The 72,089-nt window shown below is 47.0% G+C and overlaps 1 protein-coding gene across 1 annotated transcript; it reads left to right on the top strand.

Moving 5' to 3' along the window:
* The first annotated feature begins 14,169 nt into the window (after positions 1-14,169).
* Positions 14,170-52,665, top strand: LOC142290185 (gap junction beta-5 protein-like). Its single transcript, XM_075334125.1, has 2 exons — positions 14,170-14,259; positions 51,436-52,665. The coding sequence occupies exon 2, from the start codon at positions 51,455-51,457 to the stop codon at positions 52,277-52,279; it is 825 nt and encodes a 274-aa protein (XP_075190240.1). The 5' UTR covers positions 14,170-14,259; positions 51,436-51,454; the 3' UTR covers positions 52,280-52,665.
* The last annotated feature ends 19,424 nt before the right edge of the window (positions 52,666-72,089 follow it).

Here is a 72,089-nt window from a genome sequence, read left to right as displayed (position 1 = left end):
AGAATTTGATGAATATTTTACTGCAGTATCTGTTAAACTATGTTCAAACAGGGAGTTTTTGCTTAGTTTTTTCCATTATTATTTTTGGCAATAGTCTTGTTTACAGATTAAAGTTGGACTGTTCAATACTATGCCTTAAGGCCGCTTTACACACTGCGATATCGGTACCGATATCGCCAGCATGCGTACCCGCCCCCATCGGTTGTGCGACACTGGCAAATCTCTGCCCGTGTCACACAACATCGCCCGGACCCGTCACACGGAGTTACCTTCCCTGCAACGTCGCTGCGACCGGCGAACCGCCTCCTTTCTAAGGGGGCAGTTTGTTCAGCGTCACAACGACGTCACAGCAGCGTCACTGAACCACCGCCCAATAGAAGCGGAGGGGCGGAGATGAGTGGGGTGTAACATCCCACCCACCTCCTTCCGCATTGTGGCCGGGATGCAGGTAAGGTTCCTGCGGTGTCACACGGAGCGATGTGTGCTGCCGCAAGAACGAGGAATAACTTCGTTACTGCTGCAGTAACGATATTTGAGAATGAATCCCCATGTCACCAATGAGCGATTTTGCACGTTTTTGAGATGATGCAAAATCACTCATAGGTGTCACACGCAACGGCATCGCTAAAGCAACCGGATGTGCGTCACAAATTCCGTGACCCCAACGAGATCACTTGAGCGATGTCGTAGCGTGTAAAGCCCGCTTTAGTGTTTTTGTTTTTTTAAACTGAAGGGTATATTTATTAGATTAGTGGATGTTTTTTAGGTTATAGTTTCAGCAACTATTTTTCAGAAATTATCTGTTTCAGGTGTAGGATGTTGGACCCGTCACTGGACCCATCACATGACCTGTGTGTAGGGATGGGGGGAGCCCACAGATTCTGAACAGCCCGGGGACCTGGTTACTAGAGATGAGCGAACCGGTCCCGGTTCGGCTCGAGGTCGGTTCGCCGAACGGAGGTCCTGTTCGAGTTCGGTTCGTCGAACGTTCGACGAACCGAACTCGAGCCAATAGGAAACAATGGCAGGCAATCACAAACACAGAAAAACACCTAGAAAACACCCTCAAAGGTGTCCAAAAGGTGACAAACAACTCACAACACAACACATACACATGGGAAAGTGACAAGGACATATACTCATGCGAAAACAAAACAGCTGGACAAGGAAAAAGAGGAGGACACACAGATATAGGCATGGCACGCCCTTCTAAAGTCATGTAAAACACCGCAAGGTGACTCCAAGCGGAGTCTCCCTTTTTTCCAAAAATTGGGCCCCACACACACCCACCCCTTCAGTGGCAGCAGTTGTGCCCCAGTTGTACACTTCACAGCTAGATTTGCATCAAGCACATTCAAAAATACGCCATAATTAACCGTCCCCAGGATGACACCGGGGTAGGTAGATAAAGTCTTTGCTGACCCATGACTTGTTCATCTTGGCTTCTTTTAAAAACAATGTAAGCAAGGGTTACTCCAAGCGGAGTCTCCCTTTTTTCCAAAAATTGGGCCCCACACACACCCACCCCTTCAGTGGCAGCAGTTGTGCCCCAGTTGTACACTTCACAGCTAGATTTGCATCAAGCACATTCAAAAATACGCCATAATTAACCGTCCCCAGGATGACACCGGGGTAGGTAGATAAAGTCTTTGCTGACCCATGACTTGTTCATCTTGACTTCTTTTAAAAACAATGTAAGCAAGGGTTACTCCAAGCGGAGTCTCCCTTTTTTCCAAAAATTGGGCCCCACACACACCCACCCCTTCAGTGGCAGCAGTTGTGCCCCAGTTGTACACTTCACAGCTAGATTTGCATCAAGCACATTCAAAAATACGCCATAATTAACCGTCCCCAGGATGACACCGGAGTAGGTAGCAAAGTCTTTCCTGATCCCAGCTCTGTTCATCTTGGCTTCTTTTAAAAACAATGTAAGCAAGGGTTACTCCAAGCGGAGTCTCCCTTTTTTCCAAAAATTGGGCCCCACACACACCCACCCCTTCAGTGGCAGCAGTTGTGCCCCAGTTGTACACTTCACAGCTAGATTTGCATCAAGCACATTCAAAAATACGCCATAATTAACCGTCCCCAGGATGACACCGGGGTAGGTAGATAAAGTCTTTGCTGACCCATGACTTGTTCATCTTGGCTTCTTTTAAAAACAATGTAAGCAAGGGTTACTCCAAGCGGAGTCTCCCTTTTTTCCAAAAATTGGGCCCTACACACACCCACCCATTCAGTGGCAGCACTTGTGCCCTAGTTGTACACTTCACAGCTAGATTTGCATCAAGCACATTCCAAATCTATAAGCATTTACTCTCCCCAGGATGACACAGGGGTTGTAAATTCCTTCTGGATCCATGACTTGTTCATTTTGATGAACGTCAGTCTGTCCACATTGTCACTGGACAGACGCGTGCGCTTATCTGTCAGCACACACCCAGCAGCACTGAAGACACGTTCAGAGACAACGCTGGCAGCTGGACACGACAAAATCTCCAAGGCGTAAGTTGATAGCTCTGGCCATTTTTCTAGGTTTGAAGCCCAAAAGGAGCAAGGCTCCAGTTGCACAGTCATGGCATCGATGTTCATTTGGAGATACTCCTGTATCATCCTCTCCAGCCGTTGACTATGTGTCAGACTTGTTGTCTCTGGTGGCCTTGCAAAGGAGGGTCTAAAAAAATTATGAAAAGATTCCATAAAATTGCTGTTACCAGCACCAGATACGGTCCTACTGGTACGTGTAGACTGTTGAAGATGACGAGACCGTCCCATGTTTGTCAAGTTACAACTGGGAGATTCACTCCCTGCACCTGCACGGTTGTTTGGTGGAAAAGCGGATCTAAGATCGAGTAACAGCTTCTGCTGATACTCCTGCATACGTGCGTCCCTTTCTATGGCTGGAGTTATGTCACAAAATTTGGACTTGTACCGGGGATCTAATAGTGTGGCAAGCCAGTAGTCATCATCACTTCTAATTTTGACAATACGAGGGTCATGTTGGAGGTAGTGCAACAAGAAGGCACTCATGTGTCTTGCGCAGCCATGCGGACCAAGTCCACGCTGTGTTTGTGGCATAGAGGTGCTAACCGTTCTTTGTTCCTCTGACATCTCCCCCCAACCTCTTTCAACTGAAATTTGACCAAGGTCTCCCTCATCTGCTGAGTCTTCCATGTCCATGGACAGTTCGTCCTCCATTTCTTCATGTCCTCCTGCACCTTCCTCAACATCTCGCCTGCTACCATGCGCCCTTGTTGATCCCTGTCCCCCATGCTCCCATGCCTGGCGCCTTGGTGATGATGAACGTCTGGACCTTGGTGATGTTGTTGTCCCTTGCGCATATGAATCCTCCTGTAGTTCATCCCCTTCCTGTTGTCCCACCCCCTGACTCCGAATAGTGTTTAGCGTGTGTTCCAGCATGTAAATGACTGGAAACGTCATGCTGATAATGGCATTGTCAGCGCTAAACATATTCGTCGCCATGTCGAAACTGTGCAGAAGGGTGCATAGGTCCTTGATCTGAGACCACTCCATCAGGGTGATCTGCCCCACCTCTGCATCTCGTTGGCCCAGTCTATACGTCATGACGTATTGCACCAGGGCTCGGCGGTGCTGCCACAGTCGCTGTAACATGTGGAGAGTTGAATTCCAGCGTGTCGGCACATCGCATTTCAGGCGATGAACCGGCAGGCCGAAAGACTTCTGGAGCGATGCAAGTCGCTCAGCTGCGGCGCTTGAACGGCGGAAGTGAGCAGACAGTTTTCGTGCCCTGTTCAGAAGGCCATCTAGCCCGGGATACTGTGTTAAAAATTGCTGCACGACAAGGTTCAACACGTGAGCCATACAAGGTACGTGTGTCACCTTGCCCAGGCGAAGGGCCGCACCCAGGTTTGCAGCATTGTCGCACACGGCCTTACCAGGCTGCAGGTTGAGTGGAGACAACCATTTATTAAACTCGGACCGCAGAGCTGACCACAACTCCTCAGCTGTGTGACTCCTATTCCCAAGACATGTCAAGCTGAAGACCGCCTGATGCCGTTGCGCTCTGCTGCCAGCATAGTAATGAGGGGTGCGTGATTCCTTCTGCGCAGTGAGAACGCTGGTGGCCTGACCAGGCAGGCTTGGGGCGGAGGTGGAGGACCCAGATGAGGTGGAGGATGCAGAAGCAGTGGCGGAACTTGGACAGACAGAGGATTGACACACAAGTCGTGGGGACGGCAAAACTTGTGCAGCAGACCCTTCACCATCTATCACCATAGTTACCCAGTGCCCAGTCAGCGACATGTAACGTCCCTGTCCATGCTTACTGGTCCAAGTATCGGTGGTGAAATGCACCCGTTCACACACAGAGTTTCTCAATGAAGCGGTGATGTTGTGTGCGACATGCTGGTGTAGCGCGGGCACACCTTTCTTAGAGAAGTAGTGGCGACTAGGCATCTGGTACTGGGGCACAGCGACAGACATAAGGTCTCTAAAATCCTGTGTGTCCACTAGGCGGAAAGGCAGCATTTCGGTAGCCAACAGCTTACAGAGGGATAGAGTCAACCTCTTCGCTTTGTCATGGGTCGCAGGAAGTGGCCTTTTATTTGACCACATCTGAGGGACAGAGATCTGGCTGCTGTGTGTAGACGGTGTTGAGTAGGGTGTCCCTGGAAAAATGCAGCTTTGTGAGGAAAGTGCAGGCGGAGACATGATGTTGCCTTCATCCAAAGTTGGTGCTATCGATGTCTGAGAGAGCTGTACACACTCACTTGTTTCCCCTTCCAAAACAACTGACGACCTACCAAGCAAACTGCCTGTTGCGGTTACAGTGGTGGAAGTTGTGGGTGGAAAAACAGGTGTGACAGCTGTCCCCACAGTCCTAGAAGATGACGAGCGCGCGGATGCACTGGAAGGGGCAGGCGGTGGATGGTTCGCTCCGCTAGGCCGCATTGCAGCACGGTGAGCTTCCCACCGGGCCATATGATATTTATTCATGTGACGATTCATGGAAGAAGTTGTCAAACTGCTGAGGTTTTGACCTCTACTAAGAGAACCATGACAAATTTTACATATCACATAATTTGGGCGATCTTTTTCTATGTCAAAAAAGGACCAGGCTAGGCAAGGCTTAGAGGCCATGCGACCTGTTGATCCACCCCGAATAATGCTCAGAGGCAGAGTGGTGGCTGAGGATGCAGTTGTAGACGTGCTACCAGTACTCCGACTGTGTCCAGGAAAGCGCAAGGTAACTTCGTCGTCGGTTGCATCCTCCTCCACCGCCTCTGTTGACCTCCTCGAGTGCCTGACTGGGGGTTGACAGTAGGTGGGATCTAGAACTTCATCATCAATTGTTGTGTTTGCCCTCCCCTCCGCCTCAGACCGAGCCTCTTCTTGCCCTGACCGAATATTTAAGTTGTCATCTCAATCGGGTATCTGCGTCTCATCTTCATCAGAATGTTCCTCATTGTCTATAACCACAGGTGTTACAGTTTGTGACAAAGGGTCAACATTATGCTCAGAAACCTGTTCCTCACGGCCTGAATCCGAGTCACAAAGGTTCTGGGCATCACTGCAGACCATTTCCTGTTCTGTACTCACTGTAGCTTGGGAGCAGACCTCTGATTCCCAGGCTATAGTGTGACTGAACAGCTCTGCAGACTCAGCCATCTCAGTTCCACCATACTGTGCAGGGCTGATGGAGACTTCAGAGCTGGGAGAAATCAAGTGTGATTGGGATGACAACTCAGAGGAATGGTGTTTTTTGGATGCGGTACTTGAAGTGGCTGAGAGGGCACTTGTTGGACCACTTGAGATCCATTCAAGCATTTTCCTTTTTTGCCCATCATCTACCTTTCTTCCTGTTGTTCGTGTCCGTAAAAAAGGGAGCACATCGGATTGTCCATGGTAAGTAGTAGACATCTTACTTTTGCTGGTAGAGGGTCTATCTTCAGCAGATGATAATGGAGCTTTGCCACCTTCCCCACGGACAAAACCTTTTTTGCCTTTTCCACCACGCCTCTTCCCCTTTCCACCAGCATCTGTCATTTTGCCACTCATGTTGATTGCGACAAGATTGTGGACTGAAAATGTGGTAGTAAAAATTGAGAGGTGGTGTAGATTGCAGTGGTGGTCTAGCTTTATTAACAGCAGAATAATAAAGAATAAATATCCCTGACAATGCAACTACAGGCCTTAAACTGTCAGCAAAAATTGCTAGTCTAATGGCTTAGTTATAATGAGTTGGAGTGTGCAATGCAGGCAGACGCGCTCTGCAAATGTCTTTGCACTAGTGGGACTATAGCAAAGTCCAATAGCCACGTATAGGATGCCACTAGGTACACTGAGTGTTTGCTAGTATAATGGCTTAGTTATAATGAGTTGGAGTGTGCAATGCAGGCAGACGCGCTCTGCAAATGTCTTTGCACTAGTGGGACTATAGCAAAGTCCAATAGCCACAGATAGGATGCCACTAGGTACACTGAGTGTTTGCTAGTATAATGGCTTAGTTATAATGAGTTGGAGTGTGCAATGCAGGCAGACGCGCTCTGCAAATTTCTTTGCACTAGTGGGACTATAGCAAAGTCCAATAGCCACGTATAGGATGCCACTAGGTACACTGAGTGTTTGCTAGTATAATGGCTTAGTTATAATGAGTTGGAGTGTGCAATGCAGGCAGACGCGCTCTGCAAATGTCTTTGCACTAGTGGGACTATAGCAAAGTCCAATAGCCACAGATAGGATGCCACTAGGTACACTGAGTGTTTGCTAGTATAATGGCTTAGTTATAATGAGTTGGAGTGTGCAATGCAGGCAGACGCGCTCTGCAAATGTCTTTGCACTAGTGGGACTATAGCAAAGTCCAATAGCCACAGATAGGATGCCACTAGGTACACTGAGTGTTTGCTAGTATAATGGCTTAGTTATAATGAGTTGGAGTGTGCAATGCAGGCAGACGCGCTCTGCAAATTTCTTTGCACTAGTGGGACTATAGCAAAGTCCAATAGCCACGTATAGGATGCCACTAGGTACACTGAGTGTTTGCTAGTATAATGGCTTAGTTATAATGAGTTGGAGTGTGCAATACAGGCAGACGCGCTCTGCAAATGTCTTTGCACTAGTGGGACTATAGCAAAGTCCAATAGCCACAGATAGGATGCCACTAGGTACACTGAGTGTTTGCTAGTATAATGGCTTAGTTATAATGAGTTGGAGTGTGCAATGCAGGCAGACGCGCTCTGCAAATTTCTTTGCACTAGTGGGACTAAAGCAAAGTCCAATAGCCACGTATAGGATGCCACTAGGTACACTGAGTGTTTGCTAGTATAATGGCTTAGTTATAATGAGTTGGAGTGTGCAATGCAGGCAGACGCGCTCTGCAAATGTCTTTGCACTAGTGGGACTATAGCAAAGTCCAATAGCCACAGATAGGATGCCACTAGGTACACTGAGTGTTTGCTAGTATAATGGCTTAGTTATAATGAGTTGGAGTGTGCAGAGGACAGGAGGGTACAGTGGCAGGATTGTGGGGCTCTGGGTAGAGGAATGGAAGCCTGCCTTTCTATTCCCTCCTAATGGTGAAATGCAGGGAGGAAATCCCTGACCTTGGCTACACAGACGCTGTTGCTGTTTTCAGGACCTGTCACCTATGGCTCTCTGACCCTGCCGGTTTGAGCCCTTAAAAGGACTGCTAGAAAGTGCTCTCCCTAAGCTGTCTAACGCTGTGTATGCAGCGCATACAGCTGTATCGGCGATAGGACTCAGGAGGACGGAGCTGCGACAGTGATGTCTGACACCAAAGACGCAGAAGGCAGATAATGGCGTCCTGGAGGAAAATGTCCGTTTTTATAATGCAGGGACATGTGACATGGACATCCTATCACACATGCCGTTGCTTCTCTGGCTAAAAGTCCACTTAGCTGTGTGTGTGTCTGGGATTGGCTGACATGCTGGCCCGCCCCACAAGACGCGCGCGCTTAGGGAAGGAAGACAAGAAAAAAAAAAAGAAATGGCGATCGCCATTATAGAAACAGCAGTGATCTGAAGGCGCTGTTCACGCACACTATACACTGAAATGTCATAATAGTGTGATTCACAGAGTGACTTACACTATTACAGCAGAAACCAAGCTAGGATTTAGCTGGTTTTTTGCTGCTAGAACCGTTCTCGAACGTTTCTAGAACTATCGAGCTTTTGTAAAAAGCTCGAGTTCTAGTTCGATCTAGAACATGCCCCAAAATCACTCGAGCTTAGAACTGGAGAACCTCGAACCACGAACCGCGCTCAACTCTACTGGTTACACTTAATCCACCCCTGCATACTACATCTCTTATAGAAAAGATCTGAGAAGGTTCCTATTTCTTCCTCCATTGAAGAACAGGTTACTGTATTATTCACCTTCCTTGGAATGTAGTTCACCCAGATTTATCTAATAGAATATGCAAAAGACCCAGGCTAACTTGTCCCTCTGTGGGAAATCTGACTGTCTTGTGGTTTCCTTTAAGGGCTACTAGTTTGAGCCTTTTACAGAAATCACCTTAGCTAAATATGTGCAAAGAGGACACATTAATACCATGGTCTGGCCTACTGAAAACCTTGTATTCCATCCAATAGGTCATGCTAAGCTTTATAGCATTATTCAGCACAAAGATTTCTTGTGACTCATTTCCTTCACAGTTAACCAACCAAACTAGTCTTCGGAAGATAATTCTCAGTGGATTTTTCTTAATGTGATGCATTATGTACCACTACTTAAGGGAAAAAAATAAATTTCTACTATCTAAAAAAATGTATTAAATCTAAAGGGTGCTTTACACGCTGCGACATCGCTAGCGATTGCTAGCGATGTCGCGCGCAATAGCACCCGCCCCCATCGTTCATGTGACATTTGGTGATCGCTGTCGTAGTGAACATTATCGCTACAGCAGCGTCACACACACATACCTTGTTAGCGACGTCGCTGTGACCGCCAAACAATCCCTCCCTCAAGGGGGAGGTGCGTTCGGCGTCATAGCGACGTCACTGCGGCGTCACTAAGTGGTCGGCCAATAGAAGCGGAGAGGCGGAGATGAGCGAAACATAACATCCCGCACACCTCCTTCCTTCTGCATTGCTGGTGGACGCAGGTAAGGAGATGTTCGTCGTTCCTGCTGTGTCACACATAGCGATGTGTAATGCCGCAGGAACGACGAACAACATCGTACCTGTGGCAGCAGCGATATTAAGGAAAGGAGCAACGTGTCAGCGATCACTGTTTTTGAACGATTTTGCAATCGTTGATCGTCGCTCCTTGGTGTCGCACGCTGCGATGTCGCTACCGGCGCCAGATGTGTGTCACTAATGATGTGACCCCCGACGATATATCGGTAGCGATGTCATAGCGTGTAAAGCACCCTTAAGAGTGTAATCCAGAAAAATTGCTGTACACTACCTGTGTCAGAGGAGCAAATACGTAATGTGGCATTTTGGACACTTCTAATACTTTTCTTTATTCAATATAACAATTGCCAGTCCATTTTGAGATCTATACAGTTCATCCCTAAGGCGCTCTGTGCGCATGCTGCGTACTGCCGTGATAAATATTCTGCAGCGATTTTGCAGCACATGTGCGCTTCAAATCGCTGCAGAAACACTGCATAATGGATGTAGTGTGTCTGCAGAATAGATGCTGATTTCATGCGTTCTGGATGCTGTCTCCCCCATAGACAGAATGGGAGCAGCATCCAAAGCACACGAAAGAAGTGACATGTTGCTTTTTTGAGAGCAGCGATTTGGATCAAAATTTCAGTATGCAAATCGCTGCGCTCTCAAACGCAACATGCACAATGGATTATGCACAATCTTCATAGATTGTGCTGTGGACGCAGGATGCATGCGCTTATGCTGCAGTACAATACGCAGTGTAAACGCATGAAATTAAGCAACGTGCGCACATAACCTTAGGCTGCAGTAAGGAACATAAGAGAAGGCTTTGTCTTAATCTTATTCTAAAGGCCCCGTCACACTAAGCAACATCGCTAGCAACATCGCTGCTAACGAACAACTTTTGTGACGTTGCTAGCGATGTTGCTGTGTGTGACATCCAGCAACAACCTGGCCCCTGCTGTGAGGTCGTTGGTTGTTGCTGAATGTCCTGGGCCATTTTTTAGTTGTTGCTGTCCCGCTGTGAAGCGCAGATCGCTGTGTGTGACAGCGAGACAGCAACAACTAAATGTGCAGGCAGCAGGAGCCGGCTTCTGCGGAGGCTGGTAACCAATGTAAACATCGGGTAACCAAGAAGCCCTGTCCTTGGTTACCCGATATTTACCTTTGTTACCAGCCTCCGCCGCTCTCACTGTCAGTGCCGGCTCCTGCTCTGTGCACATGTAGCTGCAGCACACATCGGGTTAATTAACCCAATGTGTGCTGTAACTAGGAGAGGAAGGAGCCAGCGCTAAGCATTGTGCGCTGCTCCCTGCTCTGTGCACATTTAGCTGCAGCACACATCGGGTTAATTAACCCTATGTGTGCTGTAACTAGGAGAGCAAGGAGCCAGCGCTAAGCATTGTGCGCTGCTCCCTGCTCTGTGCACATTTAGCTGCAGAACACATCGGGTTAATTAACCCGATGTGTGCTGTAACTAGGAGAGCAAGGAGCCAGCGCTAAGCATTGTGCGCTGCTCCCTGCTCTGTGCAGATTTAGCTGCAGCACACATCGGGTTAATTAACCCGATGTGTGCTGTAACTAGGAGAGCAAGGAGCCAGCGCTCAGTGTGCGCTGCTCCCTGCTCTGTGCACATTTAGCTGCAGCACACATCGGGTTAATTAACCCGATGTGTGCTGTAACTAGGAGAGCAAGGAGCCAGCGCTGAGCATTGTGCGCTGCTCCCTGCTCTGTGCACATTTAGCTGCAGCACACTTCGGGTTAATTAACCCGATGTGTGCTGTAACTAGGAGAGCAAGGAGCCAGCGCTAAGCATTGTGCGCTGCTCCCTGCTCTGTGCACATTTAGCTGCAGCACACATCGGGTTAATTAACCCGATGTGTGCTGTAACTAGGAGAGCAAGGAGCCAGCGCTAAGCATTGTGCGCTGCTCCCTGCTCTGTGCACATTTAGCTGCAGCACACATCGGGTTAATTAACCCGATGTGTGCTGTAACTAGGAGAGCAAGGAGCCAGCGCTCAGTGTGCGCTGCTCCCTGCTCTCTGCACGTGTAGCTCCGTGCGGTGGTAACCAAGGTAAATATCGGGTTTGTTACCCGATATTTACCTCAGTTACCAAGCGCAGCATCTTCCACGCGGCGCTGGGGGCTTGTCACTGGTTGCTGGTGAGCTCACAAGCAACTTGTGTAGCGACGCTCCAGCGATCCCTGCCAGGTCAGGTTGCTGGTGGGATCGCTGGAGCGTCGCAGTGTGACATCTCACCAGCAACCTCCTAGCGACTTACCAGCGATCCCTATCGTTGTTGGGATCGCTGGTAAGTTGCTTAGTGTGACTGGACCTTTAGTCTGTAAATAAAAGTTTAAAATACACAAACTGAAAACTGAAGCAGCTTTGTGTTCAGGTATCCATTAAAAATGTTATCTTTCTTATCAGCTCCCAGTGGGAGAATATTCCCATCTGTTGTGCTACTGAGATGTGTAAGGGAAAACAGATTTACATTCAAAATGGGTTTGTTTTTTTTAAAGCAAAGTAGAAAAGACTAAGAAAAAATTCTACGTACATTGTACTAAAAATTTCCCTGACCACCAAAATACGACAAAGCAAAAAAAAAAAGTACCGTATTTTCCGATTTGTAAGACGAACTTTTTTTCCCCCAAAACTGGGGGAAAACTGGGAGTGCATCTTACAAACCGCATATGGCTTACCGTGGTGGCAGTGGTGGCACCATGTCGGCAATACGGAAGGTTCAGAGGGGGTGTGACTGCAGTGTAGCAGCTCAGGAGGGTCAGTGTGCTGCAGCGAAGGGTCAGCATTACTGAGAGCTCATAGGGTGTCATAGCCGCAGGCGTCAATGATCTGCCAGCAGGCACGGAGTAGGGGGTGTCACGGCTCAAGACGGTCAGTGTGCGGCAGCGGAGGGTATGCGATACTGCAAGCTTATTGAGTGTCACAGCGGGCGCCATTGATTTGAGGGCTGTTTTGAATCGCCAGCGGTTGATGCCATGGACTTCAAGAAAATATAATTGCACGCGCCACCTTCATGGCCATTTTCTTGAAGTCCATTGCGTCATCGGCCAGCGATTCAATAGATCCTGCAGTCCTCCCGGTGGATCAATGGTGATTGCAACCACGACACCTCACGAGCCTGCAGTATCGGCGACCCTCCGCTGCCGCACACTGACCCTCTTCAGCTGCAACACTCCCTCCTCCAAGTCTGCTGGAAGATCAATGGTGCCTGCTGCTGTGACACCCCACGAACCCGCAGTATTGCCGACCCTCCGCAAACTAACCTTCCTGAGCTGTGACACTGTCGTGGACAGGTGCCGCCTCTGCTGCGGCAACCGGGGCTGCCTGAGTGGTACTCGGGTCCAGGATCGTGTCTGGGGCTCGAGTGGTGACCGGACCCGGGACTCACACAACCGCCCGTCCACGCACACAGTGAAAGAGGAGGGTATATACAGGGGAGAGTGTCTGTGACGCCCCCCGTGGGTTGCGGTGATTGGATGGTGGCACCGCCGCTGCCTCCTGGGGATGACATCCGGGACCAGTGATGTAGGCGGGAAGCAAGGTGGTTCCCCCTCCACGGGTAGGAGTTGGCTGTAGTCCCGGGGCCCAGGTGTGGGTAAGGAGCAGGGCTGGGGCGTTGTCGGCAGGTTGGACCAGGTGACACCGGTGTACTCACGATCATGAATAATCCACACAGAGTCGATACTTTAAACCAAGACCGGATGCCGATTGCCTCTGGAGGGGTGTGCTGGTCTCGCATACGTGTTGAACATGTAGGGGCCCTTCCTCCTGCACGTGTGTCTTTTGGTGTGTGGATTAACTCTGCTTGGAATGAGAGAAATCCACTCCCCTGCATCTTTGGACACAGAGGGAGCCGTTGCCCGCCGATGCTGACCCATGGGACTTCAGTGGGTTCTTGGCAGACACCATGTCCCTCACGTTGGGCTGCCAGTCTGCTCTATCTGGGCTTCTTTCCTCAGGAACAAGGCCTGGTACCTTGTCCCGCTGGTCAATTAACAAGGGGCTTGAAGCTTGCCTCATCTTAGGGTTAAGGTACCCCGCCCGTGCACGGTCTCTGGACCGGATTCCCTCTGTCGGTACCGGCGGGCTACGACCCTGCCCCAGTCCACTTCGGGTTTCCTGCGACCGAGTCGCCGTCTCCTGTTGCCCTACAGAGCCGTCTGCCACCTAGTCAGTCCTCCCGTGGTCCCAGGGCTCCAACTCTGACCACACTGCACTCCGACTTCCACTCAACTCCACAGAACTCCACTGTCAACGCTCTCTGGTTCCGCCCCGTGTCACCCCAAGACCCCTAGGTGGGCGCTCCCATCCACCTGGTCCCACCCCACTGGTGTGTCCTGGCTGTCATTGGGGATGACTAGGATTTGTGGCTGGTGTTCCTGTGTGTGAGATGTGAGGTGTTATTTTCCAAGAAGGAGGCGATTCCTGTACCCCTGGTTTGGGGTACAGTCATCTCTGACTATCTGGTTTTGCCAGGGCATCACAACACCTCCTGGTGAGTTAATGTAAAAGGCACTAGGATCATAAGACGGACCCTCAGTTCAACATTCAAAATTATTTTTTTCCTATTTTCCTCCTTCAAATTTGGGGTGCGTCTTATAATCCAATACGTCTTATAAAATGAAAAATACAGTAGATATTCTCAAATTTCTACTATATACTTTTTAAAAATAAAATAAAAATGCACAAATGCAGGTAATAGTTATGTAAAAGAAAAGTATTTCCTTAGTTTAAACCAAACTTCGCTTCCTGTTTAAAATGTGAACTACGTTTTAAGCAATGAAGTCTGGATATTTCAGGGGTTTCTTGAAAAACAAAATGAAAGTGCATTTACTGATTTATTTGATTTCTTAATTCGTTTACAAATATTTTATAACTTTGATTTCTGCATATTCTCACTGTACATGTGCATACAGTAGCTTGGAATGATGATGTTAAAATGTTTGAAAGAAAATCTGATTCCTTAGTTTCTGCTCCACCTTGAGCTGTATGACACACCCAGGTATGCTATTTGTGTTAGTATTAAACGTAGAGAAGACATGGCTGACAGCCTGAACGATGAAGTGTGATCAAAAGCAGAAACGACAATCTAAAAGCACCAACTGATTGCTTGGAGGGTAAGTTTTGGCTCTTTTTTTTGGTTATTTCATCTTTATAGTACATTATATACAGTATATTAAGGCAAAGTTTGATGTATCCGTGTAAGATACAGTGATTCGCTGTAAAGGAATAAACTCTGTGAACAGGAGAGTATTGCTTGTGATGTTCCGATACACTTTTCTGATACGCTTTACATACAACATCAATGGGGGGTATTATTATGGATCCTACAGTAAAAAACATTTGCTATATTAAATATTTTAAAATTATCGTAATAATTGTTAAAGTATGAAAAATATTATAGAGTGACTATGACATATTTCTATATGTTGTACATAAAACTGTTAAATTTAAACTTCCAACATACATACATGACAGATGTTTACCTAAATTAAAGTCTGTTTGCTTAACTTTACAAGTATGAGAATATATTTTTCATTGCATATCAGTATCTGTTGCTAATAATAGGCATGTTTTTCTATATAACAGGGTTAGTATACCTATATCCGTCGGTCCTATAGACATAACATAGAGTAGAAGTGCTTATATATATGACCACCCCTCCACTCTAACTGGGGTCATGGGTCGTCTGTTCTCATGATCGGTGGAGATTCCAGTAGTGCTAGACAATACATTTATATCATGCAGAATATGATAGGCAGCACGGTGGTAAAGTGCTTAACAGCACTGGGATCTTGGGTTCAAATCACCCCGTAATAATGTGATTTTCCTAGTGCGAAGTCAAGATTGTAAACCCCACCAGGAACAGTGAATGATTAAAAATTCTATAAAGCATTGTGGTTTATATACTGCTACATAAACAACAAAAATTAAAAAGGTTTTTGCATGCCAACCTTTTTAATAATATAGTATAAAACTAAGTCATATATTTTTAAAGCATTCATTGACCGTTTACTACCAACCATCTGTCACGAGACAATAAAGACAGAAAACGTATTTGTCACCATACTCTTCTCATGATGTCCAATTCAATTATATTGGACATAGGGGATCCAGCAAACATGTGAGTAGATAAAATCAATGTTTACTACAAAATCAATAAAACATCTTCATCAGTGTATATTCCATAACAAGGTCAGGCAAAGAGGTATGGGAGTCATTAAGTATTTTGAACCTTTGAACCCACTGGTTCTTAGTCATAATTTGTAGAAAGAAGAGGTAGCTACCCTTTGACGCCTTCTCAATAGGTGACATACATGTATATCATAAGACATGTGAGGGTGAATGGAGCAGACTCTGGAACAGAACACACTCCTTACAGAACAGGTGCCAGCACTGTAACACATCCGGCACATGTATCTAACAGAAGCGAACAGAGCTTGCTCCGATAGCTGCTGGTAAACCAATTTAAATGTTGTTATCAATCTCATCATTTTAAACAGAAGTTTGCCATCAAGAAATCTTCCAATCCAATACTAATACAATTATCAGTGATAGCCATTCTTTTGTTAAGTGCTTAAGCCCGCTTTACACACTACAATATATCTTACGATGTGTCGGCGGGGTCACGTCGTAAGTGAGACACATCCGGCATCGTAAGGTACATTGTAGTATGTAACAGCTATGTGCGATTGCGATTGAACGATAAAACGTTCATCGCACGCACGTCGTTCATTCCTTATAAATTGAACGTCAGGTTGTTCATCCTACCCGGGGTAGCAGACATCGCAGTGTGTGACACCCCGGGAACGATGAACAGATCTTACCTGCGTCCTGCGGCTCCCGCCAAGCAATGCGGAAGGAAGGAGGTGGGCTGGATGTTTACGTCCCGCTCATCTCCGCCCCTCTGCTTCTATTGGCTGGCTGCCGCGTGACATCGATGTGACGCCGAACGGCCCTCCCACTCCAGGAAGTGGACGTTCGCCGCCCACATCGAGGTCGTATGGACGGGTAAGTACGTGTGACGGGGGTTAATCGTTTGTGCGGCACATTCAACAAAATTGAACGTGCCGCACATACGATGGCGGCGGTTACGATCGGATACGATATCGTATGCAGAATCGTAACATGTAAAGCAGGCTTTATTCACACCACCGTATAACATGGAAGAGTACTATCCAATGTTTTATTAGATAGCACTAGCTCCAATGGTATACTATTGTGCAGTGGCAATTTTTTCTCATGTCGAAAAAAATTGCTGCATACTGCGATTGGCTGCTTATCTTGGATTACACTCACCCATACACATCTATGGGTTCACGGGACACGTTGGACTGCACTGATGTTAAGTGCTGACTGATATACGCTAAGATAGACAGCGGAGAAGATGAAGACATTAATCTCCCCCTCTTCTCTGCACCTGTGATCTGATTCTAGCATGTGAGACAGTCAGCTCACAGTATAATGGCACTTGGCTCATACTCACAGCAGAGTCTAAGCCAATTGTCTAGAGCAAAAAGTATCTGATTCTCTTGCATGGATACTATACGCTAGGGTCTAATAGTAATGACCAGCTTTTCCTTAATCACTAGCATCTTTTCTGCCACCTATTGCCTTCTTAGACACGATTGTGAGGTGCCGACAGTGTTGGAATGGCAGTTTAGGCCCCTTTCACACATCAGTTTTTTGCCGTCAGTCACAATCCGTTTTCTCAACGGATCGACAGAGTTACAGTTACCGTTACATATTGTGACTGAACTGATGCGACAGATCCGTTTTTCGACGGATCTGACTAGCTGGGGGCTAAATAATAAATTGGAGCATGCTCAGTTAAAAAAAATGGAATCCATCACCGGATTCCATCATTTGATGGATTACGACGGACCCTGCGCCCATAGGCTTCCATCCTACCAAACGACAGACAGCAACGGATCTGTCGATGACCATTCTTTCAACGTACACAAAAAACATTACTTTGGCCGTCGTCTCTGTCCGACGGACAAACATTTTTCGCCGGATCTGTCGAACGACGGATGAAACGTGAGACCATCCATCACAATCCATCGCTAATACAAGTCGATGAGAAAAAACGGATCTAGCGGCATCAGTTGCCGGATCCCTTTTAATCAAAATTCGACAGATTGTGACTGAAGGCAAAAAACTGATGTGTGAAAGGGGCCTAAGTATCCAAGTCGGCCATGTTGGTGATGTTATCAAGCCCTGCTGCAGGCAGTGTAGTTGCAGTATAGTATACAAGCAATGAAGCTATCACTGGTTCGAGTCTCCCAGAGGGACTAAAAAAAATAATTGTTGTAAGAGACAAAATATTAAAATCACCCCTCTTTTGCCATTGTAAAACTAAAAAGTTAGCATATTTGGTGTTGCAGTTTCCATAAAATGTCAATGTTTTAAAATATAAAATTATTTATGAATAATGGTAAATGCAGTAAAAAAATAAAATTTACAGAATTAAAATTTTACCACATTGTACTAATAAAAATTAGAGGTTACCCTGCAAAAACCAAGCCCTCAAACCGCTCCACTGATAAATAAAAATGTGTATACTTTATATTAAGAAATGGCAACACAAATCAAATATTTTTTAGTTTGTTTTTTTTTAAATATAGTGAAATACAAAAAATAACTACAGAGTCAGTATTTAAATGTATCATCGTAATGACCTACACAATTAAGATACCAGGTATTTTTTGTGGCTAAGTGTCATAAATACCTAATCAATAGTGAAATTGCATTTTTTTTAACCTTTACAACCCATATAAAATGGTTTAGGCACCATTTTTTTTCGAGATTGCAATGTTCCTGGGGAAAATTGTGAGTAAGCCCACTCCCGTAGGATGAAAGCAAACCCACATATAAATGGACTCAGGATGCTGTTGGCATGACAGGGAACTTATGGTAGCACTCACTTGTCTTCTTTAGACAATTGTTCTTCCGGATGTCCCAAAAAGTCAGAACGGAGTTTCAGAGAACATGACTTTACACCAATCCTCTGCAGTCCAATCACTATACTTCCTGCAGAATGTCAGTCAGTCATTCATGTTTTTCTTGGAGAAAAGATGCTTCATTGCTTCCCTTTTTCACATAAGTCCAGCCTCCAAAAGTGTTGGCCTCACTGTGCGTTTAGATGCACTGATACCTGCCCGCTGACATTCTTGGGCAAGCTCTGTGCTGGTATTGAACTGATCCTATAACTAAATCCTCTTTATGAGATGATCACACTTGCTGAGCTTTCTTAGCTGACCTAAATTCTTCACAGCAATTGAACCTTTCTCTTTGAAGTTCTTGATGATCCTTTAGATGCAAAATAATTATGCCTGCACGATTCCTTGGAGTTAACTATGGTTAACAGAAGAACACAATGATTTCAAGCACCAGTTGTTATGTATTGTAAAGCAACCAGTCTGCTTTTAGAATTCAATCGGCATGACAGAGTTATATCAGATGCTTTGTCTTTGTTAACAGTTTCTTCAGAACTAATGAAAAAAATGATGTAAACAGGTTATTTTGATGCAGGGTTAAAATGAAATGTAAGTAGCTTTTTTGTGAATTTAATTTTCATGCCAAGTAATTACCGTACTTTGAAATATGATCACTCTCCATAATAATCTAAAGTTAATGAAAATTGACACTATAAATACTAAAGCATCAAACTTTGAGAAAATCTTGATTTGTGTTAGTCTCAAATGTTTTGGCCACAACTGTACGTACGAATTCGTGAGTCCCACAGTAAATCAAGCATTTATGCAAAAAATGATTGGCAAGTTTTAACCGAATCTGGACTGTGTGAAATCAGTGTTTTAGTAACAGTATTGATATTTCATCTAAAAATAAGCTGAGTTTCATTGATTTACATGTAATAAGTAATAATCAACTGGATCATAAAGTGTTGAAAGATTGCGATGTTACTCAAGTTTACAAAGGTGTATGTGTTTTCACCAACTGGACAATGACATTTAGGCCCCTTTCACACGTCAGTGATTCTGGTACGTTTGTGCTTTTTTTTAAAATGTACCAGAATCACTGACATACGCAGACCCATTATAATGAATGGGTCTGCTCACACATCAGTGATTTTTCACTGCACGTGTCTCCGTGCGGCGTACCCGCGTGTCCGTGATTGCCGCACGGAGACATGTCCATTTTTTTCTGGCATCACTGATGTCCCACGGACCACGCGGTGGTGTGGTCCGTGAAACACGTGCCAGAGAAAAACGTGCTTCTAAAATAAAAAGCATTTTAACTCACCCGGCTCCAGCGACGCTCTCTGCAGCCTGTTCTCCCTGCTGCTTCAGAGCCGGCTCATTACTGTCGCGCATATTCATGATGCACGACACAGCCGACCCGGAAGCAGCTGCTGCGGGGGTCAGCGCCAGCCAGATGCTGCACCGCGGGAGCAATCAGCACCATGGAGAGCGGGAGCGCACACAGGTGAGTTAATCTGTAAGTGCAATCACGGACCACGGAGAACGGAGCCCGGATTGCACTTAGACAACCCACGTGTGCCGTGATTCACGGCACACGGAGGGACATGTGCGTATTTTACACGCTAGTGAAAAAAGTCAGTGTTTTTCACTGACGTGTGAAACGGGCCTTACACTGTTGGTCTCTAAATTCATTCTAGTTCAGGTTTCCATCAGTGATCTGGCTGAAATAAGATGACATTTCTTGTAACAGAACATTTTCCTACAAACTTCGAGGGCATTTAATCCCATTGGACAGTGATATGGGACTATTCATATCTAGGGTTTTTAATGGAGTAGTATCAAAATTACTAATCATATGGCCAAAGCCTTCCTTGTTCAAAGCTGAAATTCATCTTATAGAATGACCAGTACTATGGGTAAATAGCTTTTATTTCAAACCAAAAAATAAATTTTCCTTCTTTTTTATCTTTTGCAATTTACCACTTTTGCAACTTCCACCATGCAAGTATGGAGATGAAATTGGGGTTCAGGAGCAGGAAGAGTATTTGAAACCTAGAGCTACCAACTAGATTCAATGCCCTTTAAAGAGATTATAATGAATGTTAGGATTTCTTATTCTAATTCACATGACAAGAACCTGCATAACTAATCATATGCTAAATAGCTGCAAGTCAAATTTATGTATGAGATAGCCAAGATGATTGTCTATAAAATGAAGGTAGTCTCACATTCGAAGCTGTAGTGGATAGTGAGATATGGAGACTGAAAGTCAAAAGTTCAAAACATTGTTACCCTTTTACTCATTGTCACGGGGTCCTTCTCCCATATCACAGATCAACAGAGCGAGCGATGGCTGTTCAATCCAATAAGCATTTATTTCAAGCAAAACAAAACGGTCCATAACATAATCCACAAAACAGAGGGTAAAATTAGTAAAGGAACACGAAAATAGTCCAAAAAGCGATAGATAAATAAATGTCCAGCTCTCTCTGAGAAGCCGCAGCTTCTTCCAGAGGATCAATCCTTCTCTCCTGAAGTTCTCAAGCAGACTGCCCAATTCTTCAGGTAAGCAGAGAGTTTAGGTGGATCTCACGCCCCCTCCCCCGACTAAGGAACAAAAGCCTGGCAGGGGAGGAATTAAACCTGCAAATGGCACAATGTACACATAAGAAACACAGAATGGACAGTGAACCACGCCCAAACATTAACCAACACAAAATGGTACACAATCCACAATATTCCACCATCACACTCATCAATGTACATACATATTTTTATTAATGTAGCACCATGAGGCCATTAATAAAGGATTATTGACAAGTGGACACCAGTGATTGTCTGTCTGCAGTTTTAAACATTATGTCTGCTCTCTATCTGAAACTCAACTTTCTAAAATGGAACTTCTTCTATTCCCTCCATCTTCTAACCTCCCTAAACCTGACATCTGCCTCTCTGTCTGTGGTACCATAATAACGCCTAGGCCGCAGACTTGCTATCTGGGTGTTATACTTGACACTGATCTCTCCTTCACCTTCTATATACAATCTCTCACCCGCTCTTGTCACCTTCACCTAAAGAAAACTTCTAGAATCTGCCCCTTTCTCTCCATGGAAACAACAGAACCCTCACTGTGGCCCTGATCCATTTACACCTTGATTACTGTAATTCTCTGTTAATTAGTCTCCCCCTCACTAGACTCTCTCCTTTCCAGTTCATCTTAATGCAGCAGCTAAAGTCACCTATCTGGCTAGTCGTTCTTCGTATGCTTCCGCTCTGTGCCAGTCATTGCACTGGCTGCCCATACATTACAGGATCCAATTTAAATTGCTTGTTCTCACCCACAAAGCTCTTCACAGTAGGGCACCCCCCTACATCTCCACCATAATCTCTGTCTATCACCCTATTCATTTGCTACGCTCCGCAAATGACTGTCGACTAACATCCACACTAATCCGAACCTACCACTCCTGGCTCCAAGACTTCTCCCGAGCTGCACCAATCCTTTGGAATACTCTACTCCAAGAAATTAGGGTGGTCCACAACTTACACAGCTTCAGACGCTCCTTAACACCACATCTATTTAGTGTGGCCTATCACACTCCCTAATAGAAGTCAGTTCATATACTGTATATCCCCTCCACTATTTATCATACTATAATTCTCCCTCAAACTCCACCGCACCCAAAATCATTACAAAGATTGGCTGGTGACTGGCTGATGGAGCCTTTAGCTATCCCCCATTTCTTCGAGATGGCTGGATTGTCGTCGTAAATAAGCACCTGTACCTTGTCTACCCCACCTCACTGCAGTGTAGATTGTAAGCTCTTACGAGAAGGATTGTCATTATTTTTGCTTTAATTATTGTATTATCTATAACTGTTATTTGCTTCTATATGAACCTCTGAATTGTAAAGTGCTGCGGAATAAGTTGACGCAATAGAAATAAACATTATTATTATTATTATTATTATTATTATTATTATTATTATTATTATTATTATATTGGACAACCCTTTTTAACTCCCCGTTACTTCTGTAGGACTGAGGAAACACATTGAGTGTGATGCCATAAGACTGGTGTAACACTGACCTGATTCAGTAAATACCATTCATGGTTATGACAGGTGTCTCCCATGCACCACTCCAACCGTTCGTGCAGCTTGGTGCAGCCCTCCAAATGTTGCAAAGCAAATCCAGTTTTGAAATATCTTTATTGGTCCCAATGTACAAGAGGGAATAAAAACATTGCTGTTTTTATCTCCTCATGTACATTGAGACCAATAAAGATTTTTCTAATAGCTGAAGAAGTCTTCGGTGAGTTGCATATTACAAAATTAGCATTCGTGGGTATGGCATACATCTCTCGAGTAAGTTACTTAATTTTAGTGGCATAACATGATGAATTTGATGGGCGAGGATATGACTACATGCCATCACACCCATGCTATGAACATATTAGTGTAGTTGGTCGGAACTTGTGTATAAACAGCAAAAGTCACAGTATTTTTTCCCAACTGTGAAAATACTAATACTAAAATACTAAGAAATGTGTGATTTTGAACTTTATATCTTTTAAAAATCCCTTTGTGTCACCCAGGGCTATGGGGTACTCGGTCCCGGGCCGTATATGTACGGGGATGCGGTGTCATGGTTGTATAATGGCCGATGCCCGATTCCGTGACCCTGGGGACGCTTTTTAATGGGGAATATGTACAGGGGAGATAAAAGAGTTTATATTGTGACACCACTTGCGGGTTGCGGTTATGGTGATAGAACCGCCGCTGCACAGTCTGTTACCACTGGGGCTGATGGTGGTGGTAGCCTGGATGGTAGGCCCTCAAGTAGGGCTGGGCCTCAGGTAGTGGATGGTGGAATCCGGCGCAGAAAGAAGGGAGACCACACAATGGGGATGCAGTGAAACTTTTGTATTACTCACAGTGATGTTGAGTTCAAGCACTGAGGACGGCTGGTTCAGACCCCTGGTCCCTTTTGTCCCAGTGCCGGTGAAGTGACCTGGTAGTCTCTTTTCCCGGCACCTCTCACTGGTTGGTGGGATCCCGTAGCCTGGAGCTTTTGTGGGTCCCTTACTGTCTGTCGGCAGTCTTTCGTCCGTACGGCAGGCAGTAAGAACCCTCTAGGGTCGGTGTTCAGTTCCGGTCCCTGGCTCAATCTTTACTGCTGGTGCCCCCAGATTTTTGGGTCAGTGAGGTCCATGAAGGTCCCCTCACTGTGCATGTATTTGTCAGGTTGCCTGAAGCTGACGCCTGACCTAGGGCCCTGTGCCCCGTCGGTGCTCTGGTTCCAGGGGTACCTGGCTGTACCCTCCCTGGAAACCACTCTCCTTTGCCATCTAGGTCACTGTTACATGATCCGGTCTGGAGACACGTCCGTCCTCTTCAGCTGTTACTACCGGACTTCACTGTCTGACTTTGTATCTGTCCCCTCCTACCGGGTTGCCTTCTAGTGGACTGGACTGGCTCCACCTCTGGGTGGCCATCCATTGGGTCCCGGACTAGTCAGTCATCCCTAAAGGGGAGTGGAAACTGGGGATATTATGTGTTTCGGTGGTACTGGTCTTCCAGGTCCCTGGGGGTAGGCCCTGCATCTTAGTCAGGATGCAGTACCTTGTAGTGCCCTGAGGGGTTCAGGGGTGCTGAATTTTCATATTCAACTTTCTTAACTGTTCACAATAACAGTAATTTTGACCAGAGGTGCCCAAACTTCTACTTGTCACTGTTATTATAGATGTAGAATGATAATCTGTAAATAGTATTGTCTTTAAATCCTGTATACATATATTCTCTATTATAACATAATCTGTTTTATTGCCACCAATAACCTTGTGATGGAGACCTCATTTTCGTCTCTATATAAAGTAACTAAACCCTTCTTGGTTCATTTACTACTGTCTCCTCATTGTCTGCATCAAGTTGCACCTGTTCACAAGTGAAAGAAAGGCAGCTATATTTTAGGTAGCATAGTGGCTTACTAGTTAGCATGATGAGGTCTTGGGTTCAAATCCCACCAAGGACAACATCTGCAAGGAGTTTGTATGGTCTACCTGTGTTTCCTTAAGTTTCACCTGAGTACTGTGTTTTCTTCCCACACTCCAAAGACATACTGATAGCGAATTTAAATTATGAGCTCTAATAGGAATAGTGATGATGATGATTTCTGTAAAGTGCTGTGGATTTAATAGCACTATATACAGTTGTGCTCAAAAGTTTACATACCCCGACAGATTTTTTGCTTTCTTGGCTTTTTTTCAAAGAATGATAACACAATCTGTTTTTCTACTCATGGTTAGTGGTTGGGTGAATCCATTTATTTTTAATCTACTGTGTTTTGTCTTTTTAAATCATAATGACAACCAAAAACATCCAAATAACCCTGATCAAAAGTTCACATACCCCAGTTCATAGTACCATGTATTGCCCCCTCTAACATCAATGACAGCTTGAAGTCTTTTATGGTATTATTTGATGGGGCTTTTTTACATGAACTGCGTGTGTTACGGTTGCTGTGGCACTGGAGACTGTTCGGATTTCTTGCTACTGCACATGTGCGAGCACTGGAGACTATGTTCGGATTTCTTGCTACTGCACATGTGCAAGCGCTGGAGACTAAGGCGGGCTTTGCCCGCTGCGACATCGCAGGCCGATGCTGCGATGCCGAGCGCGATAGTCCCCGCCCCCGTCGCAGATGCGATATCCTTGTGATAACTGCCGTAGCGAACATTATCGCTACGGCAGCTTCACATGGACTCACCCATCCTGCGACCGTCGCTCTAGCCTCCTTGTTAAGGGGGCGGGTCGTATGGCGTCACTGCGATGTCACACGGCAGGCGGCCAATAGGAGCGGAGGGGCGGAGATGAGCGGGATGTAAACATCCCGCCCACCTTCTCCCTTCTGCATATCCTATGGAAGCCGCAGTGACGCCGGTAGGAGATGTTCCTCGCTCCTGCGGCTTCACACACAGCGATGTGTGCTGCCGCAGGAGCGAGGAACAACATCGGACCGTCGCGTCAGCGTAATCATGGATTACGCCGACGCTGCACCGATGATACGATTACGACGCTTTTGCGCTCGTTAATCATATCATCGAGCCTTTACACACTATGATGTCGCATGCGATGCCGGAAGTACGTCATTTTCAATTTGACCCCACCGACATCGCACCTGCGATGTCGTAGTGTGCAAAGCCCGCCTAAGTCCTATCTTGGAGCCATTGCACATGTGCGGGTGACATCATCGCTGACACAAGGTCATATGTCTCTGACACCTTCTAAGCTGATTGGCCGCTGGTCATGTGCTTGTGACACGTGGTCACATGTCTCTGACACCTTCTATGCCGATTGGTCGCTGGTCATGTGCTTGTGACACTTTGCTCGGTGATAGGCCAGCGTGACGTCATTGCTGTCGTTCTGGCAGCGGATTGGCTCTGGTGTCCTCCATCTTGGATGAGGCACAGAGTCTATATAAGACTCTGACACACGCCGCCCGGCGCTCAGTCCTCTTGGTTCATGCATGAGAGTAGACGCTCTGTGCACGTCCCTCTAGGCATCTCTCTGTCTATGCTAGGTGAGCGCTACCGGCAGGGTAGCGTTCTTATACCTTACAGCTTCGGCTGCGGTCCGTATCCTTACATCTTAGTGGAGCGGACATAGGCAGGTGCCTGAGGCACATGGTCTGGCTGGGCCTTGTGATTCTACTCGTAGGTGGACGTTGCCGCTAGGGTAACGTTCCTTATACTGCGTCTGGCAGTTGTTCGTATCCTCGCACACTAGGGGAGCGAACATAGGTAGGAGCTTTGTGCGGCTTATGCTGCTGTCCGTCTCTTTTGCACCACTAGTGGAGCGGACCTAGACAGGTGCCATATCTAGTGGTTCGTGTCCTCGCACACTAGTGGAGCGAACGCAGGTAGGAGCTTTGTGCGGCTTACGCTGCTGTCCGTCTCCTGGCACCACTAGAGGAACGGACCTAGGTAGGTGGCATTTCACACTCACTGCTTTTGTCTCTGTGACCATTACCAGAGACCATACCACACACCCTCCAAGCAAGGGAGGAATTGCTTTATTTCCTAATTATATTCCTCTGTGAGTTTAACAGAGGTATTGCACTCTGCACTTGTGCTATTACTATTTACAGTGGCACACTTATATACCCGTTATCCTCTGCCATAGTCTGCAGCAGAGTCTTTGCACGGTGGACCCTGACTGTCTGATATTCCTTTGGGCTTTATTATCAGACAGTCCCCCGTAACATTAGGACTGAGCCAAGGGTCTGGCAGTTATGGCAGAATATCAGCAGTTACACCGTTACATACAAGTACTTGAGTCGCGGCTCAAGACTATTGAGGATAAATCTGAGACCATGGTGACATCTTCTCATGATCCTCGACTTGCTCTGCCAAACAGGTATTCTGGCGATGCCAGATCATGTCGTGGTTTCATTAGTCAGTGTCAGATACACCTAGAGGTCAACTCTTCTCGCTTCTCTACGGAGAGGTCCAGAGTAGGCTTTATCATATCCTTGCTTCAGAACAAAGCCTTAGAATGGGCGACCCCCCCTATGGGAGCGCTCTGATGTGGTTACTCTGAGACATCAAGACTTTCTTGAAGCTCTTAAAGTGGTATTCATGGGTCCGCAGGTTACCCATGATGCGGCCCTGAGACTGTTAGATCTATCTCAGGGTTCGTTATCCACTAGTTCTTATGCCATTGCTTTTAGAACTCTGGTGGCAGAACTAGATTGGCCAGAAAAGGTGTTGATTCCTATCTTCTGGAGAGGGTTGGCAGGCTATGTCAAGGATGCCCTTGCTACTCGTGAGGTCCCTGCTTCTCTGGAGGACTTAATCACTGTAGCAACAAGGATCGACGTACGCCATAAGGAACGTAGACTCGAGGTCTCTTCCTTACGCCCTAAGCATTGGGCTATTCTAATTGTTGAGGGTCCACTACCATCTTCCTCAGCATCTGAGACATCTCCCACTCCTATGGAGTTAGGTCATATGTCCTCCAGACTACGCAGGTCTGATCCTCCTATTTGTTATGTATGTCGTCAGGCTGGGCACTATGCCAACAAGTGTCCTAGCCGTCAGGGAAACTCCCAGGCCTAGTAACCATTAGAGGGGGGTTACTAGAGACGTCTTCTGCACCCTCTAAGTGTAGTATCCCAGGTCAGCTCTCATTCTCTGAGAATACATGGCCTATTATGGCTTTTGTGGATTCCGGAGCTGACGGGACTTTTGTGTCCTCAGGATTTGTAAAGAGACACAATATTCCCTCTATCATGTTAGAGGCGCCTATTCCTGTCCGTGTTGTTAATGGGACTATGTTGTCTGACTCCATTACATTGAGGACAGTTCCCTTGCGCCTTTCCCTGTCTCAGGGTCACATAGAGGAGATTTCTTTTCTTGTTTTGACTGAGGGTATAGACGACGTTCTTCTGGGTCTCCCATGGCTTCGGACCCATGCTCCTCTAATTGACTGGGAGTCCGACAGCATTATTAGTTGGGGTTCGAAATGTCAGTCCCAATGTCTTCCCTTACCACCTAAGGTCGTTGCGGTTGCATCAACTGATCTCTCTTCCATACCTACACCTTATTTGGATTTCACTGACGTGTTCTCTAGTGATGAGCGAGTACTAAAAAGCTCGGGTGCTCGAGGCTCGGGCCGAGCATCCCAAGATACTCGTGTACTCGGCCCGAGCACCGAGCCCAATGTTATCCTATGGGAGACCCGAGTATTTTTCTGAAATGACCCCCGGCAGCATGTAGAAACCCTAAAAATGTCACAAAAGTCTCAGAAGAGTGCTCAAATGACATGGCAACAGAATGGGGAAGACCCCTTGAAGCATTTATCACTCAAAAGTCACAGCTGTGAACAATTTTGTCCGCGTTTTACGCCATTTTTACGGACTCACCAGAAAACCTTCCAAAATGACACCAAAATGAATTTTCATGGCAGAAATGTTAAGGGCACATACCCAATAGTGAGATAGAGCTGGTGTATGTTACTTTTTGAGATTAATACATGAAAGATTTTACGTAAAACATTGTGTGGCACTCCGATGTCCCTGAGAAGAGACGTACATGAAGGCCTCTTGAGTCTAATGTGCCCATTTTGAGGAAGTGAGTCTTTGTAGTATTTTCCTTTGCCAGGGCAGTCCAAAATTGTGAGGTTCACCAATGCCCCTGCATACAGACGTGCATGAGGGCCTGTAAACCTGAAGTGCCTATTGTAAGGAAGTGGGTCTATTGTAGTATAGCCCTTTGGCAGGACAGCCAAAAATTGGGAGGCTCCACGTTGTCCCTAGATACAGACGTGCATGAGGGCCTGTAAACCTGAAGTGCCCATTGTAAGGAAGTGGGTGTATTGTAGTATAGCCCTTTGGCAGGGCAGCCAAAAATTGGGAGGCTCCACGTTGTCCCTGGATAGAGACGTGCATGAGGGCCTGTAAACCTGAAGTGCCCATTGTAAGGAAGTGGGTGTATTGTAGTATAGCCCTTTGGCAGGGCAGCCAAAAATTGGGAGGCTCCACGTTGTCCCTGGATAGAGACGTGCATGAGGGCCTGTAAACCTGAAGTGCCCATTGTAAGGAAGTGGGTGTATTGTAGTATAGCCCTTTGGCAGGGCAGCCAAAAATTGGGAGGCTCCACGTTGTCCCTGTATAGAGACGTGCATGAGGACCTCAAAACATTGTTCCCATTGCAAAGGAGCGGGTCTCCTGTCGTTGTAATGTCCATTCTGAAAGAATGGGCGAAAAAATTTACCACTGGGGGTATACCTGAAACAAAGGCCTAACTATTGTAACGGTCATCATGGTGGCGCATGAGGAGAAGGAGGAGCAGTCCAGCGATTATCCAAAGTCCAGAAGTGTGTACCCATGGGTGAGTGGAGGTACATGGCAAATTCCCGTTTCAAACTTTAAATTCCGCTCTCATTTGCTGGTGGTGTGGTGAAGTCTGGCCCAATCCAACCCTTGTTCATCTTGATCAGAGTCAGCCTGTCAGCATTTTCAGTTGACAGGCGGGTGCGTTTATCTGTAATGATTCCACCTGCGGCACTAAAAACACGCTCTGACAAAACGCTAGCGGCAGGGCAGGCCAGGACTTCCAAGGCGTAGAGAGTCAATTCATGCCACGTGTCCACCTTGGATACCCAATAATTGTAAGGCACAGAGGAATGTCGGAGTGGAGTTGTTCGATCTGCAAGGTACTCCTTGAGCATCTGGGCAAACTTAGGATTTCTTGTGGCACTACCCCGCACCTCAGGGGCTGTGGTACGTGAGGGGCTGAGAAAACTGTCCCACATCTTAAAGACTGTTCCCCTACCTCTGGCGGATTGGACTTGAGCCTCTCTCGGCTGTACGCCTTGGTTGTCCACTGATTCCTGACCTATGCCGCTAGCATTTTGTGAGGGGAATGCTTTGCCTACTTCCGTGACTATGGCCTTCCGGAACTGCTGCATTTTGGTTGACCTCTCCGCCTCGGGAATAAGAGACATAAAGTTCTCCTTGTAGCGTGGGTCTAACAGTGTTACCAACCAGTAATGATTGTCGGCCAAGATGTTCTTAACGCGAGGGTCACGAGACAGGCAGCTTACCATAAAGTCAGCCATGTGCGCCAGACTCTTAACAGCCAGTACTTCAGTATCCTGACCAACACGATGACTGAACATGCTGTCCTCCTCCTCCTCCTCCTCCTCCTCCTCATCTACCCTGTCCTCTGGCCAGCCACGCTAAACCGAGGATATGACTGGTGTGCATGTCATATCCTCAATTTGGCCGGAGAGTTGCTCCATGTCTTCATTCTCCTCCTCGTCATAGTCCTCCACTGCACGTTGTGATGAGACGAGGCTGGGCTGTGTGTTATCACCCACACCCACTACTGTTTCTTGCTGCAACTCATCGCGCTCTGCCTGCAATGCATCATGTTTGTTTTTGAGCAGAGACCGTTTTAGAAGGCAGAGAAGCGGTATGGTGACGCTAATAATGGCGTCATCACCGCTCACCATCTTGGTGGAGTCCTCAAAGTTTTGGAGGATGGTACATAGGTCAGACATCCATCTCCACTCCTCAGGTGTTATGTGTGGAGTTTGACCCATTTCCCGACGGCTTAGGTGATGCAGGTACTCAACAACTGCCCTCTTCTGCTCACATATCCTGAACATGGGGAGATAAGGTATGCACACCAGTGACTATGTAAGGGGAATACATGGAATAGCAGAAACTGCTGTGTGAATACTGACTTGAAAAATCCAATAGCTATATGTAAAGTGAAAATGTGAAAAATGGAATCTGCATTACTGCCATGAACATATGAATCAAGAGAAATTTAGCTACTGAATTGATCAATGCAATAGAGCCCCAACACTACGCCAAAGTATTTCTCTACGTTGGGGTCCCTAGCTTGTGTGTGTCCTCTCATGCAGTTAAAAAACTTACCGTGTATGGGAAGCTGAGACCCAGGCTATATATGCGTATGATATGGATTGGCAATAGGTGTGGTTGGGGAGGGTTCACAAACGAAAAACAACTAACAATAAGGAATAACGTTTGGAACACCATTCTAAGTCTGAGCTGGGTGCTAAAACCTAAAAAAACATCACTATGGGGAGATAAGGTATGCACACCAGTGACTATGTAAGGGGAATACATGGAATAGCAGAAACTGCTGTGTGAATACTGACTTGAAAAATCCAATAGCTATATGTAAAGTGAAAATGTGAAAAATGGAATCTGCATTACTGCCATGAACATATGAATCAAGAGAAATTTAGCTACTGAATTGATCAATGCAATAGAGCCCCAACACTACGCCAAAGTATTTCTCTACGTTGGGGTCAACCCCAACGTAGAGAAATACTTTGGCGTAGTGTTAAATTTGGCGTAGAGCTAAATTTCTCTTGATTCATATGTTCATGGCAGTAATGCAGATTCCATTTTTCACATTTTCACTTTACATATAGCTATTGGATTTTTCAAGTCAGTATTCACACAGCAGTTTCTGCTATTCCATGTATTCCCCTTACATAGTCACTGGTGTGCATACCTTATCTCCCCATAGTGATGTTTTTTTAGGTTTTAGCACCCAGTTCAGACTTAGAATGGTGTTCCAAACGTTATTCCTTATTGTTAGTTGTTTTTCGTTTGTGAACCCTCCCCAACCACACCTATTGCCAATCCATATCATACGCATATATAGTCTGGGTCTCAGCTTCCCATACACGGTAAGTTTTTTAACTGCATGAGAGGACACACACAAGCTAGGGACCCCAACGTAGAGAAATACTTTGGCGTAGTGTTGGGGCTCTATTGCATTGATCAATTCAGTAGCTAAATTTCTCTTGATTCATATGTTCATGGCAGTAATGCAGATTCCATTTTTCACATTTTCACTTTACATATAGCTATTGGATTTTTCAAGTCAGTATTCACACAGCAGTTTCTGCTATTCCATGTATTCCCCTTACATAGTCACTGGTGTGCATACCTTATCTCCCCATAGTGATGTTTTTTTTAGGTTTTAGCACCCAGTTCAGACTTAGAATGGTGTTCCAAACGTTATTCCTTATTGTTAGTTGTTTTTCGTTTGTGAACCCTCCCCAACCACACCTATTGCCAATCCATATCATACGCATTGTGAGGTAGCACGGTCGGCTGCGCAGCAGAAGACACGGGATCCAGGCATATAGGTTCACAGCACTCGGTTTTAATCTTCAAACAAAAGTCCATAACACAATACATGTGCCTCTCCAGCAGAAAACTCAGGGAGTTCTGTTCACTCCCTCACACCCGGCACACCTGCCCTTGTTCCTGATTCTATTTAACCCTTCCTTCAGTCTGTAGGGAAACAGCATTAACCCTATAGTGGATTTACTTTCTATCATGGAGTGAGCACAACCTGGGCGAGACATACCGGCCGTCATAGATAACCCCGGTCACAGTCTCACATACCCCCCCCTCAGTTCAAGCGTGCGGGGTTGAACTCCAGCCATCAAACACGGGCCGCGGGACAAGGCATCGGCGTTGCCCTGCAACCTACCGGCCCGGTGTTCAACCGTAAACCGGAAGTTCTGCAGAGAAAGGAACCACCGGGTAACCCGGGCATTCCGTTCCTTGGCGGACCTCATCCAGACCAGTGGAGAGTGATCCGTCACCAAGCGAAACTGCCGTCCCAGCAGGTAATAGCGTAGGGACTCCAAGGCCCACTTGATTGCCAGGCACTCCTTCTCCACTACGCTATAATTCCGCTCGGGAGGGGTGAGCTTCCTACTCAAGAAGGTGACGGGGTGTTCCTCCCCCTGAACCACCTGAGACAGTACTGCCCCCAGGCCGACCTCCGAGGCGTCAGTCTGTACAATGAACTCCTTCCGGAAATCAGGGTTGACCAGAACGGGCTGTCCGCACAGGACCTCCTTCAGGGCCTGGAAGGAGTCCTCGGCCTGCGGAGTCCAGCGCACCATGACGGACTTCTTGCCTTTGAGAAGGTCCGTCAAGGGGGCTGATAGTCCCGCAAAATCCTTTACAAACCTCCTGTAGTACCCCACGATACCCAGGAAGGCCCTAACCTGCTTCGTGGTCAGGGGTCTAGGCCACTTCTGGATCGCCTCAACCTTGTTAATTTGGGGCTTAATCACTCCTTGGCCTATCACGTAGCCCAAGTAGCGGGCTTCCGTGAGTCCCAATGCACATTTCTTGGGATTGGCTGTCAGTCCGGCTGTTCGAAGCGCGTCCACCACCGCTTGTACCTGTTCCAAGTGGGTCTGCCAATCGGAGCTGTAAATGATGATGTCATCAAGGTACGCTGATGCATACGCCTGGTGGGGTTCCAGCACTAAGTCCATCAACCTCTGGAACGTGGCTGGAGCGCCATGTAACCCAAAAGGCAAGACAACATAGTGGAAGAGACCCTCCGGCGTAACAAAAGCGGTTTTCTCCTTGGCGGACTCCGTCAGTGGCACCTGCCAGTACCCCTTGGTCAGGTCGAGCGTGGTAAAATACCGCGCCTGTCCCAGCCTATCAATCAGCTCATCCACTCTGGGCATGGGGTAGAGATCGAACTTGGATATTTCGTTCAATCTCCTAAAGTCATTGCAGAACCTTAAGGAGCCATCGGGTTTTGGTATTAGGACGATCGGACTAGCCCATTCACTCCGGGATTTTTCGATGACCCCCAGGCGTAACATTGTCTTTACTTCCTCCGATATGGCTTGTAGTCGAGCCTCCGGTACCCGGTATGACTTCAGGCGTACCTTCAGGTGGGGCTCGGTGACAATATCATGTCGTATCAGACTGGTCCTACCGGGCAGCTCGGAGAAGACATCGGGGTTCTGCTGAACCAACCGTCTGGCCTCTCGCCTCTGAGTCTTGGTGAGGGCTTCTCCAATCCTTACTTCCGGTTCGTCCTCTCCGGAGGTCGCTGGAGCCGGAGGTGAAGGACCCGAAGAGGAGGGAGATGGGGAAAAAACAGCCATCAGGCTTTCCCGTTCCTGCCAGGGTTTTAATAGGTTGACATGGTATATTTGTTCAGGTTTCCGCCTACCGGGCTGCAATACTTTATAGTTAACCACCCCGACTCTTTCCTTTATCTCGTAGGGGCCTTGCCACTGAGCCAGGAATTTACTCTCCGCCGTGGGGATTAATACCAACACCCGATCCCCGGGTTTAAAGGTCCGCACGGTGGCTTGTCTATTGTAGCGGCCGCTTTGCGCGGCCTGAGCCTCCTGTAAATGCTCCTTCACAATTGGCATGACCGCGCTTATGCGGTTCTGCATACCCAAAATGTGTTCAATCACACTTTTATGGGGGGTGGGCTCTTGCTCCCATGTTTCCTTTGCCAGGTCCAACAATCCCCGGGGATGTCGCCCGTATAACAACTCAAAAGGCGAAAACCCCGTGGATGCCTGTGGCACCTCACGGATGGCAAACATCAAATAGGGAAGCATCATATCCCAGTCTTTCCCGTCTTTTGAAATCACCCTTTTTAGCATGGTTTTCAGGGTTTTATTGAAACGCTCCACTAAACCGTCCGTTTGAGGATGGTACACAGACGTACGCAACTGCTTGATCTGGAGTAGCCGGCATAGCTCTTTGGTCACTTTAGACATGAATGGGGTCCCCTGATCCGTAAGGATCTCCTTGGGCAACCCCACCCGGCAGAACACAGCAAACAACTCCCGAGCTATAAGCTTTGCTGCAGTATGTCTGAGAGGTATCGCCTCGGGATACCGGGTGGCATAGTCAACGATCACTAGGATGTGTTGGTGCCCTCGAGCGGACTTTACGAGGGGCCCCACCAGATCCATCCCTATCCGTTCAAAAGGGACTTCTAGAATGGGTAACGGTACCAACGGACTGCGAAAATGGGTCAGGGGTGCGGTAAGCTGACACTCCGGGCAGGTTTCGCAGAACCGTTTTACCTCCCCAAAGACTCCGGGCCAATAGAACCTTTGCAATATTTGCTCCTGCGTTTTCTTGACCCCCAGGTGGCCACTCATCAGGTGTTTATGAGCCAAGTCGAGGACCCGCCGATGATGCGGCTGGGGCACCACCAACTGCTCTACCCCCACACCCCGTATTTCATCTACCCGGTAGAGTAAATCCTGCTTAAGAGCGAAATGGGGGTACCTTACCTGGGCACCGGGCAGCTGTGCCACCCCGTCAATTACTGTCACCCGACTCCGGGCATGTATTAATGTAGGGTCCTGGAGTTGGGCAGTCCCAAACGTATCCGGGGACGCCTCCAACTCCGGGATGGATTCGACCGTCTCAGCCTCTCCTGCCAATACCTCTAGGGGCGACCTATCGGGTTCACATTCTGTCCCTATCATGGGGACCCCTACGGCAGGTGTCCCGGATTCAGGATTGTAGGGCTCAGGTCCCGGACTGACCAATATCTGAGGAGACTTAGGGGGTCCCTTCCATAAAGTCCAAAAATAGGGCAGATCCCTTCCTAGGATCACGTCATAAGGAAGAGTGTTAAGAAGTCCCACCTCATGTTGCACCTGACCGCAAGGTGCTGTGATGGTGACAATCCCCGTGGGATAGTCTCGGCGGTCCCCATGTATGCAAACCACCCCCACGGTACGTCCTGTGGCCTTTACTTTAGCCCTCAAGGTGGATCGCACAAGGGTCACTAAGCTTCCGGAATCCAACAATCCTGTAACCGGACATCCATTCACCTGTATTTGGCACAAGTGGGGCTCCGTCTCTGGGGAGACCAGGTCAGCGGTACACACCACCTGAGCATACATTGAACCCCGCCGGGTAACCCCACAATCCATGGGCTCCGTGGTGAGTGGACACTGGGCTTCCATATGTCCCACCCGCTGGCACCGCCAACATCTAATGGGGACGGAAACACCCTTGACGGGTTGTCGTTTAGGGTACAGAACCTTCCGGACCTCAGGATTGGCGGCCGCGGCCTCAGGCGGGACGGTAGGGGACTCCTGCACCGTTGTCGGCGGTGGGTCCTTGGCCCTAGGCTTGGAGGGGCCGGACCGACGGGCGGTACGCAAAGTCTCAGTGTCCCGTATCAAGTCCTGCGTAGCCACATGCCGCTCTACCAGGGACACTAACTGGTCCAGGGTACTCGGGTCACCCTGTCCTACCCACCGTTGAACGGTGACGGGTAAAGTGCGCACAAAACGATCCACTACTACCCTTTCCACCATCTGCGCCGGGCTCAGAGTGTCAGGCTGCAACCATTTTTTTACAAGATGCAACAAGTCATAGGCCTGGGAGCGTACGGGTTTGGCTTCCTCATAGAACCACTGATTTACCCGCTGAGCCCGTACATAGGTATTCACCCCCAACCGTGCCAGTATTTCGGCTTTTAGGGTCACATAGTCAATGGCGTCCTCGGTACAGAGGTCCAGGTATGCTTTTTGGGGTTCCCCCGTCAGATAGGGCGACAATACCTCAGCCCACTGGGGGGTCGGCAGCTTTTCCCGCTCGGCCACCCGCTCAAACACCGCCAGGAACGCTTCCACATCGTCCCCCGGGGTCATCTTTTGCAACGCTTGTCTCACCGCTTTCCGGACGCTGCCGTCATCACCCGGTCCCGGGGTTGTTGCTGCCGGTCCGGCACGGATTGACTTGGCCAGGAGAACCATCTGTTCTTGGTGAATTTTTTCCTGCAATTGCAAGGCTTGCTGCTGACGTGCATTGGCCTGATCCATCTGTTCTTGGAATTTTTTTTCCTGCACTTGCAAGGATTGGAGCAGGTGTGCATTGGTCTGTTGTTGCTGTGCATTAGCCTGTTGTTGCTGTGCATTAGCCTGTTGTTGCTGTGCATTAGCCTGAGCCAAATGCTTTAGTATGTCCTCCATGGCGTCGCCGGGTTTGGGCTGTAGTATAGCCGCTCGAATCCAGGACATGCGCAGCTGGGTCACCAGGGATGGATGCTACACCTCACCGGCTGTGATGCCCGCATTCTCCACCATATGTGAGGTAGCACGGTCGGCTGCGCAGCAGAAGACACGGGATCCAGGCATATAGGTTCACAGCACTCGGTTTTAATCTTCAAACAAAAGTCCATAACACAATACATGTGCCTCTCCAGCAGAAAACTCAGGGAGTTCTGTTCACTCCCTCACACCCGGCACACCTGCCCTTGTTCCTGATTCTATTTAACCCTTCCTTCAGTCTGTAGGGAAACAGCATTAACCCTATAGTGGATTTACTTTCTATCATGGAGTGAGCACAACCTGGGCGAGACATACCGGCCGTCATAGATAACCCCGGTCACAGTCTCACAGCATATATAGCCTGGGTCTCAGCTTCCCATACACGGTAAGTTTTTTAACTGCATGAGAGGACACACACAAGCTAGGGACCCCAACGTAGAGAAATACTTTGGCGTAGTGTTGGGGCTCTATTGCATTGATCAATTCAGTAGCTAAATTTCTCTTGATTCATATGTTCATGGCAGTAATGCAGATTCTATTTTTCACATTTTCACTTTACATATAGCTATTGGATTTTTCAAGTCAGTATTCACACAGCAGTTTCTGCTATTCCATGTATTCCCCTTACATAGTCACTGGTGTGCATACCTTATCTCCCCATAGTGATGTTTTTTTAGGTTTTAGCACCCAGTTCAGACTTAGAATGGTGTTCCAAACGTTATTCCTTATTGTTAGTTGTTTTTCGTTTGTGAACCCTCCCCAACCACACCTATTGCCAATCCATATCATGCGCATATATAGCCTGGGTCTCAGCTACCCATACACGGTAAGTTTTTTAACTGCATGAGAGGACACACACAAGCTAGGGACCCCAACGTAGAGAAATACTTTGGCGTAGTGTTGGGGCTCTATTGCATTGATCAATTCAGTAGCTAAATTTCTCTTGATTCATATGTTCATGGCAGTAATGCAGATTCCATTTTTCACATTTTCACTTTACATATAGCTATTGGATTTTTCAAGTCAGTATTCACACAGCAGTTTCTGCTATTCCATTTATTCCCCTTACATAGTCACTGGTGTGCATACCTTATCTCCCCATAGTGATGTTTTTTTTAGGTTTTAGCACCCAGTTCAGACTTAGAATGGTGTTCCAAACGTTATTCCTTATTGTTAGTTGTTTTTCGTTTGTGAACCCTCCCCAACCACACCTATTGCCAATCCATATCATGCGCATATATAGCCTGGGTCTCAGCTACCCATACACGGTAAGTTTTTTAACTGCATGAGAGGACACACACAAGCTAGGGACCCCAACGTAGAGAAATACTTTGGCGTAGTGTTGGGGCTCTATTGCATTGATCAATTCAGTAGCTAAATTTCTCTTGATTCATATGTTCATGGCAGTAATGCAGATTCCATTTTTCACATTTTCACTTTACATATAGCTATTGGATTTTTCAAGTCAGTATTCACACAGCAGTTTCTGCTATTCCATGTATTCCCCTTACATAGTCACTGGTGTGCATACCTTATCTCCCCATAGTGATGTTTTTTTAGGTTTTAGCACCCAGTTCAGACTTAGAATGGTGTTCCAAACGTTATTCCTTATTATAACATATCCTGACCAACATGTGCAGAGTTGAATTCCAACGCGTGGGGACATCACACACCAGTCTGTGAGCCGGAAGATGCAAACGGCGCTGAAAGCCGGCAAGGCCGGCTGAAGCAGTAGGTGACTTTCGAAAATGTGCAGACAGGCGGCGAACTTTTACCAGCAGATCAGACATCTCTGGGTATGACTTTAGAAACCGCTGAACCACGAGGTTGAGCACATGGGCCACGCATGGAACATGTGTCAGCTGGCCTCGCCTCAAAGCCGCCACCAGGTTCCGGCCATTGTCACACACGACCTTTCCTGGCTTTAGGTTCAGAGGTGTGAGCCAGTGATCTGCCTGCTGTTTCAGAGCTGTCCACACCTCTTCTGCATTGTGGGGTTTGTCACCTATGCAGATTAGCTTCAGCACAGCCTGTTGCCGCTTCGCCGAGGCAGTGCTGCAGTGCTTCCAGCTTGGGACTGGTGTGGAGGGTAAAGTGGATGAGGATGCGCAGGAGGAGGAGGAGGAGGCTGAAGAGCATGACATTCCGGAGCTGTAGAGTGTGGGTGAAACCCTGACTGAGGTAGGGCCTGCAAACCTTGGTGTGGGAAGGACGTGTTCCGTCCCTCGCTCAGACTGGGTCCCAGCTTCCACAATATTAACCCAGTGTGCCGTCAACGAGATGTAGCGGCCTTGCCCACAAGCACTTGTCCACGTGTCTTTGGTTAGGTGGACTTTGGGTGAAACAGCGTTGTTCAGGGCACGTGTGATGTTTTGTGACACGTGGTTATGCAACGCGGGGACGGCACACCGGGAGAAATAGTGGCGGCTGGGGACCAAGTAACGTGGGACAGCTGCCGCCATCAGGTCGCGGAATGCTTCTGTCTCCACCAGCCTAAAAGGCAACATTTCCAGCGCAAGCAGTAGCGAAATGTTAGCATTTAGAACTGTGGCATGTGGGGCGTTGGCAGTGTATTTGCGCCTGCGTTCAAAGGTTTGCTGAATGGATAACTGAACGCTGCGCTGGGACAAGGACGTGCTTGATGATGGTGTTATTTCTGCATAGGCAACTGCAGGTGCAGGACCGGAGGAGGCTTGTTCGCAGGCAGCATGGACAGGGGATTGGCTCGCATGCACAACAAGCGAAGACTCAGCAGTGACATCAGCAAGCACTGCTCCTCGACTCTGTTGTACTTCCCACAAAGTCGGGTGCTTGGCTGACATGTGCCTGATCATGCTGGTGGTGGTCAGGCTGCTAGTTTTGGTACCCCTGCTGATGCTGGCACGGCAGGTGTTGCAAATTGCCTTTTTAGAATCATCTGGAGCCAACTTAAAAAACTGCCAGACTCGGGAAGACCTAACATTTGTACAGGCACCTTGTGTCGTGTTGTTGTTCCGGGGAACGGTTGCCTGACTTCTGCCTGGAGCCACGACCCTGCTTCTTACTGCCTGTTGGGATGCTATGCCTCCCTCCCCCTGTGCACTGCTGTCCTCGCTCTGCATATCCTCCTGCCAGGTTGGGTCAGTTACTGGATCATCCACCACGTCGTCTTCCTCTTCCGCACCCTGCTCCTCCTCCTGACTTCCTGACAATTGTGTCTCATCATCGTCCACCCCTTGTTGAGACACGTTGCCAACTTCGTGAGAACGTGGCTGCTCAAATATTTGGGCATCTGTATATACGATCTCCTCATGACCCAATTCAACATGAGCTGGTGAGAGGCCAGAATGTGTGAATGGAAACGTGAACAGCTCTTCCGAGTGTCCAAGTGTGGGATCAGTAATGTCCGAGGACGTGTACTCAGCCTTGTGGTAGGAAGGTAGATCAGGTTCTGAAATGTGCGGTGCAGTATCACGGCTACTGACACTTGACCGTGTGGAAGACAGAGTGTTTGTGGTGGTGCCAATCTGACTGGAAGCATTATCCGCTATCCAACTAACAACCTGTTGACACTGGTCTTGGTTCAAGAGCGGTGTACTGCTGCGGTCCTCAAGAATTTGGGACAGGACATGCGAGCGACTAGATGTGGCCCTTTGTTGTGGCGAATTTAGAGCTTTCCCACGACCTCGGCCTCTGCCTGCACCACCATCACGTCCACTTCCTTGTTCCTTGCCAACGCCCTTGCGCATTTTGCAATGCTGTGCTGACGTGTATTCACTAGACTTGTGCGTTATATATTAGTTTGTGAAAAACACACACAAGTGCACCTGTACGCTGCCACCGACAGGCACACACGTGCGGTTTTTAAATGCAAGCACGGACGCACTAAGAACCTAACAGGTTTTTAGGAGCGACAATTACTGAGAAGTCTGACACTATCAGACACTGCTGACTGACGTGTATTATTCACTAGACTTGTGCGTTATATATTAGTTTGTGAAAAACACACACAAGTGCACCTGTACGCTGCCACCGACAGGCACACACGTGCGGTTTTTAAATGCAAGCACGGACGCACTAAGAACCTAACAGGTTTTTAGGAGCGACAATTACTGAGAAGTCTGACACTATCAGACACTGCTGACTGACGTGTATTATTCACTAGACTTGTGCGTTATATATTAGTTTGTGAAAAACACACACAAGTGCACCTGTACGCTGCCACCGACAGGCACACACGTGCGGTTTTTAAATGCAAGCACGGACGCACTAAGAACCTAACAGGTTTTTAGGAGCGACAATTACTGAGAAGTCTGACACTATCTGGACTGGTTTAGACTGTGTACACCAGCCCCAGATATGATGAAGGCTGGTATACGGTCACCACTAGGAATGGCTATATACCCTGCCTGCCTGTATACTGCTACAATAGTCCTGACAAGGACTCTTCTGGTCACTAGCCTGTATTCCGACCTGGCTATACCCTGCCTGTATACAGCAACAATAGTCCTGAGAAGGACTCTGCTACTGTACTCCGACCTGGCTATACCCTGCCTGCCTGTATACAACTATAATAGTCCTAAGAAGGACTTCTGGTCACACTGTTTGCAGCCCTGCTCCGGAACTAACTATAAAGGGCCGCAAACCTTTCCCTGAAGCAGCAAGACTCTCCCTGCACTCACTGTCTGGATGGCTGTGAGCAGAGCACAGCGCGCCCGCCGGTATAAAGGCTCGGTCACGCTGTGCAGGCCGGCCAATCACTGCAATTCCACAACTAACAGGGCTGTGGCATTGCAGTGGTCTGCCAGCCAATCCCTGCATGAGGGCTGGCTCTCAAAAGAGCGCCAACATGCTGGGATGAAGACCACGAGTACAGCACGAGTATCGCGAGATTACTCGGTCCCCGCCGAGTAGCCCGAGTACAGTGATACTCGTGCGAGTACCGAGTAGTAACAAGCATACTCGCTCATCACTAGTGTTCTCCAAACAGGGTGCTGAGGTTCTTCCACCCCATAGGCCGTATGACTGCGCCATAGACCTTATCCCAGGTTCGGTTCCACCTAAGGGCAGGGTTTACCCCCTGTCAATACCTGAGTCGGAGGCCATGTCGACCTATATAAGAGAGAGTTTAGAGAAGGGGTTCATTCGTAAGTCTGTCTCTCCCGCGGGAGCTGGGTTTTTCTTTGTTCGGAAGAAAGAGGGTGATTTGCGTCCCTGCATAGATTACAGGGGTCTCAACGCAATCACAATAAAGAACAAATACCCGTAACCTTTAATTTCGGAGCTCTTTGACAGACTGAGGGGAGCTCAGGTTTTTACGAAGTTGGATCTGCGGGGTGCGTATAACTTGGTACGAATTCGAGAGGATGACGAATGGAAGACCGCTTTTAACACCCGAGACGGTCACTATGAATACCTCGTCATGCCTTTTGGTTTATGTAATGCACCCGCAGTATTTCAGGACTTTGTAAACGATGTGTTCAGGGATTTACTGTTATCCTCCGTCGTGGTGTATCTGGACGACATCCTGATTTTTTCTCCTGATCTGGAGACTCATCGTCAGGATGTCGTTCCTGTCCTTTCCCGTTTAAGGGAGCACTCATTGTTTGCTAAACTCGAAAAGTGTGTATTCGAGCAATCATCCTTGCCTTTTTTGGGTTACATTATCTCACAAGAAGGTCTGGCTATGGATCCTGCAAAGCTCTCTGCTGTCCTGGAATAGTCCGAACCTCATTCCTTGAAGGCGGTGCAACGCTTCTTAGGATTCATAAATTATTACCGTCAGTTCATACCCCATTTCTCCACTTTGGTGGCCCCTTTGGTGGCCTTCACTAAGAAAGGTGCTAATCCAAAAGTCTGGTCTACTGAGACATCCCAGGCTTTTGAGGCAGTAAAAAGACACTTTTCAACTGCTCCCGTTCTTCAAAGACCTGATGAGAATAAGCCCTTCCTCTTGGAGGTTGATGCCTCTTCAGTGGGTGCTGGTGCAGTCTTGTATCAAAAGAACGGTGTAGGTAGAAAAAGGCCGTGTTTCTTCTTTGCTAAAACCTTTTCACCAGCAGAGAGAAACTATACCATTGGGGATAGGGAACTGCTCGCTCTGAGATTAGACTTGGAGGAGTGGCGTTACTTGCTAGAAGGTGCGAAACATCCTTTCCAGGTCTATACAGACCATAAGAATCTGACGTACTTACAAATCGCTCAGCGTCTGAATCCTCGCCAAGCCCGCTGGTCCTTGTTTTTCTCCCGCTTTCACTTCTCCATCAACTATCTGTCTGGGAATAAGAATAACAAGGCAGACGCCCTGTCTCGCTCTATGGTTTCTATCCAGGAAGAGATTGATGAACCTCGTCTTATTCTTCCCTCCAGGGTTTTTCATACGCTCTCCCCTGTGACGTTAGACCAAATCCCACCGGGCAAGACCTTTATTTCGCCGGATCGACAGAATGATATACTGTCGTGGGCCCACACCTCAAAGGTGGGTGGGCATTTTGGTATTAGACGGACACGAGAGTTACTCGAGAGGTGGTATTGGTGGCCACACTTAGCCAGCCATGTCAAGGGATATATCGGTTCCTGCTACTCGTGTACTCGCAACCGTCCATTACGGCAGAGACCGGCTGGGCTCTTGCATCCTTTACCAGTGCGAGATAGACCATGGGAGGTGGTAGGCATGGACTTTGTGGGTGATCTTCCGTGTTCACAGGGACATAGATTTGTGTGGGTCATTACGGACCATTTCTCCCGGATGGTTCATCTCGTACCGTTATCAAGAATCCTATCTTCCAGGGTACTAGCCAAACTATTCCTCAAGCATGTCTTTAGGCTTCATGGGATGCCAGATCGTATCATTTGTGATAGAGGCCCGCAATTTGCTTCCCGTTTCTGGCGAGATCTTTGTAGCCTTCTGAAAATTGAGTTGAATGTCTCTTCGGCATACCATCTGGAGACCAATGGTTTGGTTGAGCGTACCAATCAATCCATGATTATATACCTTCGACACTTTGTTGCTGAGAACCACGATAACTGGTCCTCCCTCCTACCCTGGGCAGAATTTGCCCTTAACAATTCGCTGGCTGAGGCCACTGGGCATACACCGTTCGTACTCAATAATGGGCAACACCCTAGGGTACCGGTACCGTTTCCCGCTGCTGTACCTCCTCCTCTTGTGGCCGACTGGGCAACTAATGCCAGAGAGGTTTGGGATCGGACTCAAGAGTCGATCCAAACAGCTAAGGACCGTATGAAGATGGTGTCCGATCGGTTTCGTCGCCCGGCTCCTGTCTTTTCTCCGGGGGACTTTGTGTGGCTCTCTGCAAAACACGTGAAACTTAGAGTGAGCTCTGTCAAATTTGCTCCTCGCTTCCTGGGTCCTTATGAGGTTCTTCGACAGGTAAATCCTGTAGTCTACCAATTGAAGTTACCCGTCCATCTTAGGATCCATGACAAATTCCATGTCTCACTGCTAAAGCCGGCTATTTTACCTCACGCTCGTGAAGTGCACTCTCCTGCCTCTGATTCCTCTCGCTCTAGCTATGAGGTACGAGCCATAGTTGGTTCTAAGATGGTTAGAGGGCGCAGGTTCTTCTTGATAGATTGGGAGTGCTACGGCCCGGAACATCGCTCTTGGGAGCCTGAGGAGGCTGTCCATGCTCCCGACTTAGTTGCCGATTACCTGCGTCGCCGGGATGGGGGCCCTTGAGGGGGAGGTACTGTTACGGTTGCTGTGGCACTGGAGACTATGTTCGGATTTCTTGCTGCTGCACATGTGCAAGCGCTGGAGACTAAGTCCTATCTTGGAGCCATTGCACATGTGCGGGTGACATCATTGCTGACACGAGGTCACATGTCTCTGACACCTTCTAAGCTGATTGGCCGCTGGTCATGTGCTTGTGACACGTGGTCACATGTCTCTGACACCTTCTATGCCGATTGGTCACTGGTCATGTGTGGTCATGTGCTTGTGACACTTTGCTCAGTGATAGGCCAGCATGACGTCATTGCTGTCGTTCTGGCAGCGGATTGGCTCTGGTGTCCTCCATCCTGGATGAGGCACAGAGTCTATATAAGACCCTGACGCACGCCGCCCAGCGCTCAGTCCTCTTGGTTCATGCATGAGAGTAGACGCTCTGTGCACATCCCTCTAGGCATCTCTCTGTCTATGCTAGGTGAGCGCTACCGGCAGGGTAGCATTCTTATACCTTACAGCTTCGGCTGCAGTCTGTATCCTTACATCTTAGTGGAGCGGACATAGGCAGGTGCCTGAGGCACATGGTCCGGCTGGGCCTTGTGATTCTACTCGTAGGTGGACATTGCCGCTAGGGTAACGTTTCTTATACTGCGTCTGGCAATTGTTCGTATCCTCGCACACTAGGGGAGCGAACATAGGTAGGAGCTTTGTGTGGCTTATGCTGCTGTCCGTCTCTTTTGCACCACTAGTGGAGCGGACCTAGGCAGGTGCTATATCTAGTGGTTCGTGTCCTCGCACACTAGTGGAGCGAACGCAGGTAGGAGCTTTGTGCGGCTTACGCTGCTTTCCGTCTCCTGGCACCGCTAGAGGAACGGACCTGGGTAGGTGCCATTTCACACTCACTGCTTTTGTCTCTGTGACCATTAACAGAGACCATACCACACACCCTCCAAGCAAGGGAGGAATTGCTTTATTTCCTAATTATATTCCTCTGTGAGTTTAACAGAGGTATTGCACTCTGCACTTGTGCTATTACTATTTACAGTGGCACACTTATATACCCCTTATCCTCTGCCATAGTCTGCAGCAGAGTCTTTGCACGGTGGACCCTGACTGTCTGATATTCCTTTGGGTTTTATTATCAGACAGCCCCCCGTAACAGCGTGCTTGAGTTCTCCCCAGAGTGGTTCAATGATATTGAGGTCAGGAGACTGAGACATCCACTCCAGAACCTACAGTTTGTTCTGCTTTAGCCAAAGACAGGTCAACTTGACCATCTATTTTGGATCGTTGTCATGTTGGAACTTCCAAGTCTATTCCTTGCGCAGCTTCCAGGCTGATGACTGCAAATTTGCCTCCAGAATCTGCTGATAATGTGCTGCATTCATCTTTCCTTCAACTTTGACCATCATCAGCGATCAACCTCCATGCTTTACAGTAGGAATGGTGTTCCTTTCATCATAGGCCTTGATGACACCTCTCCAAATGTAACGTTTATGGTTGTGGCCAAAAAGTTCAATTTTGGTCTCATCATTCCAAATTACCTTGTTCTAGAAGTTTGGAGGCTTGTCTCTGTGCTGTTTGGCATATTGTAGTTGAGATACTTTGTGGCGTTTACACAGTAATGGCATTATTCTGGAAACTTGACCATGCAGCTCCTTTTTCTTCAAGTGAGTCCTTATTGTGCATCTTGAAACAGCCACACCGCTAGTTTTTGGTGAGTCCTGTATTTCAGATGATGTTATTTGTGGGTTTTTCTTTGCATCCTGAACATTTTTACTGCCAGTTGTGGCTGAAATGTTTGTTGGGCTACCTGATTCTGGTATTCTTTTTACAGAGCCCCTGATTTTCTATTTGTTAATCATAGTTTGAACACTGCTGACTATCAATTCCTTGGATATCTTTTTGTCTCCCTTTCCTGTTTTATACAGTTCAACTATCTTTTCTTGTAGATCAATTGAAAATTCTTTTTCTTTCCCCAAGGATCTAAAAATGTCAGTGGCTTGATGAAAGATGAAAGAGTCTGTCTGGACCCCAGAAACTCACTCAGCTTTTATGCACACACTGATTAAAAGCAAACAGGTTACAAGTGAGGATGTTACCTTTATTAGCCATTCAAACCCATTTGTGCCAACTTCTGTGCATCTTATCAGGCCAAAATCACCAGGGTATGTGAACTTTTGATCAGGGTCATTTGGATATTTTTGGTTGTCATTATGATTTAAAAGAGAAAACACAGTAGTTTGACAATAAATGGCTTCACCCAACCACTAACCATGAGTGGAAAAAAAAGATTTTGTGTTATTCATATTCTCTTAAAAAAGGCCAAGAAAACAAAATATGTACCAGGGTAGGTAAACTTTTGAGTACAACTGTAAGCCAGGAAAATATATAGTGTTTAGGATTTTACAGACTAGGGATAGGAATTTAGAACCCACAGATCAGTACACATAGTGATAGAAAAAGGCTTTAATCTGATTGTAACATTATTTCAGTGCTGGAGCATACTGAAAATGGTAATCTCAGTCTGTGAATAATAATACAAAGATTAAACTTGATGGAAGTCAAAAGGCATATAGTTTACAAGCAATTTCAAGAAAGAAACACAATACAGAAACGCTCACATGATATAACTATTTGAAGAGGTTGACCACATCATACCAGAAATCCTCCAAATCTAAGAGGACCTCAATAAGAACAAACAAAGCATCCAAAATTATCAGGCTTACAATACGAATCTGAAACCTATGGCAACCGAAGAGCCATTTTAGAGCATCTCTGAAAGTGTATGAAGATATACATGGAAGGGGAGTCTTCTCTTCATCTTCTTTCCGCTGACTTTCACGATTGTCACTAACAGAAGTGAAATGCTTGTTATTTTGACATGACAGCAGCTAATTGTTCATCACTCTAGGCAGGAGGACTGAAGTAGTGTAATTATATACTTATCTAGAAGATCGCTACAACAGAGCTGACGGTAATGGTGACGGTAAATGCTGGTGGTACTTGTCCGCAGTCTGCGTTGTCTGTCCAGATAAGATTGTGCCCTTTCTCCAGGAAACCTCTTGATGCTACCATGGCTACTGCTACTAGCCCAGACCTGCCAGAAATTTTCTTGCCTGCCCTATCATATTTTTATACCATGCTGGTTCTCTGCTGCTGTTGCAAGATGCCCACACACATCTCCTGCGATTGTCCAGTTTTTCTATAACTATATTAACTATACCATTCTGCTGCTGGGAAGCATACCTTCTTCAGGCTTAACATATATGAAACTGCTCCTGAAATAGTAATATTTTCTTACCAGATTGTTGACAAGATATTGATTTTTTTTACTTTAAACACAACTAACCTGTTCTTTTTCTCTAAATATATCAATAATATTTGGATGACGTGATATAAACTTGATGCAATGGTTTCATCATTTTGCGAATCACAAACCTGTTGCAGATCCTAAAGAAAGATTCATTTTTTTCCTCCTGGTTAAGAAGCCATTGTTTCTTAAATTTCCAAACAGCTTACATGTTTCTGAATCACAAAAAATGATAGGTTTTTCACAAGCGATCTAAAAATGATCATTTCTACTTATACCAAAGGAAAAACTCGTAAAACTTGTCAAACGGTGATATTTTTTACAATCATTCTTGTGAGAAAGCCACAGCTTCTCCAATTTGCGCCACCTAAATTTAAACATCAACAAGAACTTTTTAATTTTTTAAATAACCTAAAAAATGTATTACTCCAGTGTGCTGTAAAACAGCTTGTTGGTTACCACTGGTTAACTTCCTTTTTCTCCTTGCCTAATAGGTTGAGATTACTTGGGCAATACTAAGGCTGTGTTTGTATTAAGGACCTATAAACGGGTTCAATGCAAGCCTAGGAGACCTTGAGCATTGTACGTGTCTGTGCCTGACCTGTGTTGAACTAAGCTTGTTTACTGGGTTTCTTCGTGCCGACCTGTTTGCTGATGTCTATGTCAGTCATCCGCTATAGGACTAGTACCACTGGACATAGTAGTTGCGTTTAATTACTATGGTGGGATAGAGGTACTCTGTTGTGCCATCCTGTGCGTGAGTCTATAATACTGTTTTGAACATGCCACAACCACCCCTGTCACTGGGCCTCTGGTGTTCAGCAGGCTTGTACACAACTTCTCTGAACTTGACTGTAACTGAGCAACTCCGTATAGTTTGCCTCTGAATGACTATATTATAGCTAACTCCTTCCACTATTCTTAACTGTCTACTACTTCACTGCCCCTGTCGCTAGGCAATCTCCAATACCTTGTAACAAGCAGTATCTAGGACCGGCAACTATATGGCCATATACATAAAATATGCATTAACACATTATTCACATCAACACTATTTGCATCAATGTCATGTCGAGACGATTGTCGTCTTCAGGACAGGGCCTTCAGAGCCCAGCATCCCTTTACAGGAGCTCCCAGCAAAGTTGGAGTGAAACGTACGAGCAGCTGGGCCCGTATAACCTACAGATACTCAGCCAGTCTGCGGGCTAGAAACCAACCTGAAGCATAGACCATTGGCTTCTGGCTCAAATGCGAGCTCCAGAATCTGAGCGACCCGTTCTCCAAGCCACTCAGTCATGTCTACTGAGGAATGTTAGCAGTGAGGTGTCCTGTACATGGTGGATGGGCATCTTCAACCCTTCCCATTTGAAGGTGGCCACAAGTCCATTGTCCATTCTTTTGCAACAGAGGGACACTAGAACTTTGCATCCTCTCAATAACAACAGCTTTATTTTTCTTGTCCACGGAGTTAAGTCAACTTTGGGGTTTGCAGGCTGCAACCATAGTTCTCCCCAACTATTCAAACTTACCACAAAATTATGCCAACCTGTGCACCCCTCGGTGGCCAGTTGTACAGCTCTGCCTTAGACAAGGTGGCATCTCTTCCAGCTGGTTCTTCGTGTTTCTCCATGTTGCTACCCATTCTGCACTGTCAGTATGCAATGGGCAGACTTTCTCCTTCCACTTTGTCTGACTAGGGTGGACATTCATGGTAATGGGTTAGCTTCTTAGACGTGGCACTTTTTTTCAATGACCGTAGCTTCTTGAGGGCTGGCCAGATTTTTGCTCTCTTCCATTTCTCCAGCATCTATGATAGGCTGAGTTCTCTTTTGGAGCTACGCTACCATCCATCATCTTAGTGCCTATGCTCAGCTCTGTCCTCGACCACACCATAGTTGCCATCGCCAATGTTCTGTGCGCCTTCTCTACAGCATTCAGATCATGTAGAGTGACGCAGGGCGGTAGTCATGGGCGAGGGATTGACTTTGGATGCATCGGCACTCTACATGGAAAATCTGGTCCTGACTGCGTGTGTGGACTTGTGTCGTGTGGGCTGTGAACCCATGCAGGTCGCATACTGCTGCTGACATCAACTGTCCTTGCCAGGACCTAATGATGACTTGTACTCAAAGCTTAACTAACCGTTAATTTCACACAGCAACTCTTTACTCAAAAATGTATTCTCTGCATCAACTTTATACTTCAGATAGCGGGCACATATCTTCCAGTATGTTACAGTTCTTCAAGGCCTGTTCTGACACAGTCCTAGTTCCCCCTGGGTTGCATCAAATCTTATTGGTCCTGTGAGTTTCAGCAAAAGCCAGCCCAGCTTTACAGTACAACTTGCAACTGTCACTTTCCCTTGTAGTGGCTCCTCGTCTAATCTCCTGGTAGTGGTGAGAATTATGGCTCCCATCACCTTGGTCAAATTAGAGCCTTATGTGCTCAGATGCCAGTAGAGATTTCACTTGGCTAATCCAAGTTTAGTCACATTCCAGTTAGGATAACCTGTTACCTTGATGGCTAATGGATCTGGCCACTAGAGTCCTGTCCTCCACTTCCTATTATCTGGGTCTGTTCTGTTTGAGGACCGGTCTCTCATTTAAATGTTGTACATACTCCATTTCTCAGTGAACTCTTAGGGGTACTTTGCACGCTGCGACATCGCTAGCCGATGATAGCGATGCCGAGCATGATAGTACCCGCCCCTGTCGCACATGCGATATCTTGTGATAGCTACCGTAGTGAACATTATCGCTACGGCAGCTTCACATGCACTTACCTGCCCTGAGACGTCGCTCTGGCCGGCGACCCGCCTCCTTCCTAAGGGGGCGGGTCGTGCGGCGTCACAGCGACGTCACACAGCAAGCGGCCAATATAAGCGGAGGGGTGGAGATGAGCGGGATGTAAACATCCCGCCCACCTTCTCCCTTCCGCATTGCCGGTGGACGGCGGGCGCAGGTAAGGGGATGTTTGTCGGTCCTGTGGCTTCACACACAGCGATGTGTGGAGCTGCAGGAACGACAAACAATATTGTACCTGCGGATGTACCGACATTATGAAAATGAACAACGTGACACAGATCAGCGATTTTTGACTGTTTCATGCTCTTTCATCTTCTCTCCTAGGCTTTACACGTTGCGACGTCGTTACCGGCGCCGGATGTGCGTCACTTTCGATCTGACCCCGACGATATCGCAGTAGCGATGTCACAACGTGCAAAGTACCCCTTAAGGTCTGCACTCTCATCTCCAGTTTCCTTTCTTCCTGTTACTTCCACAAGCCACCTACTGCAAGCAACATTCATAACCTACAGACTATTTGTCTGTAACTGTAGCTCACTAGATCTTCACTCAACTGACTTTTCTAGAATGAATCGTCTTTTACCCTATCAACCAACCCCTCTCATTGTGGGCTAGTCCCAACACTTAACTGTTGCTTACGGTCTGTTAACTTCCTATATAAGTGCTATGCCATACTTCACATTAATCTTTATCAACACTACATGTCACAGGTTACACTATACATTACATCACAGTACATTACAATCCCCACATTATACACAAAAGACGCAACACATTATTTACATTACACTACACAACGTGGTTAGTTTCTTTAGGGGCAAAAACACAACATCAAAAGTCCAACATTGTAATCAACAACAGTAAAAAAAATTATGGCTCTAGATAAAGAGGAAGGACAAAATAAAATTGCAAAAATTTAACAGCCACTATGAGAAGAGTGTTATAAGGAGTCCAAGTGATGAATAAACACAAAATTGAGTTATATTTTTAATCTAACCCTAGACGTTAACCACAGGTGGCGAGGCCCTAATAACATTCTGTACTGTCCCATATGGCCCCATTAGAAAAAGTTTAAGAAATCCTGATGTAAAGTAGAACATTTGTAATGTTGATAAAATGTTTAGAAATAAATTGTCTTTTCTTTTTCAGTGGATGCAGAAGAGCAGACATGAACTGGGCAGTATATGAAGCTCTACTAACAGGAGTTAATAAATTCTCCACTGAATTTGGTCGTCTCTGGCTATCTATTGTATTTATCTTTAGGATCCTTGTATATGCGGTGACAGCAAGTCGGGTTTGGGGAGATGACCAAAAAGACTTTGACTGCAACACTCGACAGCCTGGATGTGGCAATGTCTGCTACGACCAATATTTTCCTGTCTCACACATCCGCCTGTGGGCTTTACAGCTCATCATGGTTACATGTCCTTCACTTCTTGTTGTAATGCATGTGGCATACAGAGAGAACCGAGAGAGGAAGCGCAGGGAGAGGATGGGAGAGAACAGTTGTAAACTTTACCAAGACATTGGAAAAAAGAGAGGTGGCCTTTGGTGGACCTATCTCATCAGTCTACTTGTAAAGGCCGTGGTGGATTCTGTTTTTATCTACGTGTTTCATCGACTCTATGAAAATTTCTTTCTTCCTCGAGTCGTAAAATGCACTCTTCCTCCATGTCCAAACACTGTGGACTGCTACATATCTAGGCCATCTGAGAAAAACATATTCACCCTCTTTATGATAATTAGTTCTGCTGTATGTGTTCTTCTGAATCTCATAGAGGCTGCATATCTTGTTGGAAAGAAGTTTAAAGAGAATATACTTTTCAAAGGCCAGACAACTAAACCCAAAAAATCAAACTACTGTGATCTCAATGAGCAAAAACTATCCAAACCTGAACAGACAGTTATCATTTCAGAAGATTGTGAAACCTCAATCAATGAAAACGATCATGGCAGATGCAATCAAGATATTGATGTGGCAGAGCCTATGTAGGGCTTTAAGGAAGTATTTGACATCATCCATATTTTTTGGCCTCAAGTATTCTTGCCATGTCTTAGACATTATGGCCAATAGAACTAAAGTTCAGATAAGTGTGTGACTTGGTTTGCGTATATGCCATGCTTATTTATTTGGATGCATATTATGTATTTTCATCATAGCTTGGTACTTGGGTAGCTATTGGAAAAAGCAAAGTCTTGACAGTTTTCTCATCCCGGCATAGCAGGCAACAGAAACCAATTGGAATTATTTTTACAGTAAACAATATGTGAAAATATCAATATGGATAAAATGTATATACCATTTTTTATGATATGTAAAAATGTTTTTGTATTTGCATTGTTAGTGCATAAAATAAAGGCCTCCTACTAAAATGTGAATATTAGGCTAAGGCTACATGGTGACACTGATCACCCAACAATTCTACGACTTGTCTGGGACTTGACATTGCAAGAAGTTTGAAAAAAAGGATTTGTAAGGGAAATGAAACTGCAACTTGCAAAGTGATTTGTATTGCAGTCTATAAAGTCAAGGTCAAGTACGACTTGTGACACGGAACCAAAAATCCTAGTGTTGGATCTGTTGTGATGGTCGTAGAAGGTTGCGACTAGTAACATAACCCGATTGATGCTAATTAAATTCAATGTAACAATGCAACCCCATGCGACCAGATTTATTTATTGAAGTACTACACTCAATATTAATTCATTCTTGTTTTATTTTCATATGTTAACCTAATCATATAATTAATAAATAGCAAATGTTTTTCACGTACCAGAAAGTTCTGAGCACACTTAGAAAGGAAATAAATATATAGGAAAAAAAGTTAAGCAGCTCAAGTTGGCTTAATTGTATGGTAAAATCCAATTTGTGCTACACAGGACTAACTGGTCAGACAAAGGCCTCCTATATGAAAATGTATTGTGTATTGATTGTCCTACTACCTTGTGACCATAAAGCAAGAAGTAAAATAATATTAAAGGGAACCTGTCACTAGTTTTTTTCGGTATTGAACCAAAAGTCCACATAAAAAATATATAGTCCGGCTCCAAGCAATAGATAAATATTTATTTTCTTTAGAAGTGCAATACAGACATAAAGGCAGGGATACCAGCGAGGTCAATTTTTATTTGGATGTTCGTATGGTCGCTACAGGACTGGTTTCCATGCTCAGCATTTGGATGTCAGGCGGAGGTGAGCTGGATCAAATTTTGTTTGCTTTGAACCAAAATTATCACCTTCTGTAGCTCCTGGGCTGCATTCTATGAAGGTGCACCTTGTTCTCTGCCCTCCCCTTCAGACCCCATAAATACCTTTATAAAATCTGCCGCTAAGTATGTAAATGAACAATTCTGGTCAGATGGGTGTCCTTTTCTTGGTCAGATAGGCATCCTCTTTTTCAGCTTCTGTGTCTCATTTTGCCACTGTTTGCCATCCTCCTTTGATGATTGACATGGAAGACGCCTCCGTCATCATTGACGTAGCTGGGCTAAATCGCGTGCCTGCGCAGTCATTCCTGGCTCGTGCAGTTGAACTTCATTCTGCCAAATTGCAGACAGAGCTGAAAACATATGTGCGCTTGTGCGAGCCGGTAATCTCTCTGCGCAGGCGCGAGATTGTGAGAGAGCTCAACTGCTTGCGTAAGCGCACCTATGTTTTTGGCTCTGTCCTCAATAGGGCAGAGCAAAGTGCACCTGCACGAGCCAGGAATGACTGTGCAGGCACGTAATTTTACCCAGTACGTGGATGAAGTGTCATACACATCAATCATCAAAGGGCGATGGCGAACAGCGGCAAAAAGAGGGACAGGAGCCGAAAAAGAGGACGCCCATCCGACTAAGAAAAGGACGCCCATTCGACCATAATGGTAATACATTTACATACGTGGCAGAAATTTTATAAAGGTATATCTGGGGTCTGCAAGGGGAGTCAGGGAACAAGGTGCACCTTCATAGAATGCAGCCCAGGAGCTGCAGAAGGTGCTACTTTTGGTTTAAAACTCAAAAAACTGGTGACAGGTTCCCTTTAAGAGTGTAGTACTTCATTAAAAGGGTTATCTGGTCTAAAACTACAAGTCTTCAGTAACTCTAAATCAGTGTTTCCCAAACTCCAGTCGTCATGTCCCCAACAAGTCATGTTTTCAAGATTTCCTTACTATTGAACAGGTGATGGAATCATTATCACGTCATCACCTTTGCTATATTAAGGAAATCCTGAAAACATGACCTGTTGGGGGTCGTGAGGACTGGAGTTTGGGGACCACTGCTCTAAGTGATTGCAGAGTTGTGAATCTTCACATTCTGTGCACTGTGTGCTGTGACGAATCTCCAGTGTCAGCACCAGAGCTGGTTTTAGACAAGTGGAGCCTTGGACAAAAGTTTAAAGATAGGGCAGTAAGGCCTAGGACACACGGCAAGAAAAACAGTGCGAGTGGAATGCGATAAAAAAAATCGCATTCCACTTGCACCAATATTAGTCTATGGGGCAGCTCCCATGAGCGATTATTTTCTCAGCCCTAATCGGAATGAGAAAACAGTCGCAGCATGCTGCAGGTGGAATGCTATATTGTTCCCCTCGCACCCATGGAAGTTTATGGGGTAAGAGAAACATCGCACTGCTCTCGCGTTACACCGGTGTAACGCGAGAGCAGTACGATTCTTGCATCAGCCGGCAACGGAGGAGATAGGGAGATAAATCCCTCCCTTTCCTCCGCAGCACCGGCCTTCCCCTTCGCAGCGCTGGCCCTCCCTTCCACAGCGCCGGCCACCCCCTCCGCAACTGTGTTTGATAGCACGATCGGATCACAGTCGCATGACACTTGTATGACACTCGGCTCCCGCTGTGCTGCGAGTGTATGCCAAGTGTCATGCGAGCACTCGCACAAATCCCCGTGTGGCCTCGGCCTAAATGCACCTGTGATGCCCTGGACTAGCCAGGGGTCACAGATAGTCCCACGCACAACACCTCCCCCCTAAAAAGGGTCACAGCAGCCACCCTTAAAACCCTGAGTCACCCCCCTCAGGTTCTGAGGTTCACACCAGGTGGGGAGGAGCCAGGCGGTTGGCCCCACCTACTGAGGAGTTCTGATGGCCTGAGGCGGGAAAAAAAAACAGTGAGTCTGTGGAGAGAGTGGAAGGGAGAGGAAGGAGAGGAGTAGGGAGAGTGAGGAGTGACAGAACTGACAGGGGGTTCGAGTTGGAGCCCGGACACCCCTTTGGACAGGAGGCAGATGGTGGTGGCCGCCTGCAGGAGACCGGGAAGATGACCGGTGGAACTGTAAGGGACCGGGACAGGGTAGTGGCCCGCCGGAACCGAACCGGGGAACCAACTGGATACCGGAGCACCAGGAAGGGTACTCAGAACCCAACTAGGCTAGTAGCCACCTTTTAGTCAAATTATTGATTGCGGCTTGGACCTCAGGGGTTCACTCCCCCACAAGGCCTGATTAAAGACAACAGCCCCACGATTCGGGATAGAGAGGTACCGCCACAGCTAGAGATCCAAAGGGCCAGCGTCTGCAGGCAAACGGGTTCCTCAGCACACACACACACACACCGCTGGGGAGCGAACTACCGTCGCTGAAGCGTAGGCAGTTACATACACAACAGGTGCAGGAGAAAAGGTACCATCACACTAAGCGACGCTCCAGCGATCCCACCAGCAACCTGACCTGGCAGGGATCACTGGAGCATCGCTACATGGGTTGCTGGGGAGCTGTCACACAGGCAGATCTCACCAGCAACCACTGACCAGCCCCCAGCCAGCAGCGACGCGTGGAAGCGATGCTGCGCTTGGTAACTAAGGTAAATATCAGGTAACCAACCCGATATTTACCTTGGTTACCAGCGCACACCGCTTAGCGCTGGCTCCCTGCACTCCTAGCCAAAGTACACATCGGGTTAATTACCCGATGTGTAGTCTGGCTATGTGTGCAGGGAGCAGGGAACCGGCACTGACAGCGTGAGACCGGCGGACGCTGGTAACGAAGGTAAATATCAGGTAACCAAGGAAAGGGCTTCTTGGTTACCCGATATTTACATTGGTTACCAGCGTCTGCAGAAGCCGGCTCCCTGCTCACTGCACATTCAGTTGTTGCTCTGTCGCTGTCACACACAGCGATGTGTGCTTCACAGCGGGAGAGCAACAACTAAAAAATGGTGCAGGACATTCAGCAACAACCAGCGACCTCACAGCAGGGGCCAGGTTGTTGCTGGATGTCACACACAGCAACATCGCTAGCAAGTCGTGCCTCAGCAGCGATGTTGCTATCGATGTTGCTTAGTGCGATGGTACCTAAAGGCGGAAACCACCAACCCGGAGTAAGGGGGAACAACGCAGCTGGCCGCGAGCACCGTCCACCATCTTGTTTGGTTTACCAGAGACTCTCGTGCATTTGTCAGAGTGAGTACACCAGTGCCCTCGGGCTGAGTACCGCGCCGCACCGCACCTGCACTGCCGTGCGCCAGCATCATCGCCATAAAACAGTGACTCCCCTCGGGCCCCGGGACCCACACACGCCCCTACCCACGGAGGGGTTAACATCAAAGCTGCGCAACACCGTCCCCGGGAGCCTAGTCAACGGCAGCGGTGGTGTCCATCAAATTCCCACAGCCCCGTGGGTGGCGTCACAAACTTTAACCCCAAAAGCAACCCACCCACCCAAACCCCCCTATTTTCTCTGGGAGGCGACAGGTTTCCTCCTGCCCCCCGGGTCCGTGACAGGCTCGAGCCACCGCAAAGAGAACCCGACGAGCACGGATCCGAGCGGCTCGGCGGTCGCAGCCGAGCCCCCGAGGCAGCGCAGAGAGAAAATTCCCGGGCCTCACACACCATTATACACTCAGACATTTACAGTAGATTGCATTTACATGCACTGAGTTCAGACCGTTAAACAAGTGCAATCGACAATACTAAAGTTGTTCAGTTGTTGTTTTCCGGCCTCATTACACAGGGTAACGAAGAAAAAGGGGCACAGAACGATCACTAGTAGATCAATCTATCCCCTACAGTATCATGTTCTCAGCAGCACATCTGCAGTTTACACCAGGCGAGGTTCTGCAGAGAACAGTGATTTTTGTTCCGCCATAAACAATTCAATTACACGATGAATGAGCAGCATTTTGCTCATTTTTTGGGCAATAGCCGACACGTTTACACTTATGAACTCTTATCTGTGCATCCAGGGTCGTATAAATGGATGCTACATACACACAAGATGTGATACAAGCATATAAATACCGTATGTGTACATACACACACATAGCACACATGCATGTATACACTAAGCACATACACAAACATATGTGCACAGAGCACCTTCATACAGGCACGTGCATATAAATAGCACGTAGATACAGACACATACAGTGGGGAAATAAAGTATATAATACACTGCCAGTTTTGCAAGTTTTCCCACCTATAAAGAATGCAGAGATCTGTAATTTTTATCGTAGGTACACTTCAACTGTGGCAGACAGAATAAAAAAATAAATCAAGAAAATCACACTATATGAATTTTAAATAATTAATTTGCCTTTTATTTCATGGAATAACTGATCATCTGCCAATCAGCAACAGACCTGTTATTTGTTCATTAAGGTCCCCTCCTACTCTGCACGCATTACCTGTATTAATTGCACCTGCTTGAACTCCTTACCTGTTTAAAAGACACCTGTCCACACACACTCACTCAATCATGCTCTAACCTCTCCACCATGGCCAAGATCAAAGAGCTGTCTGAGGCACCAGTGACAAAATTGTAAACCTGCACAAGGCTGGGATGGGCTAAAGGACAATAGGCAAGCAACTTGGTGAGAAGTCAACAACTGTTGGCACAAGTATTAGAAATGGAAGAATCACAAGGTGACTATCAATCTTACTTGGTCTGTGACTCCATGCAAGATCTCGCCTCGTGGCATAAAGATGATTCGGAGAAAGGTCAGGAATCAGCCCAGAACTACACAGGAGAACCTGGTCCTCACATATATACCAACCAGGAGCCCATACATTTTGATGTCCTCACTAATATATACCAGCAGGAGACAATACATTCTGATGCCCTCACTAATATTTTCCTACCGGAAACCATACATTGTGATTTTCTCACCTATAAATACCTACCAGGAGCCTATACCTTCGATTGTCCTCACTAATACGTATATATGACCAGGAGCCCATGCATTCTAGACAGAGACAAACACTTACCATCAGTCCATCTCCTCTCAGCTCTTCTAACTCCTGCAGAATCGAGGACCTGCAGTGACATCATGGTTACATATCCAATCACATGATCGTGATGTCACCAAAGGGTCTTAAGCAGTCTCCACATCAGAAGCTGCAGCTACACTGATAAAGCTATTATCAGTGTAGCGACTGCTGTAGATACTGGGGCTTCCAAAAGGTGTGGGAACTCCGTACCTATACCTCTTGTATCAAACCGAATGTCGGAGTCAACTACTCATTGTTACGGGGAAACCGGCAGATTAGGACCAGGGGGTAGATATCCCAATCGCCAGTCGGGGCCCACCGTGCTCCAGATGGTAATGGAGCTGCTGGCACCCTGTGGGTAAGGCGGAGACTATAGAGCTGGATAGCTCTGAGATAACGCAGGGAACCGGTCACGTGTGTAGTGACACGTCAGGCCGGATGGTGACCAGGTAGCGTTGACCGAGAACACCGCTGCGACAGCGCCCTGCCGGCCACGTGTGTCAGACACGACAGGCCGAGCGGTCCTTCGATTAGCATATCTGGTCACTACTCGAATGGCCACGTGTGTAAAGGACACGTCAGGCCAAGGGATCACACCAGTAGCGTTGACTGGGAAGCCAAGGAGGATAATAGGTTCACATACCCAATCCTGGAACCTCCTGTTAACTCCACAGGGGTCCTGAGGAATGCTGTCCGTGTGCATAGGAGGCACAACCAAACAGGTGGCACAACAGGTGCGTTGTCTGCGTGCGTAGAGGGCACTCTCGGACAGGTGATGCAGCAGGTATGCTGTCCGTGTGCGTAGGAGGCACAACTGGACAGGTGACGCAGCAGCCGCAGCCGAGTTAATGCCACTGGACTGCTATAGCACAACAGGAATGGTAGAAAGGAAGCACGGCACCTTACCCTCATGTGCTGAGCCATGAATCTTGGCATGACAGGCACCGTTCACCTAGCCCTGCCTACCACTTCCAACAAGGCTTATGCCACCATGAATTCTAAGTGAATATGAGTGAAGACTGTGCACCTCCATGTTGTCGCCAGCCCCTTTTTTTAACCTAGATCCGCCCCAAACCCAGGGTGGAACCACCAAGGTCCAATAGCAGAGTGCCATATCATCAGCGACGTCACCAGCGGCCTATCCGGTACCGCCACATCATTGATGACCTCATGGCAGCCACGCCCCAAACACCTCACCAGTCATTATCTGACGACCAATGGTGAGGTGCCAGATCATAGGGGCGGGCCTCTGCGAGCCAGTCCGGAGTGGCTACGTCATCAGGACACCTGACATCCTCTGCCCTATCAGGGCCTTGCACCTCACGGACATGCTCAGTGAGATCCTTACCGGACCTAGCCTTTTATGCACTAAGTGCCTGAGCATGCTCAGTAGCCTGAACAACAGACTCAGAATTCAGACTATCTGCCTGAGCATGCTCAGTAAGCACATCCCAGAATTTAGACACAGCACGAAGTCCAAGTACCTGTGCAAAGAGGCTGTTAGGATTAATTGTGGGAGCATGTGTCGCGGGCGGGGAAGACGCCGCTGCTGCTGCACGCTCGCTAACGCTTGGGTCCAGCGCTGCTGCAGCTGCTGCTGCTCAGTGGCTCGAGCGGTGGGCCGGATCCGGGGACTCGAGCAGAGCTCGTCGCTCGTGAGTGAAAGGGGTGGTTGGTTTGGGGGATTTAGTCCGTGACGCCACCCATGGGTCGTGGTGAAGGTAGGCACCACCGCTGCTGGTGACGGGGATCCCGGGAGCGATGGTAGGGAGCAGCTGGGATGTTGTTTTCCCCCTCCGTGGGTAGGGGTCGGTGGTCCCGGGGCCCGGTCGTGTGACAGGGAGGCAGGGTTGGTGAAGTGCAGGGTTGCAGGGACAGCACGGAGCGGTGCCGGATGGCACGGGTGTACTCACTCAGTAAGAGATGCACAAAGTCCTCGGTAAACCAAGTGGCTGAATGGACGGGTCCCGCAGCCGGCTGCAGTGTCTCTCCCCGGACAGCTGATGGCGGCTGTCTTTCCCTGCACTTTGATGTTCTTGTTTGACTACTATGGATACCCAATGGTAGTCCGTTCCCCGGTGTATGGATGCCGGAGGAGCCCGTTTGCCCACAGGCACTGGCCCTTGGGTCTCTAGCCTTAGGCGGTAGCTGTATACCCTCACGGTGTGGGCGGTTGCCTTCTATCGGGTCTTTGGTTGTTAGGAAACCCCTGGGGTTCCGGTCACATTCGGATTTGACTATTGTCGGCGGCTCCAAGCCTGGTCAGGGTCCGATGGCCCTGCCTGTGTGTTCTGGCTTCACTTCGCTCCCCGGTCCTACGGTTCCGCGTTGCTTCACCACTCCTGCAGACGGCCACCACCATCTGCCAACCTTGCTCTAAGTGCCTGGGCCACAAACCTAGACACTCAAGTGCTTGCTCCTCTCACTTCAAACTCCTAACTACTCTGAAACTTTTCCCGCCTCCAGGCCTGTGAACTCCTCGGTGGGTGGGGCCAACCGCTTGGCTCCGCCCCACCTGGTGTGGACATCAGACACTGGAGGGAGGCAACAAGGGTTTTTGTTTGGCTGGTGTCACTGTCTAATGGGGGTGGGGGTGTTTGTGTGTTATCTGTGATGATCTGGCTAGTCCAGGGCGCCACACATGCTCAGTAGCCTGAACTGAGGACTTAGTCTCAGAAATGACACAATCAGGCTGAGCATGCTCAGTAGGCAAAACACCACGCATGTGCACTAGCCGCCTCTCCACAGTTAGACGTGGTGGAAGAAGCAGCCAACTGGACGACCCGAGGCACGGCCAAGAATGGCAGTCGGCGCCTGGGCGCAACAGGAACCACAGTAGGCTGCTTGCGGCTATGGCGGCACCGGTTCGTAACACTCATTATAACTATTTTAGAATATATGTAATCAATATCTAAAACAACTTCTCTATCATATAGTCAAAGTGCAGTAAGTTCAGCTGTATACTACTGTAGCATTTGATACATATAAACAACTATACTTTATTATGTCTTTTAAATTTTTTAACACAAAAATAATTTTTGAAAATGCAATATTATAGATGACAAGTCAGAAGAGTAATTTGTTAGAGAAAATCTAAAAGGGCTCTGCAGAAATCCGAAAATAAATGTAGAAAGACTGCTATGTTGAACATATCATCAAAATGTTAATTTATTTCATGAATTCAATACAAAAAGGGAGATGCATATATTATATAGTCATTACAAACAGAGTGATCTATTTCAAGTGTTTATTTCTGTTAATGTTGATGATTGTGGCTTACAGCCAATGAAAACCCAAATGTCATAATCTCAGAAAACTAAAATAATTACCACAGAACACCTGCAAAGACTTCCTAAGCATTTAAAATGGTCCCTTAGTTTGGTTCAGTAGGATACACAATCATGGGGAAGACCGCTGACTTGACAGATGTCCAGAAGTCAGTCAATGACACACTCCACAAGGAGGGTAAGCAACAAAAGGTCATTGCTAGAGAAGCTGGTGTCGCGGGCGGGGAGGAGGGTGTCAGCACACCGCGCTCACGCCTTCTGCTCGGGTCCGGCTGCTCAGTGGTGGCTCGAGCCGTAGGCCGGATCCCGGGGGTTTCCTCGAGCGGCACTCCTCGCCCGTGAGTGAAAGGGGGGGTCTGTTGGGTGCGGGGATTGTTATAGTTCGTGACGCCACCCACGGTTGTGGTGATTTCACCACCGCTGCTCGGTGCGGGGGTCCCGGGAATGGTGAAGGGGAGCAGCCTGGTGTTGTGTTGCCCCTCCGTGGGTAGGGGTTGGTGATCCCGGGGCCCAGTGGGGTGCAGGGGCGCAGGGGCAGCGCTGTGCCTTGCGGCACTGAGGTACTCACTCAGCCAGTAAACACGACACAGTTCTCGGTAAACAAACGGCTGGTTGGACGGGTCCCTCGGACGGTTCACGGTGCTGCGGTTCCCTGCAGTTAGCGGTGACGGTCTCTTCCCTGCACCTTGTAAATGTTTGTTTGGTAGCGATGGATTCCCACCGGTTACCCGCTCCCCGACTACAATCTGGGCCGGAGGAGCTCCACACTTTGCCTGCAGGCGCCAGCCCTGGGAAACTTGTGCCTTGGCGGTGGCGGTGTTCTCCCTTCTATGGTTGGACCTTTGCCTTCAATCAGGACTTGCTTGTTGGGAGATCTACGTCCCCTTCACTATCGGATTTAGCAATTTACAGCGACTCCAAGCCTTGCTGGAATCCGAAAAGCCCCTGCTCTGGTGCTGACTGCCCTTTGTATCCGCTCCAGACCACCGGGCACACAGCCAACGGGGTCCTTTCAGTAACCTCCAGACAGTCCCACTGCAGACCTTCACCGCCGTCTGCTGACCTTGTTAACTCCGTCTGGGCACACAGCCACAGACCAACTTCAGGCTTTCTGTCACTTCACTGCTGTTTCACTTCACTCTAGCTCCCTCCTGAGCTACACTCCGTTGTTTTCTCCTTTCACTTGCCCTGCCTGGGCTCTAACTGCTGTTTTCTCAAGCTCTTCCCTGAGCTGACTGCCTGGACTTCCTGCCTCCAGAACTGTGACCTCCTAGGTGGGCGGACACCAACCGCCTGGCTCCACCCCCTGGTGTGGACACCAGTCCCTGGAGGAAGGCAACAAGGATTTGTAGGTTAGCTGGTGTACCTGCAGGGAATGTGGGGTGTGTGTGTGTTGTGATCTGTGACCCCTGGCTTGCCCAGGGCGTCACACTGGCTGTTCACAGAGCGCTGTATCCAAGCATATTAATGTAAAGTTTATTGGAAGGAAAAAGTGTGGTAGTAAAAGGTGCACAAACAACCAGGATAACCACAGCCTTGATAGGATTGTTAAGAAAAGGCCATACAAAAATTTGGGGGAGATTCACAAGGAGTGGGCTGCTGCTGGAGTCAGTGCTTCAAGAGCCACCAGACACAGGTGTTTCCAGGACATGGGCTACAACTGTTGCATTACTTGTGTCAAGCCACTCATGACCAATAGACACCAGAAGTGTCTTACCTGGGCCAAGGAGAAAAAGAACTGGACTGTTGCTCAGTGGTCCAAGGTGTTGTTTTTAGATAAAAGTAAATTTAGTATTTCATTTGGAAATCAAGGTCCAAGAGTATCAAGGAAGAGTGGAGAGGCCACAATCCAAGCTGCTTGAGGACTAGTGTGAAGTTTCCACAATCAGTGATGGTTTGGGGAGCCATGTGATCTGCTGGTGTAGGTCCACTGTGTTTTATCAAGACCAAAGTCAGCGCAGCTATCTTCCAGGAAATTTTAGAACACCTCATGCTTCCCTCGGCCGACTAGCTTTTTGGAAATTTCATTTTCCAGTTGGACTTGGTACCTGTCCACACTGCCAAAAGTACCAATATCTGGTTTAATACCACCGTGCTTGATTGGCCAGCAAACTCGCCTGACCTAAACCCCATAGAGAATCTATGGGGTATTTTCAAGAGTAAGATGAGAGACACCAGACCCAACAATGCAGACGAGCTAAAGGCTGCTATCAAAACAACCTGGGCTTCCATAACACCTGAGCAGTGCTATAGGCTGATCGCCTCCATGCCACGCCACATTGATGCAGTAATTCATGCAAAAACAGCCACGACCAAGTATTAAGGCATTTACAGTACAGACTTTTCAGTAGGTGCCAACATTTCTGAGTTAAAATCATTTTTTCAGTTGGTCTTATATAATATTCTAATTTTCTGAGATAATCACTTTAGGGTTTTCATTGGCTGTAAGCCATAATCATCAACATTAACAGAAATAAACACTTGAAGTAGATCACTCTGTGTGTAATGACTCTATATAATATATGAGTTTCCCTTTTTGTATTGAAGTACTGAAATAAATTAACTTTTTGATGATATTCTAAGTTATTGAGATGCACCTGTGTACGAAATGAATATACTGTACTCGCTACTCACTAAATTAACATCTTGTAGAGGGTTATAAACTCAGTTTATGTACAGGGATTCAGATCCACACACTAAAATAATCACACAATAAATAAAATATAGAAGACAAATTTTAAATACCTGCAATATACAGTAAATATAAAATATTTCCCTAAAGTCCACACACATGAATAACTCAGAATTAAAACAATGTTTATGTGCTTACATACAAAACAATTCATATAAAAAACCATAAAACAATTAAGTGTATAATATGTTTCATAATTGATGGTTCCAGCAGTCAATTAAAAAGCATTTGTCAGTCACTTTTTCTAGTACGTCTAATTTTATAAATACAGTACTTGAATCGTTCATTAAACTAGTTTCTGGAGCTTCTTTTCTTGGCACTTTTTTATTGTGCCATTTCTCTGTCTTTACTACTAGGATCTATGAATAAATGGAAAACAGAGAGTTACTAGACGTTGGTGTGTCCCTGTCAGTCCCATCAGTTGTGACAATGTCAAACTTTGTGGAGCCACATGCCCTGATATGAGAAAGGTAAAACCCAGTAATTAAAATAATTGTATGAGCTTTAAATTAAGAAGTCAGCAGTCACTGTATAAAAGTGGTCATGGGATCAGCCACCAGTACAGGGGATGCGCAACAATGTGCGCATCACATTTTGTCATGATTCGTCAGTCTGCGGTCACATAGAGTGACTGCAGACTTTTCATTTCAGCTCGAACAATTCCATTAATTTTCCCTTCAATCTTTAGTAAGAACAGATGAACAGTCTTAACACATATTTATGAGAAAAGATGCCACCAGGGTTTGTTTTATGTGAGGAATTCAAGCAATTACTAAAATAGACATGTTATATGTAGTGATTAGCAATGCGTGAATATACTAGGCACTATTCGTTACTCGCACAAATATTGTTATTTGGGATATCCATTACTAAACGAGTATTTTTATATTCGCCTCATGACTTTCGAGTCTCCTCCCCTCATGTTTGGCTCCTAATTTTCAGCCACCAAATATGCAGGGCTTACCTACCAATCACAGTAATGCCATAGCCATCTTTACTACTGGCATTACTGTGATTGGGAGGCACAGTGAAAAAAATGACATGCGGTCATTAAAACAGGAGAATTATACTTACGGAGTTTCCCCGCAGCTATAACATTGCTTCTGCGTCCACTCATTAATCCTTTTGAATATGCTCTGCTTCCTCCGTCCAGCTTCTCTGTCGGCATCTGCGATTGGTTGTCCTCACACTGTCTGGGTTCCCGGAGTGGAGTGTAAAAATAAATAAATTATTGGAAAAAGTGGAGCAAGGTCCCCCGTATTTTGATACTCATCACCGAGTGCGTTATCTAGGCTGTGTATCAAAATACAAGAAATCCAATGTGGGTTTTTTATATTATTAATTAAGTAATTTAAAAAACGTTGTGAGGTCCCCACCAATTTTGATAACTAGCCAGGATAAAGCAGACAATGGGGGGAACATGGTTATTGGGCCCCCCAGGCCTAAACATAGAAGTCCGCAGCTGATCCAGAATTGGTACATCCATTAGATGCACCAATTCCAGCGCTTTACCTGGCTCATTCCGACTGCCCTTGGGCGCTGGCAATCGGGGTAATATGAGTGGTTAATGACAGCTGTGATTTGTCAAAAAACTGAGCATCAAAATTGAGAGGGGAGCTTACAGCATTTTTTTTTAAATTATTTATTTAAATAATTTAAAAAAACGCATGGAGTCCCTTGTATTTTGACACATAGCCAAGGGCTGCAGCCTCCAGCTGTCTGCTTTATCTGCTCTGGGTATCAAAATATGGGGGACCCTACGCCATTTTGTCCAACTATTCATTCATTTTTACACTCCCCTACGGGAACCCAGAGCTAGTGTGAGGGCAACCAATCACAGACACCGGCGCAGAGAGTGGGCAGGGGAAGCAAGACTGCAATCAATCACAGGGTGGGAGAAGCAGTGCATATTCATGAACTTTTATGATTGGATCAGGAAGCAGTGTGACAGCTGAGGGAAACTCAGTAAATATAATTGTCCTGCTTTAATCCCCGTAATACTCTGACATTATTCCCAGAAACCAACTGTGAGTCAGAAATGCATCTAGGCATCTTCCTCATGCTGTTCCCATTTAGTTTCAGCACTTTTCAATTCATTGCAGCATTTTTACAGCCCTCCCAGACCTAGTTTCAAGGTCCTCCTGAAAATTATTCGAGTTTCCTATTGACTTGTATTAGGTTCGTTATTTGGAACGAATGCACAAATAATACAAATTATTCGTCACAAAGAATCCGATCCGAATATTTGACTATTCGCCCAGCACTTGCAGTGATTGATCCTCCTTTAAAGGACAGACACAGAATCCAAAATGTATAACAATAGCGGGATATTAAAATCCTGCGCTGAAGCTCACTAGAATTAGTAGGTAACATCGCTCTCCTATGCAGCTTCAAAACAGTGCTTAAAAGCTAAAATAAAAGATCTTTTAAGTGCTGAGCATGTTTTGATGTCTAGCTGAGGTGTCGCAGCAGTGTTGGTCAACAAGGCAAAAATCAGTGAGCAAATAAAGTCTAAATCTCTCAAGAACAGCTGAAATTTTTAATAATTATTAATTGGCAAAATTGCTTGTAATTACAAGCACTATCCAACAATGTTAATATACTGTATGTAGATTCCTCTTTAAGGGTACAGTTCTATTTGCGTACAAATAATCACTCCGATACTCGTCCCGAAAGGTGGTAGGAGTGTCATGCGTATAGTCTTCTGGATGTTATGCTACTGTGCGTTTTTTTCTCACCTAGCATCCATATTACATGCGATCGCCATGCGAGCGCCTTGCGAGTGCTATGCGAGTGTGTAGGGTTTTCTCACCTAGCATCTATGTGACATGTGTATGCCATTTGTATAACATCTGTATGCCATCTGTATGACATGCATATGTAATGATGTGCAATATTTTTCTCGCACCCATAGACTTGCATTAGCAAGTCTGATGCGATCTACGCAGTGACACTGCATGCTGCAATTTGATTAAATTGAATTTGCACTATTAGAGCTGAGGAAAAATAGCAGAAGGACACTGCCCGATTCATTAACACTGGTGCAAGTGCAATCCGAAGTTTTATAGGGTTGCACTCGTCCGTGAAAATCGCTAGTCGAACTGAGCCCTAAGAAGCAAATGCAGAGCTTCTTGTTGTATCATTATGTGGTGCCCCTGAGGCTTCAGTTGCCACAGGGTATTGCATCTGTCTTAAGGTGAAATACTTATCTCGGGTAAGGAAGAGGTTAGCTACTGGTGTTCACTTACACAACACACACAGCTCATAAGGTGCTCTACCTCTGAAACTGGGGTAAAGGTAGTCACCATAGCAATGGGACTTCCCCAGAACCACTGAGTCATAAGGAAGGTGGGGGCAGCATGAGGGAAGTTAGGAACACGCAGACTTTTACCTCAGAATAGTCTGAGATTCAGAACAACACGATCGCTGTGGAGAGTGCTTCAGAGCTTCCACAGTTAGGACCGGTCAGACTGGAAGGAGCAGGAGACAACCAGTGGAGCTGTGGGACACAGGAGCAACAGGGTAGCTGGAGGTAGAGCTCAATAGTTCCCTCTGTACCGGCGCAGTTCAGGGTGCAGAGCCCTAGGGTGGTGTACACTCCACGTTGTGCCACCAGATTCTGCAGGACAGGGGGATTGCATGTCTCTATGGTCACCAAAGATCCCAGGACACAGCAGCACAAAGAGTCAGGAGTCAGGACCACGGTCGGGCCCACGTTTTATTCACGCTGCCTGCGAACAGGACCGGAATTTTAACACTGATCAGGGGTCCCCAAGCACTTCAGGTCACGGGGATCCACATAGAAAGTGCAAGGAAGGAAGGTGGCTTCTGAGGTATCCGGGATTGGCTGAGGCCCATCACGGCGGAAACTGGCACTCTGAGGGTGACAACTGAACTGTAAGTAAAAGATCTGGAACCGCATTTACTGTGTCAGCCCTTCCTTGCCTGTGCTGGCGCCCACGGCCACTACTACCTTCTTCACCTGCGGGAAGCTGGACTATCCTAGCTGCGACACTATCCGCCCCAGAGTAGAGCGACCGTAGCGGCGGCTAATCCCTTGCCGCATACCACAGGTGGCATCAGGAGACAGCTACTACTCCCAACATCTCCAATGCCCAACATTCTCATCCCATTCTTCAATCCCCTTTTCGTGTACACCTCGGGGCCACGAAGCCAAGCAGGGCCACCCTTCATCCCTTCATCCCATACCCGACATCACCGGCCCGGCGATGAGTATTCAACCCCTTGCCCAGTGGGTGCTACAATTATATATGACATGATTCAGTATTTCATGATAAAAACTTGATCAGCTTTAAATAGTTAGATGTGTTTGTAATTTTTTGACTTTTTGTTGTGATTTTTTTTAGCAAAACTATTTTTGCTGGCATTTTTTTTTGATTCAGGCTCCTTTACTGGTGCTCAAATGTGTTCTATGTGTGGACCTGTGGTATAGGAACAACTTATTGACAATTTTCTGTAAGGTCTCACCCCCACAATAATAGTAAAAGTGACAACTGTGCGGCCACCAGGGCAGGTAGGTTTTTCTGGTAACATGGATAACAAGGTCCACAAGTCAACTGATATTTTAACTTTTATTGAAAAAAAAGTGTAAAGGCCCCGTTACACACAACGACGTATCTAACGATATATCGCCGGGGTCACGGATTCCGTAATGCACATCCGGCATCGTTAGCGACGTCGTTGCGTGTGACACCAACAAACGGCCGTTAACGATCAAAAATACTCACCTTATCGTTGATCGTTGACACGTCGTTCGCTTTCAAAATATCGTTGATTGTTGAGGTCGCAGGTTGTTCGTCGTTCCTGAGGCAGCATACATCATTACGTGTGACACCCCGGGAACGACAAACTGCAGCTTACCTGCGGCCACCGGCAATGAGGAACGAAGGAGGTGGGCGGGCTGTTACAGCCGCTCATCTCCGCCCCTCCGCATCTATTAGGCGGCCGCTTAGTGACGCCGCTGTGGCGCCGCACAAACCGCCCCCTTAGAAGGGAGGCGGTTTGCCGGCAACAGCGATGTCGCTTGGCAGGTAATTCCGTGTGACGGCTCCAAATGATTTTGTGCACCACGGGCAACGATTTGCCCGTGACGCACAAACGACGGGGTCGGGTACGCTCGCTAGCGATGTCGTTAACTATTCAAGTATAGAAACAGCACTCAAATACAGTATATTCCATTTCTTCTCCATCTTCTCAGTTGAGTACAAGAATGTAGTCATCTACACTTTTCAGCCCATCTGAAAAATGTGTAAATTTAAATTTTGTTTTTCTCATTGCAATTAAAATTGAGCAAATATTCCACAAGTTGATTTGGACAAATTTGCTAAATTCATGGGAAAATTCAATCTGCATCAAATAAATTTAGTGTGAATCGAATATTCTAGCTTGGGGTTACAAAAATAATAAACTGTTACACTCACCTCTACTTGGACCTTCCTACAACTCTTTTTCTCTGTCCAGTCATGTGATTGGCTCCTCTTCCTTCTCTTTTTCTTATGAGTCTCCTTGTGGATGGTACGACTGATGACTAGGCCCCACACGTGTAATGCAACTCACATCAATGGTGTAACATGTTTTATTTATGTGGGTTGCATCCCACTTGACAAATTTACCAGGAAATCCTGAGCGAAAAGGAAGTGGAAACAATTGCAAAACTGGATGAGAAACAATGGTGGTGGCAAGACAGGTTTGACAATGAGTCTTGCTGTTATTACTCAAAATCTTCCTTGCTGCAGAATAATTAGTGTGGGAAAAAAGCAGGTTTTAATAAAGATGGATCACATGATGTGTGTCCAATGGCTCTGTGTACAAAGTTTCCATCTAGACCTGTCACCTAATGACACGGGGCCTCTCTACCCAGGTCAGATATGAAACATTCACCTGAACTGATAGAACTTTACCTAAAGGATCAGAATCATAAGTATAACAAAGAAACAAACATTACCATTTATATTCATATTAAATATATGCCACATGCAACTAGTGGCTGTATTGAGCCAGTGCATAACAAAAAAGTACTTCCCCTTTTTCTCCCTTATGTTTCCATGAATGATTTAATGTTTTCTAATGTTAAAGGTAACCTGTCAGCTCTTGCATGCCCTCCAACCCAGCAGCATTCATGGCTGTATGCCCAAATTCCCTGCCTAACCATCCCTGTATAACGCTATTCACTAATATTAATGTTTAAATATACTGTACGTCATATAAACTTGCTTTCCCTATGCTAATTAGAGCCTTGACTTGTCAAAGAGGCATTAGTTCAGCAGACTAGTCAGTCTTTTTTCCATGTTATCATGCCCCTGTGGGCATGGTAACATGATTTCCTTGATCGGTATCACTGCCAGCTCCTGGAGATCTTGCGCATGTGCATGCCTAATTATGGCCACGTCCTTGCGCCTTTGAAGCCGAGTGTACACGTCATTGCTTCTGAAGAGGAGCGGCAATGATAAGCAGACTGATGATAATCATCGAAGAAGTTGTACAATGACTATTTTGAGTATCTCGCAGTCAAGCCAGACAGGACTGTGGTTCCTGTATGTCCTCTAAGTTGAGTAAATGGGCATGAAAGTAACGGTGGTTGTAAGGGACATTATATGAGTGCATGTGTGCCACCCCAGCAGCAGTCGAACTGCTCGGATCCGGGGTTGCTGTGGCTTGAGGGTCTCCGGACCCGGGGGCTTGCGGACACTTCAAATGGGACGGGATATTACCACCTGCGGGTTGTGGTAAAGGGGGAGTACCGCTGCTTCCGATGGGAGTACCGGGGCAGATGGTGTGGGGCAGCCAGATGTCAGTCCCTCTACAGGTAGGGAAGGCCCCGGATAGTGGGTATTTGGTGAACGGGTGGCTTGGCCTTGGGAAGCAGGGTGCAGGCATCAGCTTACTCACTACGGTAGTCGTGGTGCTGGAACAGGCGGAAAAAGCAGACACTCACACAGATGGTAAACCAAAGTCTCTAGGCACTGCAGTCTCTACGGGGGAGCCCATCCAGGTCCCGCTCTCACCAGTGTCACTCGGTAAGTCCGGAGTCCTGTCTCCATGCACAAATTGATTGACAGTTGTGGCCCCTTGGTTTGAAGCTTTCGGGGCCCCACTACCCATGTGAATGGCAGCTGTGCTCTTGGTGGCTGGCACTTGGGATTTTAGTCGGTTGTGTATTTTGGAGAATCCTATCCCCCACGTTGTGCTGGTGCCTCCAAACTCTGAGCTCTTGGGGAAAGCTCATAAAGAGACTATCCTCCACAGGTTAATTACCAAGCGCTTGAAGCTTTTCATTGATCCAGGGTCTTGTACCCCGCCGTGCTTGGTACTGGTAAGGTGGCCGGGCTTTCTGGTGTCGACAGTCCTCCTAGACTGCGTCTGTTACACTCCTTTCCAGTTTTCCTAATACCGGTCCCCGGCTCCTGTGGTACCGGACCAACGTTTGCGACCCAATCTGTCGCCTCCCTGGAAGCTCCAACTCGCCTGCTCCTCACTCTCTGAGGGCTACTACTCGACTCCTTGTCTCCCCTCCCACCAGTCTGCCTGACCCCTAGGCGGGCGGCCGTGCTCCAACTTGACCAAACCACTGGTGTTTCTGTCCAGCCCTGGTGTGAGG

This window comes from Anomaloglossus baeobatrachus, chromosome 2 (genome assembly GCF_048569485.1).
Source record: "Anomaloglossus baeobatrachus isolate aAnoBae1 chromosome 2, aAnoBae1.hap1, whole genome shotgun sequence".
Classification (NCBI taxonomy): Eukaryota; Metazoa; Chordata; class Amphibia; order Anura; family Aromobatidae; genus Anomaloglossus; species Anomaloglossus baeobatrachus.
This window is presented reverse-complemented; position numbering and strand designations above follow the sequence as displayed.

Excerpts from the sequence above, each read along its gene's own strand:
- LOC142290185 (XM_075334125.1), top strand. The coding sequence starts at position 51,455 with ATGAACTGGGCAGTATATGAAGCTCTACTAACAGGAGTTAATAAATTC.